Source organism: Molossus molossus, unplaced genomic scaffold (genome assembly GCF_014108415.1).
Source record: "Molossus molossus isolate mMolMol1 unplaced genomic scaffold, mMolMol1.p scaffold_m16_p_14, whole genome shotgun sequence".
Lineage (NCBI taxonomy): Eukaryota > Metazoa > Chordata > Mammalia > Chiroptera > Molossidae > Molossus > Molossus molossus.
Genome location: NW_023425349.1, coordinates 1781312 through 1849827, shown reverse-complemented (window position 1 = coordinate 1849827; position 68516 = coordinate 1781312). Strand labels below are relative to the sequence as shown.

Here is a 68516-nt window from a genome sequence, read left to right as displayed (position 1 = left end):
AAACAGGCACCTCAGAAAGCGGACAGGGTGGGCCTGAGCACGCTGGCCTCCTGGGCTCGGCACTTCCTTCCACGGTCTCTCCCCACTTGTCCTGGCTTTGATTCGACAGTAAATAGTTGTCATTTTAAGTAAAGAAAAATCCTAAATTTAAATTATTAGTATGCGCCCTGGTTGGTTTGGCTCAGCAGTTAGAGCGCTGGCCCGCGGACCAAAGAATCGGGGGTTCGCCCTGGCTGGCTTGGCTCAGCGGTTAGAGCGTCGGCCCACGGACCAGAGAGTCCCGGGTTCGGTTCCCGCTAAGGGCATGTACCTCGGTTGCTGTTTGTCCCTGGCCGGGTTGGGGTCGTGTGGGTGGCAGCCACTCGATGTGTCCCGTTCACGTCGATGTTTCTCTCTCTCTTCCTCCCTCTCTCCTTCCCGCTCTATCTAAAGATAAATGCAAAAGTGTCCTCAGGTGAAGATAAAAAAAAAAGAATCGGGGGCTCGATTCCGGTCAAGGGCACATACCTCGGTTGCAGTTCGTCCCCAGCCCTGGTTGGGGTCATGAGGGAGGCAGCCAGTCAATGTGTCTCTCTCTCTTCTTCCCACTCTGTCTGGAAATAGATGGAAAAATATCCTAGGGTGAGGATTAAAAAAACATTTATTAGCATGAATTTTACCACTCACCCTCCTTTATCATCTGATTATTGATCAGGACACCCAATGCACATAAGGAATCACCGAAGTTACACCCTCTGGGTCTCCTGGCTGGTCCCTGGAGGCTGCAGCAGATGAGCCAGACTCAGGAAGGCGGAGGGAGGACGAGGCCCCCAGACAGGAGCTCCCTGGGATGGGTGCCTCAGACACTCAGGGTGAGTTCGGACCTGCCACCACCCAGGTGCCCGAGGATCCTGCCCAGCAACTTGGGCACCGGCAGAGGCCCAGGCCGCACCACAGGCACGTCCCACAGAAGGGCAGGGCGGTGCTTCTCGCCTGACCCCACCGGGACCCTGGGAAGGCTGTCTCTGATTTGGGACGTGCAGGACGCAGGCCTCGCTCCCTCCACAGACACGCACAGCCCCGCCCACCTTCCCTCACCTGGAGCTCCATCTCAGGTCCCCGCCCACCAGGGCGCCGACAGGGAGCGGGGGTGCCTGCCACCCACGGGAGTGTGACCGTGGAGATCGATTTGACTCGGTTTAATCAAGTCTGGGCGGCACCTGCTTCTGGGCTCGTCTTGCTGTGAAACCCAGCGGCTGTAGATCCCACCCCACCCCGAGCCGGAGAGGCCGTGGGCAGACCCTCTGGTGCCTCTGTGGCCGAAGCCTCGGCCGGGGACGGCTGGGGACTGAGGGTGGCCTTTTCACCGACGAACTCCCTGGGAAGTGCGGGACCGGGGGAGCTCCCACTGTGGGGGGCCCTGCCCATCCCCCCGCCCACCTTGCCTGCACCACAGACCAGCCCTTCACACCCACTGAGACTCCCACTTCCACACAGCCCGGGTCGCCCCACCCCTCCACGCCACACCGCGCCGGGCCTAGTGGCTCCTGTATCTCCGCCTGTAGACAGTGTCCTGAGAGCGGTCCGTGCCCCTCTCATTCGGTCCCCTGACACCCCACAGGCCTGGCACTCACCTGCACGCACATGGGAGGGATGCTGGTGGAAGCGACCAGGCAGCCCCGGGAGAAAGCAGGGTGGAGGGCGGAGGACGGAGGGCGGTGGGCACGTCGCTGCGGAGTGGCCGACCCGCTGGCCTCAGGCAGGAATACTGGGGTGCCGCGTTCTGCCTGGTGCGGCAGGACTGAGGGGACCCTGCCCCGGGCAGCCCCGGCTTCCCAGGACCGCGGAAGCCCCTCCCCAGGCCCTCCCTGCTGCACCCGTTCTCATTTCAATAATTCTTGCAGCCCATGTTGTGTAAATAAAGTTATTCTTCCAAAAAAAAAGATCGTTAGCGGGGCTCGACATTAATTCCCCTGCAATCTGTGGCGTGATTAGCTGCATGTAACTCGGGGCATTAAAGGATCGTGGCTAATCACACTCCCCCGCTCCAGGCTCCTAATTAAATCTGCTTCCTGTTTATCCACTTACAGGAGCCTCCGCGCAGACAGCCCTGGACGCTGCCATACATCATCCTTTGCAGCGCGCAGGGCTGCGGCCGCACCGCCGGGATCTGAATCCCATCCCCCTGCGGGCCCCCCGCCGCGGCCGGTCCACTCGAACGCTGGCCGTGCCGGCCTGCCCGCCTCGATTGGCCCAGCGCCAGCATCCCGTCCATCCTGCGGGTCAGTCCCCCTGACAAAGGAGCTGGCTGTTGGGGCCCCAGGGAGTGACCTGTCCCCTCGTTGCAGGCGTCAGGAACACAGCAGTGGCCCCTGGGAGGCCTCCCAGCCCCGTGACCCAGCGGGCACGTGACCTCCCCTCTCTCTGGTTTCCTGGGTCATCAAAGCGGATGGACGGAGGGTTCTGCTGCACAGGATGGTTGTGGGGGGAGGGGCAGCCCTCCCGGGACCACCCCAGCCGATGAGCACTGGGCACTGGCCACCGACCAGCACCCGCCACCCTGCAGGACGGGCCTGCCACCCAGTCCTGCTCAGGAGCTGGAGGCCACGCTGCTTGTCCGGACACCTGTCACAGGTGCGTACAAACCAGATCTGAGGACGCAGATGGGCGGGGGCGGGCGGTGGGGGAGGACCAGTTTCTCTTGGGGTGACAGTCACAGACTATCTGTGACTATACTAGAACCACGGGACTGCACACTTGAAACAGTGACCTTGACGGCTTGTGGATTAAGTCTGTGAAACATCTAAGAATTGCAGCCCACCCCCCAGAGTCACTGGTCCCTCATCACATGTGGGAGCCCGCGGGACTGGGGTCCAGCCGAGGCAGGGCTGCCCAGACAGCGGCAGAGAGAGGACTCCTGGGCTCAGGTGTCGGGGAAGGGGGTGGGAACAGGAGCAGGTTCTAGAAGGTTCCCCGTGCAGCCCCCACCCGCCCCTTGGAGCACAGGCTGAGACTCAGTGCCCACCCCCAGGCAGGGTGGACCCTCTGGGACCTGGGGGCCGACCACGGTGAGGGGTCCCTACCACCACTGCGCCAGTGGCCCGGGACCAGCAGCATCCGCCTCCCGGGGCGTCAGAAACCAGGATGCCCGCAGGCGGGAACGCGGATGGAGCGCCGCTCCGGGAAGACACGTGCGGTTCCTCCGAACACCAACCGAGAGCTACCTGATCACCGGCAATCCCACTTCTGGGCATTTAACCAGAGAAATCAAAACAGTAGTTCAAAGACACACCCGCAGGAGGCGGCCCATCGACGCTCGCTCTCTCCCATGGGCGTTTCTCTCCCTCTCCCTCTCCCTCTCCCTCTCTAAAATCAATAAAGAAAAACATCTTGTTAAAGCCATGCCCCCCTATGTCCACTGCAGCGCCACTTACAATAGCCCAGTACGGAAGCAGCCCCGGGGCCCATCCGCAGAGCGTGGGTGAAAAGCCACGGTCCACGTACACCGTGGAATGTGACTCAGCCACAGAAAAGAGTGAAACCTGGTCACGTGCCACAGCGTGGAGGGACCGCGAGGGTGCCGTGGGGGTGAAGTCAGTCAGACCGAGAAGGACAGACCCCGCGTGACTGCACGGATGTGTGGCGTCGAAGCCATACACGCGGACACGGAGCACAGACGGGGTCCCCCGACGGGGGTGCGGGACAAGGCGCAGACAGCGAAGCACAGCCTGGCGCTTACGGAACAGTCACGGGGTGTGGCGTCCGGCTCCGGGAAGAGTCCGTGAGGTCGATGACACGGTAGCCGCTGCGGATGGCGGCAGAGGGTGCTCGACATAGGGGTGAGCACTGTGTCAGTCACGCAGAGGTCTGGCCGCTCTGCCGTCCGCCGGAAATGGACAGAATGTCAAGTGTGACGGGACAATGCTTTTTAACCACGCTGGGTAAGAAAAAAAGGAGAAATGGGGAGTGGTGGGGCCCACCCTAAACCACCCCGGGAGACCCCGTCCTGATCCCCGGGGCTGGGAACGTGACCTCGTGTAAGAGGAAAACATCTCTGCAGGTGTGACTCTGAGGGGACCTGCGCAGAGGGAGGCGCAGGGAGATTGGACACCAAGGAGGAGCCGCGTGTGGGCAGAGCAGGGCTGGGATGGTGCCCGGGATGTGCCAGGGAAGGTGCCCAGGATGTGCCAGGGACAGTGCCCAGGATGTGCCAGGGAAGGTGCCCAGGATGTGCCAGGGACGGTGCCCAGGATGTGCCCGGGACGTGCCAGGGACAGTGCCAGGGACGGTGCCAGCCACCGGCAGCTGCAAGAGACAAGGAAGGACTCGGCCCTGCTGACCTTGACTTTGGACCTCTGGCCTCCAGAAAGGTCAACTCTGCTCTTCCGGCCCCACCCCCACCCCCACCCGGGTGTGGCTCCTCGTCCCAGCAGCCCCAGGAAACCTCCACGCCTCCTGGACCAGCACGTGAAGTTTAACAAGATCCCGGGGACCCTGCGTGTTCGGCTGAGAGGTGTGGAGCCCGGCGGGTCTCGGCACGCGGCACCTGGTCTGCGCTTGGTACCGTAAGCCAGCACGTTGACGTCACACCTACAGTGTGCTGCCCGTCTGTACGACCTTTCTGATCCCCAGGAGAGACACCACCCAGCCTGGGAGCGGAGGCGGCAGTGACGGAACTGGGCAGGGACACAGGCTGTGAGGGGCTGGGCTGGGACTGGAACCGGGGCTCTGGCTTTAGGGTCTGTGCAGCTGACCATGGGGCCGAGCCCCGGCCGCCCTCCCCCGCCCTCCTCAGGCCCCTCCATGCAGCTCTGAGGGTGACGAGGACAAGTCTCGGGCTCGGTGACATCCACTCAGAGCAGCCGCCAGGCTGAGGGTTGGAAGAGATTCGGGTGCACGGAACCCGCCGCCCCTGAGACTCACACTTCACGGGTGCGGGTGGCGAGGGAGGCCCATGCCCTGGGCGTGTGCCAGGAGATGAGACACGTCTGAGCAGGGACGCTGTCCTTCCGAGTGCCCCCTCCTTCCCCTCAGCTGTCCCCGAGGCACTGCCCAGGCGCTGCCCCCCAGGCTCCCCTGTCCCAGGTCAGTTTGCGGGGCCCTCTCACGGGGCAGCCATGGTGGAGGAGGCAGAGTCCTGCAGGGGAAGAAACCCTGACCAAGGCCTCGGCCCCGACTTCCCACGCCCCACCCCCACCAGTCCAGATGCTGGCAGCTCTCCGAAGCAGCCACGGACGTGGCCCGGCGGCTCCCACCACCCAGGGTGCTGGAGAGGGTCCCGCTCGGAGCTGCTGGCCGCCGCCCACGCTCACAGCAGGGAGGTGTGTGGGACAGACGTGGGCAGCGTGCGGCTCCCACCACCAGCACTGCCCGGCCAGGCCCAGCAGACACCACCCCATCCCACCTGCGGCTGCGGCCCCTCCCCCAGCTGCCCACCGCCCGCCGACATGGAGACCCGGTTCCTGGTCAGCACGGAGGGCCAGGGCAGAGCTCGGGGGGCAGAGCCATTTCTCGGCCTTGCTGCGGGGTCCCACAGCCCTCCACACACGCGCTTCGGCCGGGCGCCCCGCCAGGCCTGTCTCCGGCAGTTTCCTCGCGTTAATAACGCCTCCATTAGCCCCTTGCAGCAGAGCTGTCGCAAGCAGCCCCCTCCTGGCCCATATTTTTTACTTTTAATTACGATCAGATGTGGAGTATTGAGCACCCTGAGCAGTTCAGACCCACGGGGTTTCCTTTTTAATTACACGACTGGAGGCTTCTGATGGCCCCCAGCTTGGGGCGGTACTGAAACGTACCCAGGGTGCCCCAAAGCTGGACATTTCTCCCCTGAGAGGGGGTTTGGGGGGAACTGACCCAGGGAGCCCTTGCAGAGGACCCTACCTCCAGCATGGGGAGCCTCAGCCACGGAGACTCCAGGTGAGCTCCTCGGACACCTTGCGCCTGACTAGGAAGTCACCTGGGAGCAGCTGCCCCGCCCCAGCTGCCGGGGGATGGGAAGGGACTCACCCACATGAGCCGCATGCCCATCTTCCCGCAGCAGGTGCTGAGAATCACGGCTCCGAGTGGGCAGATGCTTGGAGCCTCACACGCTCCTCCCTAAAGGGGTCACCAGGGGTCAGGGAGGGGACCCAGCACCTGAAACACCTCTGACCGCTAGATCCCGGGAAATCTTACAGGTGTGGCGGGTCCCCGCCTCTCTGCAGGGGCCCCCACCCCTTGACGGGGGGCCATCTTGCCGAGGCCCCCACGGCTCAGGCACCTCTCGCTCATCTGATCCAGTGAACATGTCGTCCTCTCGGGAATCAGTAGGACACTCATGGGGTGTCCCGGTGGCCAGGTGCCTGCACGGCTCACTGGGACAGAAGGCTGAGTGAGCGCAGCCCGGGAAGGGACGGGGTCTGTCTGGCTGCCCCACTGAGTGCGAACCTCGGCTGGGCCTCGGGCACGGCGGGGCCTGCCAGGCGCCTCTTGTCCGTCCTCCACGTTGCCGGGCAGACTCATGTCTCACGGGGCAGCGCAGGCCACCAGAGCGTGGTCCCGGCAGAGCTGCCTGGCTTCGTGCCACCAACTTCCAAGTCACAGCCTCACCTCCGTGGCGCTCTGTCCCACGGGAAGTCGGGAGGACTCAGATTCCGTGGGTGCTGGGGGCACCTGAAGCCACCTCTCAGTGGGAAGATGGCATCACTTTTCGACCACCAGGAGGTTGGCCAGGCTAGGGTCAGCCCCACTGGGCAGGCTCACTGGTGAGTCAGGAACCCCCAACACACGGGACCCACCCAGCCCGAGAGCCCCCAGGCTGAGCCCCGGCTGCCTGGGTTCCCCAGCGGGGCACATTGCTCTCCCGTCCTGCGTTCACCCCCTTTCTCTGCGGGGTCTCTGTGGGGTCCCTGTGCACACCCCTGGGCCTGAGATCTCCCCATCCCCAGAGACAGGGGCCCTGATGGTCACCTTCAGCTCCATACAGAGGCAGGGGGGCCTGCTCCCTACTCTGCAGAGCCACGCATGATTTCCACCCCCCTGGACCGCCAGGAGCACCCCGCGCCGAGCCCGCCCCCAGCGCCCAGAGCCACGTCCACTGGAGCGGTGAGTGAGGCACTAATAGCTCCAAACTACCAGCCTGATTTATGGCTCTTTCCTTGCAAAGTATCCGCCGGGTTCCCTGAAGACCCCTAACCCGCCTTCTGCAGGTCCATCCATCACCCTGCTCCTCAGGCATCGCAGGCGCCCCACCCCCGCCGCAGGAGCCAGAGAGGCCCAGCCTGCGCCCCGGGGGCACCGGGCACCTGTCTCCTGCTCTCTGACGGCCACTGCAGGTCAGGCACGTCCCCGAGGCCGCTGTCCCCGGTTCATCTGTTGACCCTGGAGGCGTCTTCGGCTAGTTCGGCCGGCCCTTTGCCGCCCCTGAAATACCTCCACTGTTTCCTTTCCCTTCCTGGCGCCCCCGCTGGCTCCTAAACCAGCACAGTCTCCCCTCGGCCCCCCGGAGCCCTGCCGGGGTCCCCCTTCCTGGCTGGAGACAACCTTTGGAAGGCTGGTGACTCAGCGTTCACCTGAGACCCCAGAACAGCAAACTCCCGGTGACCTGCACGTCCTGGAGCCAAGGACCAGGCCCCCGTGCGGGACAAGTGGGAGGCTGGGAGGTGGCCGCCAACCCCGGCCCCGCACCCCTGACCCTGGGGGAGGATGTGGAGCCCCCTGGAGGTTGGGAAAGCAGGACGGGCACCTCCCTGAAGGAGCCGCTGCCACGTGCTGTGTCCTGCCCCACCCCACGGGCAGGCGGGCGGGTGCCCCTCCTGTCCCTGCAAGGCACGCGAGGGAACCTGGGGCCAGGCACCCCCACCTGAGACGTCCAAGGTGAGGGGCCGTGTGGGCAGGGCCACGCCTGAGGGCAAGGACTCCAGGGGGCTTCTCCAGGAGGGAGCTGGGCTCAGGTCGTCCTGCGAGGACCCCTTGGAGTGGCCGAGTGACCCAGGAGAGGGGACAGCGGTGGGCAGCCGTCCGCAGGCACCCGTGGGCGGATGGTTGACCCTCACCGGGGAAGGAAGGGGAGCCTGGCACCACCTGGATGAACCGTGAGGACGTTGTGCTGAGTGACACCACCAGTGACACAGGACAAATCTTACAGGGTTCACTCCAATGAGCAGTGGGATCCACAGAGACAGAGCGTAGGACAGTGGGTGCTGGGGCTGGGGGCGGGGCCAGGGCGGGGCCGGGGGCGGGGCCGGGGGCGCTTCCTGGGACAGTCAGGTGGGAGGGTGGACAGTCCTGGAGGGGATGCAGCGGCTGAACCACCGTGAGCGCCCCGGACGCTGCCGAGCTGTGCACCTGGACGCAGGGAAGATGCTACCCTTTGTGTTGTGTATATTTATCCACTTTTTTTTTTTTCAGTTAGCGCATTACACACGTATCAGTTTTTATCAAAACTCCTCTGGCAGCACCGAGGGAGGGCATGCTCACGTCCAGGTGGGGGCTGGGCTGGCCGCTGTCCCCCGCTTTCTACCTGAACACTGTTAGGTCGGAACAGGCGCAGGGCAGTCCATTCGGCCGAGCCAGAGGGGCCAGACCGTGGCGGGCGGCAGAGGGAAGCCGGGGACTGGTCACCCCCGGCGCACAGGAAGAGGTTGGTCTGCCCTGAGTGACCCCACGTGCGACTGAGCACTTGAAGAAACAGCAGAAAAGGTCGTTTCTGGTGCCAGAGAGGATGGTCAGTGGCCAAGAGCAGGCTCCCCAGTGCCCCCACCCCACCCTGCAGCCGCCCTGTCCCCCACCCTGAGCCAAAGCAAGGATGGCCCCGTGGGCAGAGCCCGCTGTGTCGCGGAGCCAACCAGAGGGAACCGGAAAATCACTCCAGGCCGGAGGAGCGAGTGGGTTCTCAGGTCATCAATAAATGATGAGCGGTTGCCACGGCAACAGCCCCGGCCCATATTTCATGTCCTAGAGACTCCGGAACGCCTCCGCGGTGCTGAGAAGAGCCAGGCTGAACGGGAAGGGGCCCCAGCCCCCCCAGCCTTCGCCTTGGCCAGACAGACCCCGGGGCTCCGAGCGCGGGGCCGACCCGCCTGCGCGGATGGGGTTCCCAGGACACAGAAGGGATGCGCTGGAGGCAGGGAGAGTGGACGACAGCACAGCTTGGGGAGTGCAAGGGGGCAGAATTCTGTCCCACGCCGACCCTTGCCCTCTGTGAGAGCATCCAGGTCACGTGACCCCGCTGAGCCTCAGTCTCCTCTCCTGCGAAAGGAGGTAGAGATTGTACCTGCCCCACCGTGTTTGTAGAGATGGGGTGCAGAGACGCTGTGAAGTCCTGGGTGGGCATCAGCACTCGGCAGATGTCCAGCGTTACTGCTGGTCAAGAGGTTCAAATGATGAGACTGTGTGTGTATGTCCAGCTGCATCGGTCCGTTCGGAGGTCAGTATTCCGTGCGTAAACTCGTATTTCCCTTCTCCTGAACAAAGCCCTTCCACATTGCCTGCAGCGTGGGGCGCTGGTGACCAATTCCTTCCGCTTTGCGTGTCTGAAGTCTTTATCTTTTTATATGTTTTCTATTGATTTTTTAGAGAGAGAGAGGGAGGGAGAGAGAGATAGAAACACTGATGTGAGAAAGAAACATCAGTCGGCTGCCTCCTGCGCGCCCCCTACTGGGGATCGAGACTGCAACCCGGGCGTGTGCCCTGACCGGGAATCTAGCCAGGACCTCTCAGTCCGTGGGACGACGCTCAGTCCACCGAGCCACACCAGCCGGGCTGAAGTCTTTGTTTCATCTTCATTTCTGAAAGATGTGTTCATTGGGTGTAGAATTCTAGATTGACCATTTTTTTCATCCAGCGCTTTAAAGACCCTGCCCCATGTGCCTCCCTTGTTCTGTATCTGCTGCTTCCCGTCTCTGTTCCTCTGGGTTAATGTGTCTCTTTCCATTGGCTGCTTCTAGGTTTCTCTCTTCCTGGCCCGGGTTGAGCCATTTGATGGCAGTGTGCCCGGCGGTAGTGCTTTTCATGCCTCTTGTGCTTGTGGTAACCGAGCATCCTGAACGTGTGTGTTTATGGTTTTGACCAAATTTCGACATTTAGGAGCCATTATGTCTTCAAATATTCTTCCAATTCTCCTCTGTTCTTCTCTCCTCCAGGGACCCCGGAGCACCTGCCGTTGGGTTACCTGAAATTCCTCCATGGCTCTCTGGGGGGCTGTTCATATTTTTGAGGGTTTTTCCCCTCGGCCTCATTTTGGGTACCTCCTAGGGCTATGTCTTCAAACTCACTAGTCTTTTTTCCTGCGATGTTTAATCCCACTCGGTGTATTGTTCATCTCAGACCCTAGAAGTTTCATTTGGGTCTTTTGTGGTGTCTATGCCTCGACTTAACACGTTGGATTTTCCCTCTGGCTTCTGCCGCCACACCGACTGTGTTCACATCCTCGTCGGCCAATCCTAACGCCAGGGCGCGCTCCGGTCGCGTTCAGGGTGGGTCCTCTCCAGGGGTCGCGCTTTCCTGCTGCGTGGGTGCCCGGCGACGTTTTACTTAACGCCCATGTTCTGAAGTTCGCTTTGCTGGGGGCCGACTACTTTTCATTCGTATACACAGTACTGAGCTTTGTTTCGGGACACATTTATTTTGAACAGTTGGAATATTTCAGGTCTTGCTTTCAAGCTTCCTTATGCGAGGCCAGATGGTGGGGAACCTGGGTTCCTTATTCCTCCCGACTGAGGTGAACCTCTGTACTCTCCCCCGCGACCCCCAAGTTGTGAGGCTTCCGTCTGCCTGGTGGGAACAAACAGACTCCCAGCCTGGAGTCAGCCCCGAGGGCTGTTCCCTGCGGTCCTTTGGGGGGGGAGGCCTCTCCAGGCGCCAGGAGCTTTTCCCACGCGCACAGCGGCTGGCACGCCCATGAGAGGCCCGTGACCCTCCCATGCCCGTCTCTTTCTGCGCAGCTCCCCTCCAGCGCTCGGCCCCGGGTCTGTCTCCTCCACTCAGGACCCCAGCAGGTTCCTCCCGGGGCCCCCACTGCCAGGCCTGGGAACGCCCTAGGCAGTGAGCTGGTGCCACCGTGGGACATGCCTCATTGGTCTGCACTCTCCAGCATCACTGTCCTGCACTGCCCAGTGTCCACTGTCCCAGTGTCCACTGTCTGGAGGTGGGGAGCTGGGAGGGAGCTCACTGAAGCTTTGCACATTCCTGCTGGGACCACAGGCTGGTCCTGAGTCCCAAGCATGGGGACATCGAGCCAGTCAGGGTCCATGTCTGGGCTACACCAGCAGCCACAGCATCACTGTCCGTCATTCTTTTTTATTTTTTAATCCTCACCCAAGGATATTTTTCCCATTGATTTTCAGAAAGTGGAAGGGAGGGAGGGAGGGAGAGAGAAACATCGATGTGAGAGAAACACATTGATTGGTTGCCTCCCTCACACACCCCGACTGGGGCCAGGGATCAAACCTGCAACCCTGCCCTGGCCAGTTTGGCTCAGCGGTTGGAGCGTCGGTCTGCGGTACAGAGAAACCTGCAACCCAGCTACGTGCCCTTGACCAGGAATCAAGCCCATGACCCTTCAGTGTGCAGGCCGACGCTCTAACCACTGAGCCACGCCGACCAGGGCTGTCATTCCTATTTTAAGGGGACACAAGGGAACGGGAGGGTCTCGTCTTTCGGCCTCAGTCTTTGCCAGTCCATCAGAAAGGACCTTCCTGATCTCTCGGCGCTCGTGAGACCGTGAGTGGTGCAGGGTCTGCTGGGGTCGCTTGTACACTGGGGCTGCTCCGGGGTCAGTCAGACGGAGCGACCACCAGGCAGGCCCAGAGCACAGGAACGGGTGGCCCATCGGGAGGATGGCGTCCCATGGGGACGCGGGACATCCTTCCCGTGCCCAGCGACCCTCCAGATCAGGGCCCAGGAGACGGGTCTGGGGACATCTGCGCAGGCGGCCCCGAAGATAAGACACTCAGGAACACGGCTCTCGCAAGCACGGTTCTCCACGGCCTCAGGTACAGCCCGACCTGCCCTCTGACTCCCCGCCCGCCCCACCTCTGCGGCTGCAGCGCTGGGGCCCCGCGGCCGCTGGCCCTCGACAGTTCCAGGGCGTCCCCGGCTCTGCTGTCCCGGCCTCTTCGGCTTCCATGAGCCCCCCGAGAGACTGAGCCGTGCTGCCGACCTCCAGCCAACGGGTCTCCCTAATAAAAATTTACCGCCAGCCCATGAAATGTTTAAACGCCGTATTTCACTATTAAAAGGTGAGGGAGAGCGGGCACCTTCTGAGCCAGGATTTTCCTGGGTACAGACAGGCATTTTCCGGATCAAAGCAATCGGATGAAATAAAGATGACCCGGGAGCGTGAGCAGTGGGCGGGTCTGTCCAGGGAGCTTCTGCTCAGAACTGGGCGTGAGGCAGCAAAGGGGGGGCGGGGAGCCACCCCTCCAGTGCCCACTGTCCTGGGGCAGCCTCCCTGCTGGCCGCCCGGCCCACAGAGGTCACACCTCCTCCCTGCCTCACAGAGGATCACTGCAGATTCTGTGCCGGCCCCCACCTCAGAGAAGCTTCTGGAAGCAGGCAGTCCTGCCGTAAGAGGCGCCGGGCCAGCTCCAGGTCACTGTCCTCCATCTGCTGTGTCCTCTTCATAAAACCCGAACACCTTCCAGGGTCCCGGGGAGCCCGGTCTAGGCCAGGGCCACATTCCAACACTCAAGAGTCCAAAAGCCAAAACTGATTAACAAAAGTAACCCAGGCCCTGATTTAGATTCTTAAAAAAGCTTGAACGGATCCTATTGGAGAGCTCAGGGTCCACATCCAGTCCTTCCACCCTCTTCTTCCCCCACACCCGGAGGGGCTGCCCAGCCACGTGCCACCGGCCCCCAAGCCCCGCCCCAAGCCCCGCCCCAAGCCCCGCCCCAAGCCCCGCCCCAAGCCCCGCCCCAGCTCCTCAGTCCAGGCCCCCAAGCCCCGCCCAGCTCCTCAGGTCCAGGCCCCCAAGCCACGCCCCAAGCCACGCCCAGCTCCTCAGGTCCAGGCCCCCAGCCCCGCCCCAAGCCCCGCCCAGCTCCTCAGTCCAGGCCCCCAAGCCCCGCCCAGCTCCTCAGGTCCAGGCCCCCAAGCCCCACACAGCCCTCTTGGGAGAAAGCCCATGTCCCCTGGTGGGAGGGAAGCCTGGATTTGAAATTAAGAAACGTGTCCCCTTCGAATCAGAGAACATCGATTTCCTATTGTCCCCAAGTCCTCTAAGCCCTGCCCTGTCTGCACTAGAAGGACCAGGGCCCAGGAGTGTCCTTCTCTGACCGCTGGAGTGTCCCCCACATCTCTCCACAGGAAGGGGACACCGGCTCCCTCCTCCCTCCACTCGCCCCAGGGACGAAGGAGCTATCAAGGTGCCCTTGAAGCCTGGCTGAGCCCAGCCTGCCTGCCACCTCCCACAGTGGCGGTGTCCAGCGTGAGGACCAGGTCTGCGCCCAGGTCTGCCATCTCCGCAGGTGTGAGGCCAGCCGCCCCTCACGCTCCCCTGGGCAGACTTCCTGCCTTTGTTCTTTTTGATGAGGCTCCGGTTCTGAGCCTGTAGCCAAGGGCCTTCCATCCTCTGGGGCCGCTCAGGAGGCCCTCCTCCCAAGCTCCCAGCTGCCCGGTTCTCAGGTTCTCTTCCCGCAAGAGGCAGGCGGGCGTGTCTGTGAGCAGAGCTGGTCAGAGAGGGCCAGGCCAGAAGAGAGGAAACGGAGGCAGGGGTCTGGGTGGACCCCAGGCAAGTCCCGCCCCTCTGGACGGAGGGTCCCTTTCACACGCAGGAGGCCCGAGCCTGACAGCCAGTCCTCCCAGCCTCCCAGCTCAGCGAGGCTCCGCTCCAGCCCAGGGGGCCCCGCCCATCCCCAGGCCTTCCTGCCCAGTCCAGCCCGGTCATCAGCTGGACCGCGGCCAGCCTGACCCGTCCTTCTGTCCGCTCCCCGCCAGCTGCGAATACAGCCGTCCTCGGTGTCAGGGACACTCGGCCACATCTTGGAACACTTCGGTTGTCACAGCTGAAGGGGTGTTACTGGCACCTGGTGGGCAGGGCCCCTGGATGCCCTCGCAACAATGATCCAGCCCCAGATGGCGACAGTGCCAAGGGGGAGACACGGCCAGAGACTCACCACCTGGCACAGGCCGGGCACACAGGAGGAGCTTAGTGAATGTGTGCAGGTGAATGATAGACAGACGAGCCCGTGGACAGCCAGGCAGGCCAGCGAGTCCTCGGGACTTACTCCTGCGCCCTTGGTAAGAAGGTCCTCTGCCGCAGAGCTCAGGGTCACTGTGCAGGGTCACTGCCTCGCCGACCCTGCACCCTCCACGCCCTCCTGTCCACGCCCCCTGCGCCCAGCGCTTTGCAGTGGGTAAGCCCACCCTCTCCCTCTCCACCCTCCAGCTACTCGGAGGAGACTGCTCAGTCCTGCCCTGGGGGCTCTGTGCCTGAGGACACGTCCCTGGATCCTCCGTCCCCACTTCTGGGAGACGCATGGTCACAGCTCCTGCCCAGGACAGTCACGAGAATGAAACCAAGCACTGGATATGGCACCACCCGGTGATGTGAAAAGTGGGGCACTCTCCAGGCCCAGCCCCTTCTCCACGAGGGCCCAGACCCCCGGGCGTTCTGTGGGCGGGACTCGGAGCCCACGTGCAGCTGGTAACTGTGCCGGCAGCCAGGCAGCGCACCGGCCTGGCACGCCCACTCCGAGAGGAAGGAACGAGGCAGATGGCTCGTGGGCAGGCTGGTGGCACCACCCGTGTGGGCAGTCGGCATAGACCGTCATGTGCTGCCCCCTCTGTTCCACATCAGTAGACGCCCCAGAGAACGGGGTGCTCCCAGGAGACAGGCCCCCAGAGTCAGCCTCGCTGTCTGTCCTCCAGAGAGCCTTCCCTGATCACCTCCCCACCCGCCACCTCCACGGGGCACGGCTTCTCTGGCCCCCTTGGCACCAGCACTGCCGGACCCCGCCCCCCCCACACCCATGGGGCAGCCCTTTGTCACCTGTCACCCACCAGACCGCGGCTCTGTGAGGGCAGAAATGCAATCTGGTTTTCCCCTTTGCATCTCTTCCTACCCATTCCCAGCTTCCTACACTGGCATATTGACTTACTCAAGAGACACATTTATAGAATAAGGGGATGCATGGATGGACGGACACATGGATGGCTGGGTGGAAGCTTGGGTGTGCGGTGGGTGGATGGATGGATGGATGGATGGGTGGATGGTGGATGGATAGATGGTGAATAGATGGATAGATGGTAGATGATGGATGAATGGATAGATGCATGGATAAGTGGATGGATAGATGATAGATGGATGGTGGATGATGGATGGATGATGGATGATGGACGGATGATAGATGGATAGATGGTGGATGGATGTATAGTAGATGGATAGATATATGGATAAATGGATGGATAGACAGATGATGGATGGTGGATGGATGATGGATGGATGATGGATGATGGATGACAGATGGATAGTGGATGATGGATGGGTGGATGCAAGGATGGATGGATGGATAGCGAACGGAAGAACAGACAGACAGATGGACGGAAGGATGAATGGAGGATGGAAGGGTGGATACAAGACAAACTCATGCTCGGCACGTGACTGGGGGATAACGTGTGGTGCAGAAAAGCAGGAGGTGGACAGAGGCGGAGCCTGAGCCTGGGGCCACGGCAGGCGGCCCGAGAACAGCAGCCCAGCAGCCCATCTTCATGAAGGAGCTGATTAGGGGGTCTCATCAGAGACAGAAACTGAGGTTTGAGCTGCTCGGGTCTCGTCACAGCCCTGGAGCCTCCATGGCTGCAGAGTCGCCAGGTTGAAGACACCCTGGAGCCCAGAGGAGGGCAGGGTCCCTGCCCAGGTGATTCAAATGACCCCCAGCCCCCTCCTTCCACCAAGGAAAATTCACAGGTCCAAACACAGGGCACTTTAAAATCTCCCACTGGGCCCTGGCCAGTTTGGCTCAGCGGTTAGAGCGTCGGCCTGCGGTCCTGAGAGACCCGGGTTCGGTTCCCGCTAAGGGCATGTGCCTCGGTTGCAGTTTGTCGCCGGCCCTGGTTGGTTGTGCGGGTGGCAGCCACTCGATGTGTCCCTTTCACATCGATGTTTCTCTCTCTCTCTGTTCCTCTCTCTCCCTCCTACTCTACCTGAACAAAAAATGGAAAAATGTCCTCGGGTGAGGATAAAAAAAATAAAATCTCCCACTGGGCTGCCCCAAAACGCCCTCGGGACTCTGCCAGTCACCCCCAGCCCCGCCCCCGGCCTCTCCAGCCGGCTAACTCAGGACACTGCCCACAGCCCCCCCTTTCAGCCACACACGGTGCTGCTCATTGGCTCTCTGCCTCTCCAGTCCAGATGGGGAAACTGAGGCTAGTGAGGTAAGTTGCCTTGGCCAAAGAGGCCAAACCAACCCCAGACTCAGGTCTGCTGTGAGCCAGTGGGCCACGGCCCCTGCCTCCTGCACAGCCATCGTGAGGTCCCCCTGACACCCCTGGATCTGGGAGGCTGGAGGGAGGTGTGGGGACCTGCCAGCACCAACAGCCCATCCCCAGAAGCCAGAGGGCGCCTGGGAACATGGGCCCCTAACTCTCACGCACCTGAGAGACAGGTACGGTCACCTGTTCACAGCTGAGGGAGCCAAGCCCAGAAAGGGTCGGCACCCAGCACAGGGTGAGGGAGGGGCACCAGTCCCCCGTCCTGACACCCGCCGCTGGCGACACTGAACCCCACTTCATCTCCCCAAAACGCAGCTGTGGAAATGAACCCCCTTCCTAGGCCTCCTCCAGCTCCAGGGGCGGAGGATTCCCTTCCCGCGCCGCCCGGCAGCCCCCCGGGCGTGTCCGTTTCTGGGACTCTCCGAGCAGGGGACCAGGCGTCCCTAGGGACAGCCCGCGGGACCTTCAGCGTGATCAAGAAAAAGGCACGTTTTATGGAAAGGATTGTGAATCCGAGCCAGGAAGGGCTCTGTGCTTGGGGACCCAGTTTCTCGAGGACGGAGGGGATTTGTGTCAAGTGGGAGCGAAAGAAAGGCACTTGTCTGCCATCCGGGAGTCCCGCGGGGCGGGGCAGCGCGGCCGTCCTCCAGCGCGGTGCAGTCCACGCGCCCAGCAGCGCTCCCCGTAGGAACGGGGGGCGGGGGGGGCACACTCGGGCTGCGGCCGAGCCCGGCCGGCCCCTGCCCTTCTCTCCAGTGAGGAAGAGGGGCCTCCTGTTCCCGGGGTGAGACCAGCCTCAGTCTCGGCGTCAGTGAGCACCTGCCCGCCTCTCCACCCACCCACCGTCCTCCCTGCCCCGCGCACCTCCCTGCCATCATCATTCCCTATCCCGGGCCCTGCACCTCACTTGGCCTCCGTTCCCTTCACACAGAACAGATGGTTGAGGGGGCAGCAGGACCTCTGGGGGTGATTACACTCGTTTCCAAACGAGCCCCAAACACAGAGGCAGGTGTCCTGGGGCCGCACACTGGTCATTCCCCTGGGTCAGGCTTGAGGCTGCTGGGCTGAGGCGGCGCCCAGGGGACCCAGATCCAGGGAGGTGGGGGCCCAGCCTGAAGCCACCCCCTGGCCTGCCCCACTCCTGCCCTGGCCCCAGGGACTCTGCCCACACCCTGTGCCTTCCCGCCCTGGTCTGCTGCCCTCCAGGTGCAGATGCCCCTGCCCACCCCTCCCAGGCCCTGCTGTCTGTGTAACCAGCACACGCCTGCACACGCCTGCTCCTGGCACGTGTACACACAAGTCCCACGCTTGCCCCGTGGCCGGGCTGTCCCCCCAGCAGCCTCTCACCCTCCTCCCCGCCCCTTCCAGTCTCCCACCGCCTGTGGGCAGGCTCCCAGCGCCCTCTGGTGGACAGTCGAGAGCTGGCCGTCATCACTGGTCCTGCACAGCGGCAGGGCCCCCTCCACCCCACACAGGGTTGGGGGCACCAGAAGCAGACTCCAAAGGCAGGGGGGCAGACGGAGGTGTGACAGGGATGCCCACAGAGGCCAAGCGTCACCTGAGGTGAACCCCTGCCGTCAGGGCTGGGCCAGCCCCAAGGGACAAAAGGTGGGGGCCGAATGGAAGGAACCACACTCAAGGGCCCGTCTACCCACAGCCCCTTCCTGTGGCTCCTGCGGGGACGGGCGTTCCCAGCACAGGGACGGGGAGAGGGGCCTGGGGGCCGCCTGTACCACGTCTCTGCTCGCTCCCTGCCGGGAGGGGTGCCGCAGGGTCAGGTTCTGCTTGCCTCCACCCAGGCTGCGACCCAGCCCCTGCCCCGCACGCCTGCCCGTGGGCCTTGTGGCGGAAAGACCGAGTGGGTTCGGCCTGGCAGAGGGAGGAATACAACTTCCCATAAAACGACGTCATGAATCCCGGGCGGCGCGAGCCAGGCCGCAGCCGGGGCTGTGCTAAGGAAACATCAGGGGGAGCCGATCCCGGCCGTCGAGGCGAACACCTCGGGCCCCAGCAGAATCCTGCTCTTCGCCAGGTCTGACTGGGCCGTGAGTGCAGACCCCTGGGCTCTGCAACCCACAGCCAGTGGGCTGGGAACACAGGACAGAGCGGCCACTGGGCCAGGGCGTCGGCCTGCAATTTACTGAGGCCGCTGACTGCCCCCATCTGGCCCCAGCCTTCAACAAAGGACACCCGATCAATCTGTCGTGTGGTGGTTACTTTCACGCGCCGACCTGGCGGGGCCACAGCATGTTATTCTGCGGTGCCTGCGAGGGTGTGTCTGGATGAGATCGACACTTGGATCTGTGCCAGTAAAGCCGATCCACTGGGGGTGGGCCAGGTCAAATCAGTTGAAGAACCGGATAGCACAAAAAAGGCTTGACCTTCCTGTCAGGAAGAGGGACCTCCTCTGCTGACCCCCTGGAGCCGGCACATCAGCTTTTCCCTGGTCACAGAGAAACAGAAAGAAGGCTCCTGCTGCCCCCCCAAGACAGATCTCGGAACTTGTCAGCTTCCATGGTCACAGAGCTGACGCCTCACGGTCACTCTTATTAGATACACATGCGATGGGTCCTCTTTCCCTGGAGAACCTGACTACATAGTAAGCAAATGCCACTGTCCCCCCAACAGGGCCCTGACTGCCCTGGTCTGAGTCTCAGCCATGGTCACTCCTGCCCGTGAGTCCTGCCACCCCCAAAGTCCCTGCCCCAGAGGCTGCTGGGCCATGCGCAGGGGCAGCGGAAGGGGTTGCAGAGGCCACCAGCCTTTGCTGGAACTCACACAGGTGGCAGGGCCGATGCTCAGGACAGGCCGATGCCCAGGCGCCAGCGTCCTGTCCCCAGAGGAGTATGTCAGCGGTCAGCTCCCGGACCGCACGTGGCCGTCCAGAGAGGTCTCAGCTCCATGCACGACTTTGCCGGCTGCCGCAGAGGTGCCATCGACCCGATTCTGTGCTTGGCCAAGTGCCGGGCATGGCTTGCAGGGCCCAGACCACAGCACTCTGCTCCGGGCAGCCTGTGTGCCCCGGCCCACGCCGTGTCCCCACACACTGGGAAGCAGGGGCCCCAGACAGGGTCAGCAGGGCTTGACACCCCTCCCCCTCTGGGGATGAGCTGCGTCATCGACAGCTTCTGGGGGGCAGTAGTGGGGAGAGCAGGGCTTCAGAGTGGACGGAACGGGTCCCCTGCCACAGGGCGCGGGCGTGTGACCCCACACAGACTTGGCTCGTCCGGCGAGGTCACACACCATCGGTGGTGAGACGGGCACTCTGACTGCTGGTCAGTTCTCAAAACCTGGTGGAACCTGGAGGTGGCCAAAGGACTGCGGGGAGGGGCACCTGGCAGGAGCCTGCCTGCGGGGTGCCCCCCTGGGCCAGGTAAGGCCAGCTCCCAACCAGGCAGGTGGTGGGGTCCCCTCCCCAGGGAGGGCAGGGACGACCACCGGCAGCATTTCCACAGTGGTTCCTTCAGGTATCTTCCCACCCCACGTCCACGGAGTCAAACAAACCTGAGAAAGTCCACGCCCAGCCCATAGCAACTCCCAAAGCACAGGGATGCTTGACAGCGGCTCCACCTCGCGAGTCCCGTGTCCACGGCGGGCCGGAACCGCGGGCTCACAAACGGGTTTTCCAGCAAAACAGAATCGCCGTCTTCCCTCAGGCTGGCACCGGGAGGGGAGCCCCGAGCCATCACAAGGTGACGGCCAGCGATCCCAGAGCCCCTGGCCCCTTACACGGAGCGGGCCTCAGACACCCCGCAGAGACCACTCTCTGCCTGAAGCTTCTCCCCTCCTGCCTGTGACACGCCGTGGTCACTCACGCTCGGCCTCCCTCCTCGCGCCCCCTTCCCACCGCCCCAGATGCACACGCTGGCCGCCCATGTCCCTTCCTGCTTCCCCGGGTCTGCCAGGCCCCTGCCCCAGATGCACACACTGGCCGCCAGTCCACTCCTGCATCCCCGGGTCTGCTGGGCCCCCGCCCCAGATGCACACACTGGCCGCTCCTGCATCCCCGGGTCTGCCAGGCCCCTGCCCCAGATGCACACGCCGGCCGCCCGGCCGCTCCTGCTTCCCTGGGTCTGCCGGGCCCCTCCCCACACAGATTCACGCCCGACTGCCCCTCTCAGTGCGGTGAGTTTCAGCCCTGTGTCACGAGAGCTTTTAAACCATGCAACACCTGACTCTTCTTTTTCCCTCATTGATTTTAAAGCGAGACAAGGGAGAGAGAGAGAAACATCCATGACAGAGAACATCGACTGGCTGCCTCCTGCATGCCCCCCACTGGGGATCGGCCCACAACCTGGGCACAGGAATCAAACCAGCGACCTCCTGGTGCAGGGTCGATGCTCCACCACTGAGCCACACCAGCCGGGCTTACCCCCTGGCTCTTTAGTCAGGGGCACTTTTCCCGGTTATCAGATAAAACATGACAACAGCCAACACAACCATAGCCGTCCGGTGTGAATGAATCCAAACAATACCTGGTTATTTTGTCAGATTGGCAAGAAAGGTATTTTTTGGTGTGCCGCAGAATTTTAGTCATGCGTTTACGTGTGCCGGAGAAGGCCGACCATCGCCGGCCGGCGTGATGTTTGTGGCCGTGGCTCGGTCCCCGGCTGTGTGGCCCTCCGGCGGTGCGGGACCCCACGGGCACCTGTTCAGACACGCCTCACGCCCGGCGACAGCTCCACCGCCCGAGCCGCGTCCCCCCCGCGCTTGACCAAACCTGCCCTCCCACCAGCGGGACGAGCCTGTAGACACAGCCCTGTCAACGCAGGGTGACCCCTGAGGCCCCGGGCCCTCAGCCTTCTCCAGGGAGAACGGCCGGTGCCCAGGGCCTCCTGGCAGAGGCTGGCAGAGAGCAACTGAGGACTGGTCTACCCGCCACCCAGACCTGGGTGACACCCAGGAGCCCGCGGGCAGAGGGCCCTCCTGGGGGCCTGTCTTCAAACCAGAACCAAAGGGACTGCCTGGGGACAGAGGTCAGTGGTTCTGGGACCTGACCCTGGTCATCAGGGGACTGAGCTGCGACCCTCTCCCCCAGGACTCCCAGTGCTGCTGCTCAGAGAAGGGGACCAGCCAGGAGGTGGGAAGCAGGAGGCAGGACGCCCCTGGGGACACATGCCAAGCTCTTCATGCCACCCCTCCAAGCCCTCCCAGCTCTGTGGGGCGAGAGCACAGCCCGGGCAGCACCCGGTGGTCGGCTGCCCAGAGCAGAGAGGGCGAGAGACCTCCGGCCCCACCAGGATGGACCAGACCAGAACCGCTGAGGCACTTCTTTAAAGAGCAGCCGGTGACAGCCGGGGCCCAGAATGGCCGGGAAAGGGACGAGTCTGTGCCCAGCTGCCACGGAGCCGCGCTGGCCCTGCCTGCCCAGGGCACACTGAGGGTGTGGGGCTGGTTTCCCAAGCATTTTAGTGACAGCCATTCTGCTTTGGGCGTTCATCTAAGGCAGGGCGTGACTGCCCCCTGCTGGACACTCTCCCGCCTGCGCCCAACCTCTCCAGTGGGGGAGCCCTGGCGCCCAGAGGCCAGAGCCAGCACCCTGCCGCCGGATCCGGGTCGGGGTGAGGCAAGGGAGCCCCTGGGCCTGAGCACAGAATGAGTTAAGGGGACACCAGAAGACGCAGCAGTCGAGATTTTTACAAAGTATTCAGCATACTTTTTAAAATAAAAATTAATGCAACACGATGGGCAAAATAGCAAATGTTAAGTAAACACGGGATCTGACCTCGCCTCCCCTTGCCCGGCCCTGGAGGCGGGTGGGGCCCTTCGGGGCGTCAGGGAAACCGGCCTAAGTCAGCCCAGGGCTCCGCAGCCAGAGGCTCTTTCTGGGCAAAGGGACACTCCCCTCAGAAACGGGCCATTGCACTGGGAACCCAAGCCACGCGGAGGGGCCACGCGCAGTGCTCTGGTCAACAGCTGTGGCTGAGCCCAGCTGCCCAGTGAGACGGTCCAGCCTCGGGTCACCTCCCGCACCATAGCCCATTGCTCTGGCCCAAGTCCCGACCCGCAGGCCCACGAGCCTAATGAAAGCATGGCTGTCTTCTCTCACGCCAAGGTGGAGGTGGCGTGTGTCACAGAAGCAGATAACCCGGCCACCAGCTGAGTTTTATTTGACGGGCGCAGTTCCATTGCTTCCGGGTACAACAACCCGAAACTGATAGCGTTACTGTGTAAAAGTCACGTTCTGCAAACCTCTGAGCTCGCCCGTCAAGATGGCAAACAGCAGTGTTCTTGGGACGTCGGGAACTCAATGGAAAGCTCTGGTCAGGACGTTCTGTCACAGGGGCAGAAACGTGACCAGAACCAGCTCTCCAGCTTACCCGAGAAAGGAAGGTGCCAGGACCGGCCGGGACGGGGTGGCTTCAGCCTGGGTCAGACTCCAAGGCGGGGTCATCGGGTGTTTCTGCCTCTCTCTCCTTCTGGCCAGGGGAGGGGAAGACATGGTCACAGAGGTCTAGGTTGACATGATCCCACGTCAGCGACCCAGATGGAAGGGCTCCCCCTTCAGGGCATGTCACGTGTGCAGATGAGCACCCACACCCATACACACACATGCATGCCCACGCACACACAGGAAGCAGATGTATAGTCAACCTTTTGGTCATAATCTCTATTTCCTTATAAACCGCATGTACACATGCACAGATGTACACATACATGCACACATGCAGAGGTGTGCACACACAGGCACATGTGCGCAGGTGTACGTATACATACACAGATGTACATGCACACTGCAGGCATACACACATGCACACATGCAGAGGTGTACACACAGATGTACACACATAGACATGCATACATGCACAGATATACACACATATGCAACATGCAGGTGTACATGCACAAGCATGTGCACATGTGTGCATATGTGCACAGATATACATGCCTGCGCATGCACACGTGCAGATATATGTGCACAGATGCACGTGCATATGCATGTGTGCACAGATGTACACGTCTGTGTGCATGGTCACATGCATGAACACACATATGCATGTGCACACATAGACACTGTCTCGACCACCCCCTCTTCCCCCTCCCTGCCGGCCCTGTGAGACGTTACAACCCCAGGCCAACCACCTACCTGTCATTTCCTAACCGCACTTTCTGTGAGAAAAGCAGAGAGACCTTTTAAAAACAGAAGGAAATATTTGCACTGAAATATAAACGCTGTGACTCCAAAGAGCATTTGTAATTACTGCTCCGAAGCTGGAGCGTGGGAGGCACCCAGGGGCCCCCGAGACAGGCTTTCTGGAAGCAGCCGGCTACCTCGATGCACACCCTCCCATCTCCCGGCCTTCTCCACTCGGGAAGGACGAGATGGAGGTGGCCTTCCGCTCCCTCGTTCTCCCTCCCGCCCAGCATCCTATTTATTCTGCAAGTATTTACTGCGTGCCAGACACATGCATCCATCAAGGGAACTTGCCTTCAGGTTGGAACATTTAAGCCAATTAATTCTCCTGGTGCCCTAAATCAATCACAACAGCACAGAGGCGCTGGAGTTACAGGTGCTCTGCGGGAGGCGGGGGGAGCGGCCCCTAACCCACGGATCTGCGCACAAAGCTCCCGTATTATCTCTGCGCGCTCCAGACTCCCACCCCCCTTTCCTGGCGGCCCTCACGGGCCAGGCGCGGTGCAATGTCTCCGGCACGGGGTCATCCTTGTCGCGGGCCGTCAGACGCCACAGGGCCTGGAGCAGCTAGCTCGGAACCAGCAGCACCTCCCCAACTGTCACAGCCGATGGTGTCCCCAGACACAGCCACACCCGCAGAACGCTGTCACCAACAGTGGAGACCCGCAGACTGAGGGGGAGTACTTTCCTCGACGTGGGGTCTTCACTGAGCCTGGCTGGAGACAGGTGCTTAGGTCTGTGCTGTGGGGAAGGGCTCTGCAAGGCACTTGACCAAGACCACCTCCTGGAGGGGAAGCCCCTCCAGCAGGACATGGCCCCACGGACACTTGGCGTTTTGACATCCGGGCTCTCGTCTCCCATGATTCTTGGATGTGCCCCCAGGTTTCTGTATTTGACCCAGCTCTGTCGTTCCTGACACATTTCGACAGCCTGTCCCCTGAGCAGGGCTGGAAGCGGTCCCTGTGAGGGGTTCAACGCGGGCCTCTGTGTCCGCTCGGACGGCAGGCAGGTTCCGAGGCGAGGGGAGGACTCGGCACAGGGCGCATAATCATCCCCGGGAGACAAGGCCAGACAGGGCCTGGAGCCCACGAGGCGGCTCATCTGCAGGCACCTGGTTTCACCCTTCTTCCTTCTGAAATGCGGTGGCTTTGTGGCCCGGCGGCTCGCCCCTCCTCCTGCCTGACCTGTGTCCCATCCGGCTGCACTGCCCGGTGAGCCAGGCGCCGGACCCTCTGCCGGGAACGCAGGGCCCAGCACCCTCTGTCTTCCGTGAAGCATCAGAACGGAAAAGCCATTCTTTCTCCCTCGAGGCTTCTCTGCAAATGAGCAGAATACAAGCAGCAGCAAATGACCAGGAGGAGCGCCCGGTCCTTTCTCCCTTCAGATAAAATCAAGTGAAACGCGTCCTTTTCATTTATCCCTTTGGAGGGGTTTGTTGAAATTGGCTTGAACTGAGTAAGTCTTCACAATATGTGCTTTTTTTTTTTTTCCTCTTAAGCTAAAACGCTGTAACAGACATTCCTCAAACCAGGCTGACTCCGGGCGCTCCTCAGGCACACGGACTGCTGTCTCCAGCGGAAGGGTGTGTTTCTTTTTCAGGCCTTAACTGTGTGCTTGAAAAGCGTGATTCTGGGCCTCCCACTAAGAACCCGGCTGTGTGACTTGGAACGTGTACCTTCATCCACGCAGACGCCACGGAAAATCGCAGGAGGCTGAGACCCCACTCTCGGGAGGAACAGCAGGAGCCGAGGAGCCGCCCGCGGACCGGAGAGGCGGAGAGGGCGGGCGCACACCGCAGGACGCCAGGCAGCTCCTGGAGGCGAAGGGGACAGTGGTGTGACACTGTGGGGGCAGCAGGAAGAGGGGGAGCCGCGCTTCCCGCATAAGACACCCCTGCCCGCCAGTTTGGTTCAGGGTCAGTCACGTCATGAAAAGGGAGCCCGGGCTCGGCTCCACGGTGCGCCGGGCATCATGGTTCGAAGGCAGAGGGCACACGGGTCACTGATGGAAGGTGTGCTGTGCCCCGCTATGTCACAGGGCTGCCAATCACCGTAGGAGGCGGGGACTGATGCCTCCCTTACCTGAAGGGAATTGGTCTCCCAGGCCCCTCAGCACTTTGCAGCAGGGTTGTGACCTGAACCCAGGACCGGCTTCGGGGAGCCCAGGTCAGTCCCAGGGGCATCCCTGCACTGTGTCCCCACAACCCTGCCTTGTCCTGGGTCACTTTCTCCCTACTTCCAGGTGACATCCAGGCCTTGGGGGAATACGGATTTATTAGAAGCCCTTGCCCATCATGGGCACTTTTCAACGCCCACTGTAGATTCTCTGTCTTCCAACTTTTCCACACTGAGCCTCTGTCTTAGAACTCGAGAAAAGCAACACAAACATTCGAACAGACGAGAGGGTCAATCACCCCTAGAAGGATGCCGGCCGTGGAGACGCCCTCCGGACCCGAGAGATCGCCCAGGGGCCCCGCCACAGTGTCCTCCTGGATTCATGCAAACATGGAAAGTGATCCAGCCCTGGCCCGTGGGCTCAGTGGTTAGAGCGTCGGCCCTCACCCCAAAGGGTCACAGGCTCGATTCCCGGTCAAAGGCACGTACCTGGGTGCAGGTTTGGTCCCCAGCCCTGGTCCAGGTGCATGCGGGGGACCACCAATCGGTGTGTCTCTCTCACATCGATGTTTCTCTCTCTCTCCCTCTCTTCCACTCTCTCTAAAAATCAATGGGAAAAGGATCCTTGGGTGAGGATTCACAAAGAAAGAGTAATCCGTAGAGAACTGCGGAGAGCGGGGTGTCATCAGGCAGGTGGTGGGTGCCAGGTGCACAGGTGCTCCATGAAGTCACCCAGGGCTGCTCTCTGTGGGGACACCCCCATCTCAGTGAGCCGGCCGGTCCTCGGGAGGGACTAGACTTCCTCAGCGAGTGCCAGCCACTGCCCTGCTCCTTCCCGGCGGGCACTTCACCAAACGCCAGGAGAGGCCTGTGGCACCTCCCTGCCCAGCCCTTCCCCAGAGCCCCAGGGCAGGCGCCTGCAGGTGACCAGCCCCCCACACCTGCTGCGCTTTGGCTTCCGTGTCCTTTTTTAATAGCTTTATTGTGGTATCATTCAAACGCCACCAAACTCACCCATTTAAAGTGCACAATTCGCCCTGGCCGGTTTGGCTCAGCGGTCAGAGCGTCGGCCTGCGGTCCTGAGAGACCCGGGTTCGGTTCCTGCTAAGGGCACGTACCTCGGTTGCAGTTTGTCCCCGACCCCTGGTTGGGTTGTGCGGGTGGCAGCTGCTCAATATGTCCCTTTCACGTCAATGTTTCTCTCTTTCTCTCTCTCCCTCCTACTCTATCTGAACAAAAAATGGAAAAATGTCCTCGGGGGAGGATAAAAAAAATAAACAAATAATATAAAGTGCATAATTCGCTGGCGTTCAAGGTCTTTTCCAGAAGCGTGGCCGGCACCACGGCAGAGGTCGTGGCTTCTCGTCTGTCTGCACGTGGAGAAACCCACACCCTGAGCCGCCACCTCCCTGGTGCCCGCCGCCCAGCCCGGGCCCTGGCACACTCATCTTCTGTCCTCTGCCCACTGCCCAACCCAGCTGACAGAGGCACGGGGGGGGGGGGGGGGGGGGCAGGGCCCTGCTGGGCGTCTCCCGGAAGAAGCCAGACTACTGCTCATCGGCGTGACCTTGAAATCACCCTGGGACGTGGTGCTTCTGCAACTGGGCAGAGGGCGGGTACCCTGACCCTGGCGCACAGGCTGGTCACGACTCGGGGACTTTGTAACCGCAGTGCAACACCCCAGTCGGGCCAAGGCGGGGGGAGCGTGCCTGAGGCCTCCCGACCGGAGCAGGCCCCGCAGACCTGCCCGCCGCACCCTGGCGCTCCCGTCGGGCGTCGGGCACCGGGCCCAGCGGGAAATTGTCCCCAGCGAGGAGACCCGCCGCTTTCAGTGCCCAACGTCCTTTGTTCCTTCCGCACTGTACTGCTTCTAACGGAGACCCCGGCACTTCCCGATTGGTAACCTTACCGTGAATTAAGTCGCCCTTTCCTCTCCCCAGGTGCTGCTGGGGAGAGCGGAAAAGGCCCCTGGCGTCCCTGCAGGTGTCCTGCGAGGGGGCAGCCGGGCCAGGCCTCTCTCCCTCAGGCCCGTCTCCGGGCCACCCTCCCTGTGGTCTCCATCGGGGGCAGGGCAGGTGTGACTCCCCTTTGTCGGGGACCAGCTGCTGCCGGGGTTGCAAAATGGTGTTACGCTAATCCTACCTTTCCTTGTTTTTTCAATCCTTACCCCAGAATATGTTTACTGATTTTAGAGAGAAAGGAGAGGAAGGAGGGAGAGAGAAAGAAACATTGATGTGAGAGAGAAACATCAATCAGTCGCCTCCCATACGCGCCCCATCTGGGGATCCAACCCGAAGCCTAGGTATGTACCCTGCGCCCCATCTGGGGATCCAACCCGAAGCCTAGGTATGTACCCTGCGCCCCATCTGGGGATCCAACCCGAAGCCTGGGTATGTACCCTGACCGGGAAGAGAACCTGCAACCTTCTGGGGCGCGGGACGACGCTCCAGCCGACTGAGCCACCGGTCCGGGCTCCGTTCCCTTCCAGGTAGTAGCTGGACTCAGAAGCCCCGGTTCTGGGCTCAGCTCACGTGGGCGGCAGGAAGTGTCCAGGCCTCCTCCCCGCTCGCCTGGCTCGGAGGAACTGGCCCCTTCTCCTCCCGAGGGGACAGCTGGGTTCTTCTTACAACGTGACGGTGAACTCAGGCTTGCACTGATTTAGGAGCTGTGGTCCGTTCCCACTGCCCTCCTCACGGACGCTCGAGCCGTCCCATGTCAGGCTGCGGGGACTCCTCAGCTTCTTCGAGTGGCCAGCAGGACAGCGTGTCTCCGATGAGGGCGACGGGGACGCACCCTCCCTCGAGGCTCCGGCCCACGTGGGGAAGCCGGCGACAGAATCAGCGTGAACTCGCCCACCTTAAACGCAGCCCCCAGACCTTACTCTGTCCCCCCGAGGTCTTCAGTGAAGTTCACGCACGCAGGCGAGAAACCAGAACATACTGTGACATACGTGCTAATGTTTTCCCACTTTTATCCCGAGTCCTGAGGTGGGCGGGACGTTCCGATGAAGCGCTCGCTGCCGCCGACCTGGCCCGGGCTCTGTCTCCTGGGCGGCACCTTCCTTCAGGGACAGGGTCCGCGCTGGGACATTCCTGGAGAGGTGACCTCCACCCCCTCCCCGCCCGTTTCTCAGCCAGCTCTGGATTCTCAGGAAAACGGGGGTCTCTCCCCTTTCACCCTCAAACGCCCGGCTCTGAGTCCCCATCCTGCCGACTGGAGACCGGGGCCTTCAGGTGGCACCTGGAGTGACCTTGCCGCCGAGTCGTCAGGACCAGCTTGAGACGTCTGAGGAAGGTGTAACCACGCACAGCAGACAGACAGACGCCCCTTTCCTCCAGGTGGGCTCCGTGCTCACCCAGAGGTTCAGCCTGAGATGTGAGGGGACATGCACGGAGCAGGGGCGTTCTCCGGCCTCACCTCCCAACGGGCTCCTCGGGGAGGTTCTCGATGGAGGCGCTGTCCGTGGGCCAGGGGCCCGGCAGCTGTCGGAGCAGGGGCGGTGTGTGGAGGACTCCCAGCTGTCACAGGGACACTGGGCGGCCCTGGGGACAGCAACCCCTTCACCCGTGGAGTGTCAGGGTGCCAACACGTCCTGTGCGAGGCTCTCGACTTCTTTTTGTTTTTTCTTCATTGACTTTAGGGAGAGAGGAAGGGAGCGGGAGAGAGATGGAAACATCGATGAGCAAGAACATCGACTGGCCTCCCCCTGCACGCCCCGCACTGGGGATCGGGGCCACACCCTGGGCATGTGCCCTGACCGGGAATCGAACCGGCGACCTCCTGCTGCAGGGTCGACGCTCTCAGCTTCTTAGCCAGAGTCTGCCGGGCGCACCCGGCCAAGGGGACAGAAGCTGCAGGAGCAGCTGCCTTCCGAGGTCAAACTCACTTCCCTGTGCCCCTCGGTCGGATGCCCAGCGACACCGTACAGAGCGTCTCTGGTGTCCACGTGCATTAGGGATGGAAGCCGGCCGTCCACGGCCACCCACGAGGCAGCAGACCGCAGGGAGAGGAAGGAAAGGTCACTCCGCCCCCGCCGGGTAAACGCGGCCTCCGCGGCGCCTGTAGCCCGGGCAGAGGTCTCTTTCTCTGGCTGCCATGCTGAGGGCCGTGGCGAGTTTTACACCCGCCATACGGGTCACCACCCCTGCCCTCCACGGGCACGACTGCATGGCTCCCGTGGTAACCGAGACCCCAGCGCGGAATGTGGGTGGTCGTGTCTGCGGTGGTTCCTGTAGCGGGGCTCACCCGCTGTGCGCGCAGCAGAAGGTACCGGCTGGGCTTCCACCTCCGGGCGCCGCCCACTCGCCGTGCCACACGGTCCACGCAGGGGCCTGGAGAGCGCTGACCGGGCCCTGCCCTCCACCCTGGGAGCCTGGGGGGTCAGGTGCCGGGCGAACATCCTGCACCACCAGGTCTGGAGAATGAGCCACTTGTCACACCCAGGGGAGTGAGAGAGTCGACTGAACACCAGGAAGGCGACACCTGGGCCCCGGGGTCAAGCTGTCAGGCTTTCTGATTTAAGAGCAGAGGACAAGCCCTGGCCGGTTTGGCTCAGAGGTTAAAGCCCTGACCCGTGGACCAGGGAGTCCCGGGTTCAGTTCCCGCTGAGGGCACGTACCGCGGTTGCAGTTCGTCCCAGGACTCGGCTGGGTTTGTGTGGGTGGCAACCGCTCGAAGGGTCTCTCTCACATCGATGTTTCTCTCTCTTCCCCCCTCTCTCCCTCCCGCTCTATTTGAAGATAAATAGAAAAATTTCCTCGGGTGAGGATAAAAAAGAAAAGAGCGGAGGACAAACCCCACGCTGTCTGTGCGCCGCGTTCCCTCGGGAGGGCAAGTTCCCCCATCAGGGAAGATGGGTCCTGGGCTCAGCGGGCGTGACAGTCACCCCAACAGGAGCCTGGGGTACACCCACACCAGCGCCTCCCTCGGCCTCCTCCCTCCCTAGAGGGCCCAGCAGACCGCCACTGGCCAGCACAAACCTCTCGTGTCCTCTTGGGTCCACAAGGTCGTGGCGTGGCTGAGGGCAGAGTGTGTGATGTTCTGCTGGCTGTGAACTGGAGGGAGACTCCCGACACAGAACCCCGACTGCTTGGCGGGGACCCTGCCCAAGGAGCTTCAGCTCGAAGTGAGCCGATGCTTCTGGAATTGACGGGGCTCAGGGCTCGGAGCTCGGGGTTCTCCCCCCGATGGTCCCTGTGCAGCTCCTCCAGTCTCAGGGCTCCCTTGGGGTGCAGGGAAGGCACCGCTCCCCACGCAGCCGACTCCCTCTAGTGCTCCCTGCGCCACGGGACACCGGACCCATCGAGCTCTGTGGCGCCTCCTCGCGGCCTCGGCTCAGGACGGCGCCAGCGACCCAGGGCCTAAGCCGGTTTCCGCAGAGAAACAAGCCTCACGCTCCGACCGCCTCTGCGCCATCGGCCGTCCAGCCCCGCAGCCCGAGGAAAGCCCACCGGACAGCTCCTACGGCGGGGACCCTTCGGGGCCTGTGTGTGAGGAACGCTCGGTTCCCCGGCCGAGCCTCGCCAGAACTCACTGCCCCGTCTCAGGTGTGGATTTAACCCTGACAGCCACGTCCCTGAGTCCCAACCTCACGATCGCTGACACTCCCCAGCGGTCTCTCCCACGAGTGTGGCTGCGGTAAAACCTCAGAGGGCAACTTGCCCAAGGCACAAAGTGTGGGCAGGCGGTGTGGACACCGGCCCGCTGCCCGACCCGCTCCCGGGTGCAGCCATAAAATGTGCCGCCCGGACTGGCCACGGTGAGACCCCTGGGGCCACACTGCAGCCCGAAGGTCCCTCCTGGGCCCAGGGCCCTCCTGCGCCCCTCGGTGCAGGGCCCAGCCGCTGCCCCACCTGTGACACCCCGAGGGCCATCGGCTGAGGCCTCCATCGCCCCTTTCACAGCCAACGCCTCTGCCCAGCCCCGTCCGAGAGTGCTGCTCACTAACCCCGTCTCTCCCGTCTGTGGGGCGTACCTGAGTGGGGCTCCTGTCCCAGCGCTCGGCCGGGCAAAGGTGTCCAGGTGCTGCTGGGTTTGGTTGCTTCTGCCTCTTCTCGACAGGTTCTCCAGCCTTCAAAGGGGGACTCCATCCCGGCCACCTCTCCGTGCCACCAGGCCCCCGGGGACAGGATCACACTTCCCCAATCTGCCCAGTGAGAACGAGGGCCTTGCCCTGGCCAGTTGGCTCAGCGGGCAGAGCATCAGCCCTCAGACCAAAGGGTCACAGGTTCAATTCCTGGTCACAGGCACATACCTGGGTTGCTGGTTCGATCCTCAGCCCCAGTCGGGGTCGTGGGGGAGGCAACCAATTAATGCGTCTCCCTCTTGTCCATGTTTTGCTCTCCCCTCCCCCCCCACACTCTCTCTAAAACAATCAATGGTAAAATATCCTCAGGTAAGGATTAACCAAAAAGAAAAACAAAAAGGATAAGGGCCTTTGTCCAATTTATTTTCTGCAAAGAATCAGAGCAAGAAAATAGTTTTTCTCTCAAGTCTGGAATTAGAAAGTATCCCGGCCTCTTGACTGAAGCCGAGGTGAGGAGTCCTGGGTTGGTGACGACGGGCACCAGGTCCTCCCAAATCACTTCATCTCGAGAGGCTTATTTCCCGAGTTAGTGTAGGATGCCACCTTCTGTGACGTCACGGTGTGCCCAAAGGCGATAAAGAAAGAAACGGCGGGAAAGTCACGCCAGGAGAATTCGAAGAACCTGACACTCAGAAATAAAACTGGATAATGCTAGCCCGGCCGCTGTGGCTCGTGGCTGAGCGCTGACTCTACACCAAGAGGTCGCCGGTTGGATTCCCAGTCGGGACACATGCCCAGGTTGTGGGCCCGATCCCCAGTGGGGGGCGTGCAGGAGGCGGCCAGTCGATGATGTTCTCTCTCATCAGTGTTTCTCTCTCTCCTTCTCCCTTCCTCTCTAAAATCAATCAGGAAAGAATATTTTTTAAAAATAATAAAAGTGGATAATGCTATTTGTTTGTTTGTTGTTTTTATCCTCACCCAAGGACATTCTCTTTCCATTTTTTGTTCAGACAGAGTGGGAGGGAGAGAGGAAGAAAGAGAGAGAAACAGCGACGTGAAAGGGACACATCGAGTGGCTGCCACCCGCACGACCAACCAGGGCCGGGGACAAACTGCAACCGAGGTACGTGCCCTTAGTGGGAACCAAACCCGGGTCTCTGGACCACAGGCCAACGCTCCAACCGCTGAGCCAAACCGGCCAGGGGCTGGATAATGCTATCTAAAGTCCCTTCTGAGGTCAAAGACTTTAAAACGCGTGCAGAGCCCTGGCCAGTTTGGCTCAGCGGTTAGAGCATCAGCCTGCGGTCGGGAGAGACCCGGGTTCGGTTCCCGCCAAGGGCATGTACCTCGGTTGCAGTTTGTCCCCGGCCCTGGTTGGTCGTGCGGGTAGCAGCCACTCGATGTGTCCCTTTCACATCGATGTTTCTCTCTCTCTCTCTTCCTCTCTCTCCCTCCCACTCTATCTGTACAAAAAATGGAAAAATGTCCTCGGGTGAGGATAAAAAAAAAAAAATTAAAACGCGTGCAGAAGTAGAACGTCCAGACTGACTGCGGCCAGCGGTCCCTGGGACCTGGCTGCTGGTGGAGAATGTGTATGACACCATTTGCACCCAGAACACCCACGCAGTCCCATCAGGTCTTTCACGACGGTTCATATTTCAACATATGAAAGCAACGCTCATGATTTTTATCATTGAAACCATGTAAAAGGAACACGGAAAGGTCTCCTGGCTGGCGCCCCACCCCAGGCCACGCCCCAGTGGAAATCCCAAGCAGGACACTGGCAGTCTGTGCCTTGCTGGGCAGTCAGCAGGTCACCTGCCCCGCCTCACCCCTGCCCACCGCTGTGAGCACCCCAGATGAGGCTTTCCGTGGGTCGCCTCCGGTGGCCACAAACTGACCTCACACTCCCCACCCGAGGCTCAGTAGCACGGACGCACCATCCTATTTCCGGGTCCCTCGTGCAAGTCGTTTTGGGGTTTTCTGCTTTGATAAGCGAAGAACGGTGCAGAGATCCGCCTGCACAGAGCGCACAGGACCTCAGGCTCATTCCTCACGGTGTGGTCCGGCGTTCTGCATCCCACCGACAGGGCAGGGTCAGCAGTGCCCCCGCCCCCCGGACTGTCGGCCTTCTCCCGTGGGAACCGGTGCCAGCTGCCACTGGTGTCTTCAGCTGTGGGTGGCATCGGCTCCGTGGGGGAAAACAGACAAGTCCTTCCCTTATATGAAATTGGGCCATGAAATCGCCGAAATCTCAGAGAGGTGGAAACAGCCCTGGGCCTTACCCTAAAGCCAGAAACCACAAAGGACAACCCGATGGATTTGGCTACATAACATGCACATCGGGAAGAAAACAAGCAAAAAGCTAAATCCCGAGTGGAAAGAAGAAAGAGGAACTGAGCTCTGGCCGGTTTGGCTCAGCCGTTAGAGAGTCGGCCCGAGGACCAAAGAGTCACAGGTTCGATTCCGGTCAAGGGCACGTACCTCCGTTGCAGTTCATCCCCGGCCCTGGTTGGGGTCATGCGGGAGGCAGCTGCTTGATGTGTCTCTCTCACATCGATGTTTCTCTCTGTCTCTCCCTCTCCCACTCTATCTGAAGATAAATGGGAAAAGATCCTCGGGTGAGGATAAAAAAAAAAAAGAGGAACTGGAAAAATAAATGGGTAGCACACAAGTCCTGGTGGAGACAGGCGAACATCCCTCACAGGGGAAGCTTGAGGGAAGGACAAGACACACAGCCCCAAGAAAAAGAAAAACGCACCAGGAGCAGGTGCAGGCAGCTTTCGAAGGGCCCAGGATCAATCGACGTCGTTCACGCAGCATCACCAGCAGTGGAGAAATCAGCAGTACGGTGACGAAAAGGCTGTTTTACCCAGGAGGCTGCCAGACACGGATGGAAAGACCAGTTCAGGCCACTCACCCTCCGTGGGTGGCACGGGGCCGGGCATTCCTGGAGGGCATTTTGGCAAAAAGCCTCCCAGTCTTTGGCTGAGGGCGTCTCTTCCAGGCATGTATCCCGAGGACACACTCAGCCGCTCCAGAGAACGGATCATCGAAGGTCACCGTAGCTTTACCTAAAAATCGTGAGAGCACACGCCCAAGTCTTTACAGCCTATGTTCCTGGGTTGCTCGGTGATGAATGAGACACGGTTCCCCAAATGTTGGGTAATGGATGTGTTGTTGTTAATCCTCACCCGAGGATATTTTTCCATTGATTTTTTTAGACAGAATGGAAGGGAGAAAGGGAGGGACAGAGAGAAACATCCGCGTGAGAGAGACACATTGACTGGTGGCCTCCCCAACGACCCCTACTGGGGCTGGGGATCGAACCTGCAACCTAAGTACGTGCGCTTGGCTGGGAGTCCCACCCGAGACCCTTCAGTCCGTGGACAGATGCTCTAACCGCTGAGCCAAACCCACCAGGGCTGTTGATGAGTATCACTCTTATAATGAGAAAATGTTCTTCATTCACTGAAGCATTAAAACCGTGTTTTAATGGGTTTCTGGACACTTGGCCCCCAAATTCCCTAGACCAGCTAAGACTAGAAATGTCCCCTTTCTCATGCTCTATAGGAAAAAGCCTCTGTTTTTTTTTTTATTGTATCAAACCTCTGGCATTTTATCCAATCTCTGGCATGAATGCCTAGTTCAGCCCCAAATCTGTCTGTGGGGGACCATGGAAGATGTCCAGGTCAGGGGGGATGTGGGGGTGCTGGAAACAGCCTGCAGGTATGCACGGGGAGCCGGTCCCCATCCCTCCACGCTGTCCTCCAGCGCCCACATATTCTCAGCGGCCCGACGCCCGATTGAGTGCCGAGGGTCTCCCTGGTCAGGTCCTAGGCTTCCACCAAGCCGGGGCTGGAACCCTGCCGGCCTTGCTCTCCGGGCTGCGGGCTGCGGCCGAGGCCAAGGGGCCGGAGGCCTGGGCAGTCGCCTAGAGGGGAAGCTGACTCTGCAGCGCGCAGCTGGGGGGACCTGCGGACGCGGCGGGGGGACCCACAGGGGCCAGCTCGACCCGCAGGGAGCTTCGCCCGCGGCGGGAGGAGGTGCACCGCGGCGGGGGTCACCCTGGGCACGCCGGGCACGCCGGGCACGCGGGAGCTGCCGGTCATCACAGTGGCGGCCTCCGGACAGCAGCCGTCCGCGCGCCCCCGCGGCCCCTCTGCGTGGAGGGGGGGCGGGCCCTGGCGAGGGCCCTGGGGACCGGGTCGACACCCCCGGGGTCCCCCTCTGCCGGGGTGGGTGGGGGCCAGACGTCCCGGAACAGCGACCCCCCCGGGGCGCCCGCGCACGCCCGGCCTGTCCGAGAGGGGCGGGGGGCGCCCCGGCCTCCGCGGCGGCCGGCAGGTGGGCGCGCGCTCGCCGGGCGGGGGTCCGGCCGGGCCGCGCGCCTCCCCCGGAACTCGGCCGTGCCATTCCCATGATGCCCAGCCACCGGGCACGGCTTCCGGAGCGCGGCCGCCGCTCCCGCCGCCGCCGGTAGGTCGGGGAGGGGGCGCCGGGGGCCGCCCCGCCCCGTGCGCCCCGCCCTCCGCGTCCCTCGACGCCGGGCGGGGGTGGGGAGCGGCGCGGGGAGAAGGCGGCCCAGCCCCCTCCGCGCGGCCCGAGGGCGGGGCGCCGGGACCCCGCCGCCCCCGCGCGCCCCCCGCGCGCCGCTCCTCCCCCGGGACGCGGGCGGACCGGCCGGCGCTGGGCTAGGGGTGGCGGCCGGGCCGCGCGAGGTGAGCGCCGGGCGGGCCGGGCGGGCCGGGCCGGCGGGCCGGCCGGGCCGGGGCGGGGGGTTGGCGGGCAGGCCGCGGACGGCGGCGCCGGGCCGGGAAGGGCGCGCGGGGCGGGGGCGCGCTCGGCGGGCGCCGGGGGCTGGTGCTGCCCGGGCGGCGGTCACGGCCCCGAGGCCGCCCGTGGCCCCGCCTCCGCGCTGCCGGCCCCCCGCATTCCTGGAAGCCGGGGGACGAGGGGCGCGGGGCGCACCCAGGTGAGGCGCAGGTGAGGGCCCCGGGGCAGCTTCCGGCCGCCCCCCCCCGCTCCCGCCCTCGGGGGGGCCCCCCCGCCCCCCGCGGAAGGACAGGCTCCGCGCAGCTTCCGGGAGGGTCACAGGCGCCCCGCCGGCCCCTGGCCCCCAGCAGCAGCCCCGAGGGGGCGAATGCGTGGCCGCGCGCCCCCCTCCTGGCGGGAGGCGCTCACACCTACGTGGCTGAGGACCTGGTGGCCGCCCGGGGCGCAGGGATTCCCGGCGGAGGCAGCGGGGGGACGGGGCTCGGGGCGAGAGGGCAGGGCGGTCAGCCGTGAGGGCCTCGCCGGCCTTGGTCCCCGGGCCCACGCGGCGCTGCCTGTGCTTCGGGAGCCGCGCTGCAGCGTCGTGAGGTCCGCCCTGGCCCACGCCCACTTCGGGCTGGCCTGCCAGGCCCTCCCTGCCCGGACCGCATGCCCCCTGGGAGGTAACCACGGGCCTGGACCCCTCTTGGTGATGCATTTGGGGGCACTACGTGCAGGGAGCCAGGCTGTTCCGAAGGAGCTCAGCCAGGTTTTTGCTCCCTGGAAGGGGGTGTCTAGACTGAGATGCCCAGGGGCCTCCACCACTCTTCACTCTGGCACTGCATGGCTTTGGGGTACAGGGCCAGTGTCCTCACAGCCACCCTCCCACCTGGCTCCGGGACTGGGGGGGGGGGGCAGTTTGACAGAGCCGGGCCCCAGCTCACAGCTCTCCCCAAGTACAGTTTAGGGGAGTTTTGCAGAGTGATTCATCTCGTGCTGCCGATTGTTTCAAAGCCACAGGCTGTTTGTCGGAGACGCCTTCTGAATTTTTAACCTCGTTCTTGCAATGGGTAGTTTGACATTTCAGAAAACTGTGTAGTGGGAGTCCAAGTTCCTGTCTGCAGCCGTGCGGACCACGGGTTCCTCCCAGGCTTTGCTTCCCGCTGCCGCCTGGGGTGTGGGGTCCCCTGGACCCACGTTTAAGATGGTGCGTGTGTCTGAGGAGTGGGTGTGCCCGATTTAGACTCCACACCCCAGGCCTGTGCAAGTCTTGTCATCTGTGATTTTGAATAGTGGTCATAGTCAGGTGGGCACAGTGCCCCCAGCACTGAAGGAACCTCCCTCCGTGGCTGGTCTCCAGGGCTCTGCGGCCGTGATGCATGGGGGAGGCCGTGGGCTGTCATGGGTGCCAGGGCCTGAGGACGGGGCTAGCTTCATTTCCACCACCGTCCTGCAGCTCAGACCTGTGGCCCAGATCGTTGTAAACGGGTTGCCACGAACATTCTTTGGTCTCAGGGTAAGTTCTTCCCGAATTAAATTTGAGCCCTCACGTTGATGCTGTTTCTTTCCAAATATAAATTTACATGTGTGTATGTATATACGTGCCATCTGTAGCTTCAGCCTCTAAATGTCTCTGCTTCTCTTTACCCTGGCAGTACCAAGTCTGTTTTAGAAGGGGGCAGAGGATGCCACGGAATGCAGGCGGGGCGATGAAGACATGCCCACGACGTGCCAACGCCGGCCGCCGTACCAAAACCCTGAACGTGGACTTGAAGAGTCTCGAGTAAGTGCAAGAAATTCTTTGACATGTGGTTTCACTTTGGGGGCACAGATCAGTCATAGCAAGTGACCCTCTGGTCAGTTGCCGGTTGCCCCAGTTTGGGCATGTCTGTTCCCACGTGCAGGCCACGCTGTCCTGGAGAGGACTCTGCCCTGCAGACAGGACGGTGTGCCCGTCAGAAACGGAGCTCCTGGTGGAGAAGGGTCAGTGTCGGAAGCAAGGCCAGTCAGCGGGCCGCTTCCAGCCCAGCCCACAGGTCCCCAGGTGGGGAGCCCTGCCTGGCGCCCTCTCTGGGGAGGAACTCAGGTCGCTGGTTCCCTGCACGCTGCAGAGCTGGCCTCTGGCATTCGGCGGCTGTGCATCCCGTTCCGATTCTGGGGTGGTGAGAGGTCAGGGACACACGTCAGGAATTCATTCGCCTGGCATTGCCTTGTGTTCTCCTAAATGACCGTTTGCGGTGTCCGTCACCACCCTCGCTGAGCGGTGGCCTCCGGACCTCTGGTGTGGGAGCCGTCTGCCAGCTGGTGATCGGCGCTCCTCGGACCGGCCCTGTTCCCAGGTTCTGCCCACGAACCCACGTTTGGTCCGAGACACGGAAACGGGGGTAACCACACAGGATGAAAAGGGGCGCATGACCGTGTTGGGGACAACGTCTATGCTGATTAGCCAGAAATAGGGATACGGCACCATAAGACCATCTGGCAAATACACGTTTGACGTCTTTAAACGAAAAGTGACTCTTTAAAGAGGTTTGGCGAGGAGACTGCTGAGTCGCTCATGTCCCGTAACATTTTCCCTCTCAGGGGCTCGCCGCGCCCACCAAGAATGAGCCAGCCCACGACACCCCACTCACCCACCGGTGGTCCGAGTCCTCCTGCTGTTTAACCTGCAGAGAAGCGTGTGCGGCCTTCATCTCGGCACGTGGGCAGCTTTCTGAGGTACAGGAAACCTGTTCCCTTACAGGGAACGGGGGGCGCAAAGTCCCAGCGGGGGTGGGAGAAGCCGCATGTGCCCCCGTGAGCACGGCAGGTGGCACAGGTGTCGTTTCCTGTCGAGTGTTTTTTTTTTCCCACCTTTTTTTTTTTTAATTCTCGAGGATATTTCTCCATTTATTTTCAGATAGAGTGTGAGATGGGGGGAGAGAGAGAGAAACATCGATGTGAGAGAGACACGTCGACCGGCCGCCTCCTGCACAACCCCGACCAGGGCTGGAGACCAAACCGCAACCGAGGCACGTGCCCTTGACCAGAATCGAACCCGCGACCCCTTGTCCGCAGGCCACGCTCTAACTGCTGAGCCAAACTGGCCAGGGTTTTATTTCACTTTGTTTTTGAATTTTCAGTGCTCGAATTGAGAGAGAGAGAGAGAGGAGAAACGTGGGTTTGTGTCCCACTTACGTGTGCGTTCGTTGGCTGCTGCTTGCGTGCGCTCTAATTGGAAGTCAGACCCGCAGCCTTGGTGTGTGGGGACAATGCTCTCAACCAGCCAGCGCCCGGCCCGGACCCGTCCTCGTGGCCTTCACAACAGGTCCTCCCCGCGCAGCCCCGGACATGGAGGCCCACCCGGGCCACGTGGCCCCAGCCGGCAGTGCAGACGGGCGGCCCAGGCGCTGTGTCCCGCGCAGCCGTGTCTCACCTGTTCGCTCTCTTCCCTGCAGGATGTGAGTCGAGCGGGCAGACAGCACTGGTCCCTGCGTGCCGCCCGTCGCTAGAATGTTCCTCATGAACGCCCCTCCTGTGCTTGCTCTCCAGTCCACATGGGAGGCCTTCGGGCCACCGGGCAGCTGTAGGTTTCCCGGCCGCTTCTCGGAGCCGGAGGGCACAGGGGGCGCGGCAGTGAGCGCCCGGGTGCAGATGATCATCGGCACACTGCAGGGTGACCGGGCAGTGCGGGGCCGGAGCCAGGAGCGCGCCCTGCACAGAGGTCAGAGGGGCCGCGACGCCCAGCCGGCCGCCGGCCCCGCCTTGGCTGCCTGCGCCCTTGCTGCTGTGTTTGACTCCCAGGGGGAGCAGGAAGCTGCCGGCCGTGGCCCCTCGGCGCTGGACTCGGACAGTGACGACTCTGTGGACCGGGACATTGAGGAAGCTATTCAGGAGTACCTGAAGGCCAGGAGCGGGGCTGCCCAGCCCGGGGCCGCCGACAGAGACCGTCCGTGCAAACCAGAGCCGCCTCAGGGCAGCGCCCCAGCCACCCTGTGTCCCCAGAAACGCACGCCTGGCTCAGGAGGGGTCCCCGGCGAGGCCCCCGGCTGCGCCTCCCCGGTCAGCGTGAGCAGTGAGGACTCTTTCGAGCAGAGCATTCGGGCAGAGATAGAGCAGTTTCTGAGCGAGAAAAGGCAGCACGAGACCCCGAAGTGTGACGAGCCCGTGGACAGAAAACCAGACCCCGGCGACAGCTCGGCCAGGTCGACGTGCAGATCCAGCAGAGAGCCGGCGGGCAAGGCGCACCGGCAGGACCCGGCGGGACCTTGTAAGGACTTCGTCTTCCGCAAACCTCCCAGGTTGGCCGTGGCAGCCACGCAGCCCAGGAGCCTCAGGTCGAAAGTCAGCGCCGAGCCGGAGAGCCTGGGCGGGACCAAGCCGGCGGCCCCCAGGCCGGCCGCCACCTGCCGAGCTGCAGAAGCCCAGGGTAAGGCGAGGGTCAAGAGGAACCTGGGCCCTGGGCGGAGGGGACAGGGAACCAAGGGCTCGGCCCTGGTGCGCGAGCCGGCCGACTCCAGCAGCGACGATGGCATCGAGGAGGCCATCCAGCTGTACCAGCTGGAGAAGAGACAGGAGGCGAGTGGGGACCAGCCGCAGAAAACGCCGCTGGGGGAGCAGCAGCCCGACCCTCCTGCCCACGGCGCGAGCCAAGCCGCGAAAAGTGCCTTGCCCGGACCCCACAGGAAAGCGCCAGGCAAGAAGCAGCCAGTGGCCTCGAAGGCCGTGGACCTCGGCCCCGGGGGCCTTGACCCTGACCACCCCTCCAAGCCGCCGAAGGAAGCCAAAGCCCCCGCACCCCCGGGAGGCACAGTGGCCAGGAGCGAGGTTGTGGATCAGTCCTGCTGCCGGGCAGACACGTCCGCCGAGCTGATGTGCGCTGAAGCGATTCTGGACATTTCCAAAACCATCCTGCCGGCCCCCAGGGAGGGTGGTGACAGGCCCCCGCCCGCCAGCCCGCTCCCCGGTCCCCCCAGTGTGCCTTCCCGCTCGGACGGCGACAGCAGCTCCGTGGACAGTGACGACAGCATAGAGCAGGAGATCCGGACGTTTCTGGCGCTGAAGGCACAGTCGGGGGGTTTGCCGGCCAGAACGGACACCTGCCCGCGGTCCACGCCGAGCCCGCTGCCGTCGCCCGGCCCCAACGGGCAGGCCAGTGGCCCCAAGGCCCCTGTCTCGAAATCACTGGATCCGTCGCTGAGCTGCAGAAGAAAACGCAGAGGAGGCGGCGGCGCCGTGTCGTCCACACCCAAGAAAACGAGGGAGATGGCGAAGGAGGGCGCCCCAGACGCCGACCCCGGCCAGGGCAAAGCCAGCAAGGCCCCTGGAAGGGAGGGCGAGGCCAGGGGGCAGCCTGTCCCCTGCAGGACGGTGCGGCTGGGTGGCGAGCACGTGGCCCCAGACCCGAGGGGCAGCCTGTCTCCAGGCCCCGGGAAGGCGGGCGAGGTGAGGAGCGTGGACGAGGAGGAGAGCTCCGAGGACAAGAGCAGCTCGCTGGACAGCGACGAGGACCTGGACACCGCCATCAAGGACTTGCTGCGGTCCAAGCGGAAGCTCAGGAAGCGCTGCAGGGACCCCAGAGCCGGGTGCAGGAAGAAGGTCCGGTTCAGCACCACCGAGACGCCAGCCCTGGGGCCGCAGGGCGGCTTCCAGAGAGGCTGGAGGGACAGGAGCCCGCACTTGCTGAAAAGCTGCCTCTCGAAGTCCAAACGGGACAGCAGGGAGGACCCCCTGAGGAAGCCTCCCAGCGGCCTCTGCAGCCGGACAGAGAGAACGCGGCCGGGCAGCGCCGGGCCCGAGAACGCGGCCCCGGTCCTTCCGGCGGGGCAGGGAGCTAGCGAGGGGCTCCCGTTCTCCAGCGAGGGCGGCGCCTGCCACCTTCGCGGCTCGGCCGCCAGCCCCAGCTCCCCGTCTGACGACAGCAGTTCTGTGGACAGCGACGACAGCATCGAGCTGGAGATCAGGAAGTTTTTGGCCGAAAAGGCCAAAGAATCCGTGAGTGGTTCAGAAAATCAAGGAGGGGGTCCCCCCACACTTGGGCCAGGGACCGTGCCCAGGCCAGAGCCGCTGTGCCGGAAGGTGGTGGCCCCTCCATCTGGCATGTGCACACGGAGCCAGAGGGGCAGGGGGACCCCTCAGCCAGCCATGGCAGCCAGGGGCGGCCCCCGCCCGGAGCAGGCCTGCGCCCCCGCGGCCCCGTGCAGGAGCAGCAGCAGTGCTGTGTCTGCCAGAGGCCCCCCCGCGGTGCGGAGACCCCTTCACCCTCACAGGGACCAGAGCCCGCGACAGGCCGGGCCTGCCGCCAGGGACGCTGCTTTCCGGCCGCTGTCCAGCTGTGCAGAAGCGGGCGCCCGCGCGGGGAGCCCCGCCGGGGCCTTGCCCGGGACCTCCCCGAGCTGGAGCGCACCGGCTCGGAACCCAGGAGCAGACCGGGAGGGGGCGCCCCAGGCCAGCCTCACCCTCCCGTGGGGCGACTTCGCCCACCAGAGTCGGCTGCAGAGCACGTGGGCCCTGAGCTCGGAAGGCGGGGACACGGCCTGGACGGGCGGCCTGGGGAGCAAGAAGGAGAAGGCGCCGGAGGGCCGGGCCCGGGGCGCTCCCGGCCTTTCCACGGACCCCAAAAAGGGCCTGCCCTTCACGGGCTTCTCCCCACTGCTCTCCACGCAGCTGTTCCACTTTGGGAGTGGCGTGTCCTGGGGAGCCAAGCCCCCCGGCCTCTTCAGCCCAGGCCTGAGCCTGCCTCTGCAGGGCCCGTCCTTCTCGGCCTTCAGAGAGGCCCCGCCCAGCCAGGGCCCCGTGTTCGGGAGCTCGCACGTGCTGGGGAAGGAGGGGGGGTGCTGGCCCAGGAGGAAGGCGCCCACCGCGCTCAGCTTACACGACAGCAGGAACTCGGGTTCCGACGAGGACGTCTTAGACCTGAGGTATAGACGGAGGGCAGACAGAGACGAGGAGGACCCGGGGGCCTGGGCCAGCGACACCAGCGAGCTGAGCGACACCTCCGTGGAGGACGGCAGTCCCGTGGCCCAGAGCAAAGCCCTCAAGCTGTGAGGGCGTCCAGGCCCCTGCCTGCCTGTGGGCGGCGCACGGACAAGCGCGTGGACCTGTGCGTGTACAGTGACGCTGGGCTGGGGGAGCCGCTGTAACCACCTTGTACATATGTACACTAGTGGGGAATGAGGCCCTTATTTAACACGTGTGTCCTGGTAAATATGATTTTTGTAGCTTTTTTGTAAATTATTTAAAGTGCTGTAAAAACTATTTTTGGAAAATACGGCTGTTGGATTTTGTGGGGCATTCGTGACTGCGGTTCCCGTGGCTCCCACAGCACTCACCACAGCGGTCTGTGGGTGCTGCCGTGGCAGGTGTCAGTGACTGAGACTGGGACTCTGGGCTGTAACACCCCTGGAGCACCCCCCGAGCCCCGAGGTCTCTGGAGGCTCCTGGACATCACTGGTTCTGAGGGCCCTGGGCCAAGAGGCTGAGCATGTCCCCTGGACACTGCGGCCACGCCGTGGACCCGAGCGCGTCAGCCCGGACGCCAGCGAGCACACTGGCCGCTCTGGCACGTGGCAGTCCCGGGAGGGAGCTCAGGCAGGTCACCCCGTTCCCCGGGGCCTGTGTTGTCTCGTGTCCAGTCCTGTTCACGACTGCGTGGTTCTAACAGCTCAATAAACCTCTGTACACAGGGCCGCGTTGCTCATTTCAGCCAGGGCTCTGCGGTCAGCAGCCTGTGTGTGCGTCTCCCCCGTCCACGTGCGCACCTTGAGCCAGAGAACGGAGCTGGGACCCCCGGGAACAGCCGAGAGGACGCTCCGGGCAGCGTTGGGAGGGCCTGCTTCCCACCGCAGGGTGACGAGGGTCGTGTGGCACCGAGGCCGGGCTGCAGGCAGGGCCCCGTCTTCTCTGGCCCTCTCGGTGTCTGGGCTCGGGACAGGGAGGAGCATGCCCGCCTGTGCCTTCTGCTCTGCCCTAGGGGTGCCCACGGCTACTGCAGACAGGGACAGCTGTGCCACCTGGGGCTGGGCCCGACTGGTCCCCACGGTTACACACGATTGTCCAGCCGACTTGTGTCGGTTGCCCGAGTTCTAGGACTCTGTTGGGACTTGGCTGCGATGGCCCTGCGGCCGAAGGCACTGGATTCTGACCTGCACGCCTGGGTTTGGCAGTGACACTCGTTCCCCAGTGCACACCGCGCGGGCACCAGTCGGCGTCTGCCCAGGGACGCTGTGAGGAGCCGGCCGGGTCCGGCTGTTCGGCGCTCGGGCAACATGCTCTCGAGATCTCCATTGTCACGTGTGCACTCACAGGTTTCCAGGAAAACTAGCCCCCGTAACCCCTGCTGTAGGTTTTATTTAATTCTTAAGGAGGGTACGGAACGTCCTGATAGAAGCAGCTTGTTTTGTACACGGGAGCCAGCTTTTTCACGGTAATGAGTCAAGTGCTGCTCAACAGCCAGTTTGCAGAGTTTGCCCTCTGCGGGTGGCCCACCCTCTGGGACCCACGTCCCGCCTGTGCCGCCAGCACCTTCCGCACCAAGCACCCCGCTCCCTCCCAGGCCCGGAGCCTTCACACCTGCCTCCTGCCTCCCGAGCCCCACCGGCCCGTGTGGTCGCCGTCACCGGACACGCCTGGTGGTGCCGGCCCGTCTCTGCCAACAAGCCACCGTGTGAGAGCTTCGGCCCGTGCACCTCCGCCCTGGGCCAGCTGGCACAGGCTGGGCAGGAGGCTGCCTGCACCCCTCTGGAAGGGGGCTGCAGGGGGCAGGCCGGAGCACTGTGCAGGGGTGGTGACTGCCTCTGTTTGCAGCCTGTGTCCACACCTCCACGGTCCCGGCCTGACCGGGCAGCCACACGTGGCAGCTCCATGGGCGCTGAACGGGCACCCACCGGGGAAGGGGTCCCAGGTGGAAGATGTGCTGTGACTCCAGCTGTGATTGGAGACCTAGACGTCACACCCAGAGCGCCAGGAGTCGGGGGGTGGGTCTGCGTGCCCGGGCGTCACATCAGTCAACGCGGAGAAGCAGGAGAGGTCTGAGCTTAAGACGTGCCCAGTGCGTGGGGGGCCTTCTGTAGCGAAGGGTCACTTCCTGTTGCTCGGACTCTGCAGGCAGGGCCTCCCAGCCTGAGATGCATTCGCACTGGGGACCCCGCGTCTTACCTGTGCCTATGGAAATAGAAAAGGTGTGGCCACCTTCACCCCCTCCCCCTCAAAGTTCACTCAAGGGCCCGTTTAGAGGGTGAAGCGGGGCGAACCCCATCCCCCAGCCTGCAAACCACAGCCGGGCTCACACCAGGCCAGGCTGCTGCCAGGGCGCGGGGTGGGGGGGCATCCGTCATTGTCAGAACCTCTGAGGCTGCTGGCGTCTGGGGCTGTGTGCTGGCCAGAGAGGGTTTTTCCAGGATCGAGATATTTTACTACGTATTTGAAGCCTCTTATTCTAATTGACTACACGTGAAAGATAAAAGGTTACTGAAGAAAAACGTGAATGAAACATAAACGAACACCTGCTTTGAGAACAAGTTACTGGTTTTCAGCAAACCCAGCAGCTACCAAGTGATTAGTAAGAGGGTTACGAGACTTCCCGAGTGTAATCCAAGGCCCGGGAATGCCCACTGGTGGACGAAGAGAGGTTTCCAGGGATCGCTGTGAGCTTCGTCCAATATTCAGCGAACGGTTTTGTCACCCTGAATGTCACCTTTTCTGTAATTGTTCGGATTGGATTTAGGTTGTGAATGAAGTCAGCACGCTGTCAGAAGAGGTATTTTCACTTCCCATCCGGCCATCTGTACACGATCACTCAAACACCACAAGTTCTGGTAGCATCCAGGTAGTCCTGGGGGTCTTCACTCCCTGCCCCCTCCGTACACAAAGGTTCCAGTGTGAAAAGATGTTAAAGAGGCCCGGCCAGCATGGCTCAGTGGATTGGGCACCATCCCGTGGACTGAGAGGTCCCGGTTTGATTCCCGGTCAGGGCACATGTCCAGGTTGTGGGCTCAATCCCCAGTAGGTGGCGTGCAGGAGGCAGCTGGTCAATGCTTCTATCTCTACCTCTCTCTCTTAAAAAATCAATTAAAAAAAATTTTTTTGAAGAAAATACATCAAAAAGGAAAAGGTCACGAAATCTGAAGTCACTATACAGACTTGTGCAAATGTGTAGGATGTTGCGGCCAGGAAGGGAGATCAGATGCCGGTGACCTTATCCCTCCCAGCACATCCCCAAGGCGGGCTTAAGCCCAGGGCCACCTCCTTTGGGCCCTAATTTTCCCATCTGGAAATGGAGGTGCGGGAGTAAGACTTGCCCCAGGTGTGGGTTTCGGAGGAGGTGACAGCGCCAAAGCCCTTTGATAACCGCAGAAGGCAGACAGATGGGACGAACAGCCACCTGCGGCTCAGTGGGGTCCAGGCGCCGGGACTCGGATACTGGAAGCCAGAGTTTTGGGCAGATGGGCATGTGTGCCAAAGGTATGTCTGGTTTCCATCTTTCCGGACATTTGTTCTATTTAGAATAAATGCACAGAGTCTAACTTCACCTTAATTCATCAGCAACTGTTACAGAAATGTCAGTTATTGACTACGACCAATTAAAGCACGCTAGTGCCCAATGACGATGCCAGCACGCCGTGATGCCCGCCAGCGAGCTTGGTGTCCTTTACCTTTCGGGAAAATAAACATAGCTCAATTTTAATGAACTCCTCAGTCTTTTCCTTTAAGAAACCTTTGCTGCCCCGGCCGGTGTGGCTCAGTTGGCTGAGCATCGTCCCACGCACCAAAAGGTCCCCGGTTTGATTCCTAGTCAGGGCACTGGCCCAGGTTGCCGGTTCGATCCCCAGGAGGAACCTTTGCCTACCCAAGGTCACGAAGACATTTCCTACGCTTTCTCCTCGAAGCTTTATTGCTGGACTTTCTTATTAGCATGTGGACCACTGGTAACTGCCCAGTCCGTGGGTGTCAGTGAAACCCAGCCGGAGCCCTGGAGCCGGCGCCTTGAACTGGGGGCTTTGTCGGGCTTCAGCGGTCTCTCCTCGGAGCGGCTCGGGGGAAGCTGCCTTGTGTTCAGTGCCCACCTCTTCTAAGGGAGAAGCAGCAGCTATTCTGCTGCTGGCTGAACCCCCAGCTCCGGCCGCCAACCTGCTCTCCGGCCGGCCGCCGAGGACGGAGTCCTCTCTGGTGAGTTCAGGGACTTGGTTGACAGGCATTCTTTTCCTTTATTTCATCCACGGCTCAGCACAGAGAGTTCTTAGTAACTGGGTGTTTCTAACGAAGGGTTGTCAGGCCTGATGTTCATTTGGACGCCTGGAGGCTCGCTGGTTTCCCGGCTCCGAGGGGGCAGACCCTGGCACCACCTTTCCCTATTCGATGTCCTGATCTCTCTGGAGACCGTTTCCGTTCCAGATTGGACGTGAAGAATGTTGCCAACGTGTTTACGTGGTGTGTCAATCAGGAAAGGTTTCGATAAAGACCTAACCAGTTGGTGTTTAACTTCTTCCCAAATTCATATGAGAGTAAAAGCTCTTTGGGTGAAAACGTCTCTGTAAACAAGGTGTCCTGGGTGGGACGCAGCAATGGTCTCCTGGGTCTAGTTTCCACAGGTAATGCGCAGATCTCCCAAGGGCAGGGAGCCCGGTTCTGAAAGACCCCGCTGTCACAGACAGTCGCCGTGTCCTTGTTGAGAGGCCTCTAACTCCTGGTGAACGGACTGAGGACTGACCACTCCGAGATAAAAACCCACTTACTCCAGGCATCTCCCCTGCCTGAGAAGACCATTATCCCTGCCACTTCTTTTTCTATTTTTCTTTTGAAATTTTTACTGAACACAAAGGCGACAGCTCCCGTGTGGACATGCCCCGCCCCCCAAAGGCAAGCGGCGCTCCCAGCTTTGTCTCATGTGCTGTGCCTCCCGCCCGGCCTTCCCCGTGGCTGGATGTTCCGTGGGACTCCGAGTCTGTCCTCTGTGGCTCAGGGACCCGCGTGGTCCTCCTGCCTGGCACTTTCCAGAAGGGCTCTGCGGCGCCGCAGGAGGGCCCCCTACCCTCCCTCCACGGCTGAGACACAGGCGGACGCATTCAGGACAACATGTGGGTCCCCAGACGCCCCACGACCTGCTCCTTGATCACAGATGAGTCAGGGACTCGGGACATGGCAACTTTTTAATGCAAAGTCAAGGCGTCAGCACCACCCTCTCCACCCGAGCCGGTCGATGAGAAAGGGGGACATCACAGCCGGTTTGCGTGTTTTTCTAAGCTAGAAAGGAACCCTATTTTGAGGGGAAGCCGTGAATTCAGCACCTTCGCCCCTGGACAAGTTATCAAGGACGAAGGATGGCGATTCTGCAGGTGCCACCCTGGGGGCGGGAGCTGCCCACCCTCAGTCATTGCAGATGGACGGCCTGCTGACGTTGTAGCTGCGGTGGAAGTTCAGCCGGTCGTAGGAGGTGATGTGGTTGTCGGCGCCCGTCACGATGCTCTTCTCCATGAAGACGTTGAAAGAATTGTTCTGGAACATTCCAGTAGCTGCTAGTTGTCTGGAAAATGTATTCGATTTTGCATAGAATGCTTTCTGGAAGCGAAAAGGGAACACGGCGATGCGTGGGGATACTCTTAAGAAGTCACTAGGTATTTTTGGAAGGAAAATTAGAATCCGTAAGAAAATGCCCCTGTTCCTAGGAAGCAGAGAAGCCGAGGCCGGCAGGATGGCCGAGGGTTCCCAGACCGTCCCAAACCATGCCTAACGTCCGGGGTAATGATCAGTGGTGCTTCCACTATGACCCAGACGGAAGGGTCCGTTCCGGGGCCACCTGGGTGTGGTTTCGAGCCCTGACTTGGGGGTCCCACCCAAAGCTGCCCCCAGGTCCTCGTTTACAAACTGCTACTGAGCCAGTCCCGAGATTGTCATCCGCTCGCCTCAGAACTGCCTGCCTTCCGTCTCAAGCCTGGTTGCATGTGTGTGAACAGGGCCAGTCCTTCCGGACATCGTAAGCGAGTCTACGGACGCTTTTTCTCATCCTTGAAAACGGTTCATCACTAGATCCGTGCATTTCTACCTGGCCCCGAGCCAACAGGATCCGGGGTACCCCTCACACTCTGCAAAGTTGGAGTTTTGGGCCCCTCCCTTCCCACCCCCATGGTGTGTTGCCCTTTTGAGGAATCCAGGCTCGAGGTCTCTTCCAGAGACACGCCACCTGCTCCCGAGTGCTTCCTGTTCGGCTTACCGGCATCTCGTGCACCGTGGGGGCTCGGCTCCCGTACACTTGGTTGCTGGTCCTGTACACTGAGGTGGGCTCCTTGGTCCTGGCAGGTGAGAGACACCCTCTACTTCCCGTCCATTTATTCTGATTCTGCCCCAGCCACAACCTTAATGGATCTGGTTGGCGGAGCCTTGTTGGAAATGCCCCGGCTTGGAGATGCAGCTGTGAATGTGGGCTCCTGGGGAGTGCAGCCCCGGCCTCCTGGTCTCCTCTGCTCACCTCTGCCCTTGCCCTTCGCAAGACAGACCAAAGCCCCAGAGAATTTCCAGGGCACAAGGGCTGGTCCTCAGCACCCATCGGCCCTGGCACACGTGGACGTTTCCTGGGTAGGCGGGTAGGCCCAGAGCCGCCAGTCAGGGGGGTCCCTCCACTTCCAAGCCTCCTGAGAATATGCCTGCAGCCCCTAACGCCAACTCGAGTAACAGAGCGGTACGACGGGGTGGGCTGTGGGTTCAGGCATCCCAGCTCGGCCCCATACCATGGCATCTGCCCACCCTCCCGATCCTCTCTCCGGGAAGACGAGGATGATAACAGATCTGGCTCCCTGGGGTTGTAGAGGGGCTGGAGGCGAGGATGATAACAGATCTGACTCCCTGGGGTTGTAGAGGGGCTGGAGGCGGGAGGGCGAGGGAGGTGCCCTCCCTGCCCAGCTGTGATGAGGGGTGACGGTTTTGCAATGCGCTAAACTCTCACAGCGTGACAGCGGACCTGTGGCCAGACGAGCGAGGAGTGGAGACTTACCCCAGCCACAGAACTGGGTGTTGTGGCTTACGCTGGAATCACCCAATGCGGCTGGGCCCACTGACTTGCGTGTCTGAAGCTTAGGGCAGCACTTGCGCAGCCCCTTTGGTGAAGAGCTGACCACAGCTTTCACCTGGTGCCAGGGCAGGCTGGAGACCTCGGGCTCGTGCATGCAGGGCTGCCCCAGCAGAGCGCAGGCCCAGGGGAGCACCTGGCTGCCTGAAGGAAAGCCTCTCCTGCCTTTGCCAGGTGGACCCCACCTGTGGTCCTCACCTGTAGCCGCGGAACCAGGCCGGGTTGTTGAACCTGACCGGCAGGTCCTCGTGTACGCGGTAGTAGTCGCTGGTTTTCTCCAGGGGGGCCTGGACCGGGGGCACCGTGGGCTCCGCGGGCTCCGGGGGCTCCGGGGGCACCGGGGGCTCCGCGCACTCTCGGGGGTTCTCCTCGGACATCCGGTCATCCACGGGAGCCGCGCCAGGAGAAAGGCCAGGAACAGCCTCTCCGCAGCCTGCGCCACGAGAGTCGTGCAGCGTCCGGTTGCTAAGCGACGGCTTGGTCACCTGACTGGCTGGGTCGGGTTCTTAAAGGCCCCGCGCCTCCTGGGCCACGCCCCGCTGCCGGCCGGGGGCGCTGAAATGCGAGGCCTAGAACCCTTGGGGCGAGTACCCAGGGCCCCGCAGGCCCGGATAACAAAGCATCACTTCTTGGGGTGCAGTGCAGGGTACCCGGGATGCGTGCGGGGCGGGCCGTCACCGTCCCGAAACTGTCCCAAATGAGGGGGAAGGCAGGCATCGGGGCTCCATCAGCGACCTGCCGGAGCTCGAGTTACGCGAGGCCGCTCCGCACGCCAAGGCCCCGACTCTCATCGTGCACGCCAGGGGTGCTCCCTGACCCCTCCGTGCACGCCGGGGGTGCTCCCTGACCCCACCGTGCACGCCGGGGGTGCTCCCTGACCCCTCCGTGCACGCCGGGGGTGCTCCCTGACCCCTCCGTGCACGCCGGGGGTGCTCCCTGACCCCTCCGTGCACGCCGGGGGTGCTCCCTGACCCCACCGTGCACGCCGGGGGTACTCCCTGACCCCACCGTGCACGCCGGGGGTGCTCCCGGACCCCTCCGTGCACGCCGGGGGTGCTCCCTGACCCCTCCGTGCACGCCGGGGGTGCTCCCGGACCCCTCCGTGCACGCCGGGGGTGCTCCCTGACCCCTCCGTGCACGCCGGGGGTGCTCCCGGACCCCACCGTGCACGCCGGGGGTGCTCCCTGACCCCTCCGTGCACGCCGGGGGTGCTCCCTGACCCCACCGTGCACGCCGGGGGTGCTCCCTGACCCCGAGACTTCGTGCCCTCCAGCGCCCAGAGTCTGCATTTCGACTCCAGACTTGCCTAACTTTATGGAATCCTCCTATACTAAGTACTGTTTAAAAATTAAAACGATTTTGGAGAGCGAGGGGGTCAGACGGGCCGGAGGTGAGGAGAGTCCCTCGGCCCTGCGGGTTCCCTCGGTGCCCTCGGCCGGCAGGCACTGTGCAGGGAAGGGGCGAGCGAGAGGGCGAGGGGCCCCCCGGTCCGCACCTCCGTCCTCGCGCGTCCGCGGTGCCGGGCGGCGGCGAGCACACGTCGGGCTCAATGCCTCGCGCATCCCCGGGACGGAGGCATGGACGCCTCGGGAGCTGGGCCTGGGGCGAGGCGAGGGGCGGGCAGTGGCACCTCCGGGCCTGCAGGCGGCGGTGCGGCGGGGGCGCGGGCCGCGGCGGAAGAAGAAGCCGCTCTGGCACCGCGCCCGCCTCCTCCGCACCATGGCGCCGGCCCTGCCCCGCCTGCTGAGCGCGGGTGAGTGTGCCCGGGCCCCGGCGCCCCGGCCCGCAGCCTGGCCTCCCCGGGACCCCCGCCCCCGGCCCGCACGCCGGCCTCCCGGGACCCCCGCCCCCGGCCCGGCCTCCCCGGGACCCCCGCCCCGCCCCCGGCCCGCAGGCTGACCTCCCGGGGACCCCCGCCCCCGGCCCGCAGCCTGGCCTCCCCGGGACCCCCGCCCCCGGCCCGGCCTCCCCGGGACCCCCGGCCCCGCCCCCGGCCCGCAGGCTGACCTCCCGGGGACCCCCCGCCCCCGGCCCGCAGCCTGGCCTCCCCGGGACCCCCGCCCCCGCCCCGCAGCTTGGCCTCCCGGGACCCCCGCCCCCGGCCCGGCCTCCCCGGGACCCCCGCCCCCGCCCCCGCCCCGCAGACCGGCATCCCCGGGACCCCCGCCCCCGGCCCGCAGGCCGGCCTCTCCGGGACCCCCGCCCCGCCCCGCAGCCTGGCCTCCCCGGGACCCCCTCCCCGCCCCCGGCCCGCAGGCTAACCTCCCGGGGACCCCCGCCCCCGGCCCGCAGGCTGGCCTCCCCGGTACCCCCTCCCCGCCCCCGGCCCGCAGGCTAACCTCCCGGGGACCCCCGCCCCCGGCCCGCAGCCTGGCCTCCCCGGGACCCCCGCCCCCGGCCCGGCCTCCCCGGGACCCCCTGCCCGCCCCCGGCCCGCAGGCTGACCTCCCGGGGACCCCCGCCCCCGGCCCGCAGCCTGGCCTCCCCGGGACCCCCGCCCCCGCCCCGCAGCTTGGCCTCCCGGGACCCCCGCCCCCGGCCCGGCCTCCCCGGGACCCCCCGCCCCCCCCGCCGCCCCAGGCCCGCAGGGCTAACCTCACCGGGACCCCCCGCACCCGGCAGCGCCGGCATCTCCGGACCCCCTCCCCGCCCCCAGGCCCGCAGCCTGGCTTCCCCGGGGACACTCCCAGCCCACCGGACCGCAGGCTAACCTCCCGGGGACCCCCGCCCCACGGCCCGCAGGAGGCCTCCCCGTACCCCCTCCCCGCCCCCGGCCGCATGGCTAACCTCCCGGGACCCCTCCCCGGCCCGCAGCCTGGCCTCCCCGGGACCCCCGCCCCCCGGCCCGCATCCCTGGCCTCCCCGGGACCCCCGCCCCGGCCCGCAGGCTGGGCTCCCCGGTACCCCCTCCCCGCCCCGGCCCGCAGGCTAACCTCCCGGGGACCCCCGCCCCCGGCCCGCAGGCTGGCCTCTCCGGTACCCCCTCCCCGCCCCCGGCCCGCAGGCTAACCTCCCGGGGACCCCCGCCCCCGGCCCGCAGCCTGGCCTCCCCGGGACCCCCGCCCCCGGCCCGCAGCCTGGCCTCCCCGGGACCCCCACCCCCGGCCCGCAGGCCGGCCTCCCCGGGACCCCGCGCCCTGACTGCGCCCCGCTCTCTCCGCAGGTGCTTGGCCCAGGCCGCTCGGGCTGCGCCTCCTCGAGGCGGCGACCCCGGGCCCGGCCGGGCCGAGCTGCAGGACTCTGGGGAGCGCCACGGCCCCCGCCGCGAGCCAGCCGGAGGGCCCCGGCGGTAATGCAGGCCCCTGGGCAGACGGGGCGGGCGGGCTCGCAGGTCTCCCCAGTTTGGGTTGAAATCGGCTGCCCCCGGAGTCCCCCTTGGTTTAGTTGTGAAGCCACGTCCGAGTCGAGGGAGGAGCAGGGGTGGCCTGTCCCCCAGCAGCCCCACGGGCTAGGTGCTGAGCCCTGCAAACGGGCCTTCGAGTCACCCCCACTGGCCCTGAGCGGCCGCCCCCCGGCTGAGAAAGGGCCAAGCTCTGGCCGGCGTAGCTCAGCGGTTAGAGCGGCGGCCCGCAGACCCGTGAGTTCCGGGTTCGGTTCCAGTCGAGGGCATGGACCTGGGTTGCAGATTCAATCCCCAGCCCCAGCTGGGTCGTGTCTCTCGCTTCGATGTTTCTCTCTCTCTCCCTTTTTCCCACTCTACCTGATGATAAATAGAAAAAATATATATTCCCAGGTGAAGATTTAAAAAAATAAAGGAACAGGGTCAAGACAGGCACCTCCTGCCCGGGCGGGGTCAGGGGGTAGTGCAGGGCACTTCTTGCCCCGGGAGGGACCGGAAGGACCTCAGAAACCTGCTGGGCCCAGGACCGGTGCCATGGTCGGAGCCCCGCCTCTGCACCGAGTCTCCTGAGGGACCCTATGGGCTGGGGCGCTGAGACCCAGCTTCCGTCCCCGCAGACCTCCAGGACAGGGTCCTCAGTGAGCCGCTCAAACACGCCGACTTCTTCAACGTCAAGGAGCTGTTTTCTGTGAGGAGCCTCTTCAATGCCCGGGTGCACCTGGGACACAAAGCCGGCTGTCGGCACAGGTGGGCGATGGCTCCCCCAGCTTTGGGACCCCCTGCCCTGGGGTGCAGGGTCGCTCTGTACTGGCATGTGTCAGTTTGTCTGTGTACAGCCCCTCCTCCAGATGGGACCCCTGGGCCCTGAGGGGGGCGGGGGTTTGTCCTCAGACCCGGCTTGTAGCTCTACCCAACCCCAGCCCAACTCCCTACCTTAGAGCCTGGTCGGGACGGGTGGTGCAGTGAGCAGGGAGGGGTGGTAACTGGCCGCATGGAGCATGGATCAGGACCAGAGGGGCTGGAGGGGCAGGTGGGTGGCCAGCGAGGAAGGTAGACACGCAGAGAAAGGTGACACGGCCTGACTCCCGGGGACGGAAGAGCTGGGACCGGGGGTGAGAGTTGGGGTCCCGGGGCTGGGGCTGGAGGTGGGGGAAGGAGGCCAGAGCAGGGGGAGGCTGGGGAACATCAGGAGCTTGCGTCCCGTGAGAGGTGACACCTTGGCCACCCCAGTGTGGATGTCACGTGGGTGCTGGGAGGGAGCAGCCTGGTCCTGGCGTGCCGGCACATCGGGGCGCATCTGGAGAGGAGGGAGGTCCCAGCGGGAGCGGGCAGGCAGGAGGACAGGCCGCGCGGTGGAGGCTGCCGAGCAGTCGCGTGAGGGGAGGTGAGGTGGGGGCCGTGGGCAGAGTCTGTTGAGCGGATGCGACAAGAGCAGGTGGGAGCGAGCTGACGTGCAGGTGAGGCCAAGGGACCCGCCCGTGCAGATGGCACAGCAAGAGCTGGGGGCAGACATCCCTCCTGCCCACTGGCCCTCTGTGCCCTCGGGGTTCCCTGCACGGGCCTGGCTGGCCCGTCCTCACCCCTCAGGCCTGCAGCCTGGGGCGCCTCCCCTCTGCTGGTCCTTCAGCCCAGCCGCAGAGGGACCTGTCACAAAGCCTCGAGAACAGTAACGGCGACTCGCACGGCTGTGGGATGAGCGGTGGGCAGAGCACCCTGTTGACGTGTTTAGACGCCCCAGCTCGTGGAGGACGAGCCGTGCTAGGGTCCCCACGGGACGAGCCGCAGCTTCCAAGGCCAGGCCACTTGCCTGACACTTGGAAGTGGCCTGCCCCCCTCACTCCCCACGCCACCCCCGTCTGCCCCGCCGGCCATCACTCCTGTCTGTCCACAGTCCCGGGGGTGGGGTGCCCCCTCGGGGCCAGAAGGGCCCTGCTCACTCGCCGGGGGTTGCGCAGGTTCATGGAGCCCTACATCTTCGGGACCCGCCTGGGCCAGGACATCATTGACCTGGAGCAGACGGCCGAGCACCTGCAGCTGGCCTTGAACTTCACGGCCCACGTGGCCTACCGCAAGGGCATCATCTTGTTCGTGGGCCGCAACCGCCAGTTCTCACACCTGATCGAGGACACGGCCCGGGCCTGTGGCGAATACGCCCACACCCGCTACTTCAAGGGCGGGCTGCTGACCAACGCGCCCCTCCTGCTGGGCCCCGGGGTCCGCCTGCCGGACCTTCTCATCTTCCTGCACACGCTCAACAACGTCTTCGAGCCCCACGTGGCCGTGAGAGACGCCGCCAAGATGAACATCCCCACGGTGGGCGTCGTGGACACCAACTGCAACCCCTGCCTCATCACGTACCCCGTGCCCGGCAACGACGACTCACCCCCGGCCGTCCAGCTGTTCTGCTCGCTGTTCCGGGCCACCGTCAACCGGGCCAAGGAGAAGCGGAGGCAGGTCGAGGCCCTGTATCGACTGCAGAGCCAGGAAGGGGCCCAGGGCCGGGATCCTGCCGACCCTCCATCCCCGGGGACCCAGGCTCGGCGGGATGTGGGTCGTTCAACGTGACGTGTCCGCTCTTCTTCCAAATAAAAACAGCAGCCAAGCCCGGCCGGCGTGGCTCAGTGGATGGAGCTCGTCCCATGGATTGAGGTCCAGTTCGATCCCGGTCAGGGCACATGCCTGGGTTGTGGGCTTGGTCCCCAGGACGGGGCGTGCAGGAGGCAGCTAGTCGATGTTTCTCCCCTGCCTCTCTAAAAAATCAATAAAAAACATCATAAAATGTACAGCCACGCCCTGACCAGTGCGGCTCAGCAGTTAGAACACCGGCCTGCAGACCAGAGTCCCAGGTTCGATTCCGGCCAAGGGCACGGACCTCAGTTGCAGTCGTGTGGGTGGCAATCAGTTGTGTCTCCATCACATCGCTCGCTCTCTCTGTCTCCCTCCCTCCTTCCCTTCTGCTCTGTCTGAAGATAAATGGGAAAATATCCTCAGGTGAGGATTTTTGAAAAAGCTGCAGCCAAGCCTGCTCCTGGGCTGAGAAGCCCTCCCGCCCTGGCTAGTCCTTGCTGGGTCCCATCGGGTCCCCAGCCTTGCCGTCTGAGGCTGGTGGCAGGTCTGGGCGGCTGCCTCCCGCAGCTCCGGCAGCCCCACCGGCCCAGGAAACACTGGTCCCCGGAGTCTAACCTCCACCTTGAGATCTGTGCTTTGCACGTCAGGCTTTATCCTCCACCACAGTGGTCATGGCTGGGCTGCTTCCCTGCTGTCTGCTTTCGGGGCTGCTCTGTAGCGAGGGTGTAGGGCAGGCCGCGCAAGACCCCGTGTGGGCTGGGGCAGGACAGCAGAGCAGACGGCATGATTCCGACAGAAGGAAAGCTCAGGTTCGGGGGAACGTGGCTCGGCAGCGTGGTCTGTGGCCGTGCTGGCAGAGGCTCGTGTCCCCACCAGGCCCTGGAGCACAAGGCCCCTGCACAAGGTCCTCGGCTTTGAGGAGGCAGGGGTGTGGATGTGCGGTTTGGACGGGACTACAGAGGTGCCAACTGCCTCTCAAAGCCACCATCTTCAGTGTTGGGGCTCAGAGGCCCGCATGACCCACCCACAGGCCAGGCCACCCTGAGTGGGCACCCTCTCCACAGGTCAGGGAGGACTTCTCCGGCCACACTGGGCTGAGTGCCAGCCTGTGGCCCAGCATCCATGCTGCCCTGTACCTGACCCCAGCGACCTCTCTGCTGGGAGGGGTGTGGGGGCGGGGCGGCCCTGTGGCTGGACATGGGCACAGGAAGATGAGTCCCAAGAGTCCATCCACCTCGCAGGTTGGGGGCGGGGAACGGCGTGTGGTCCGGGAGGCATAGGGAAGTGAGTGCCGCTGGGAAGCCACGCGTGAGCATCGTCACTGACACACGAGAGGACGGGAGGTACATGTGGGCCTGGCGTGCGGTGAGCTGAGCTCCGGGAGAGCCGCCCGGCGCCGGAGGGGCCGCTGGCATCAGAACACGGAATCAAACTGCTAGCCCAGGAGCCCAGGAGTCCCGGACCTCGGGAGGCGGAGGTGGCAGAGGTCGCCCCCTCAGGAGCACCTTTAGGGAGGGGGTTCCAGGCAGGGACGTGCAGAGAAGCTCAGACACGGAAGACGAGGGATTGGCCCAGCTCTGCTGTCCTGACCAAGGGGCGGGGTGGAGGGAGCAGCCCTGGGGCGGTGTCCATGCCAAAAGACCCTGGCTGCCTGCCTGGAGCGGCCCCCTCCACGCCCCGCAGGGACCCTGTGGCTGGCCTGCCTGGCCCCTGCCTCCCTGTGCCCTGGGACCACAGGCACAGGAGTTTGTGGCGGTCATGTGCCCGGCCACAGTTCCAGTCCCGGACGGGTGGCCGGACGGGTGGCCCGAGCGAGGGGACTGCAAGGCTCAACGAGCCTGGAGCACGGGCGGCGAGCGCAGAGGCACCAGCCGCTTCTGAGCTGACTCGGTGGTGATGGCGGGGGGGCTCCTGAGGGGCTCAGGAGAGTGGGCTTCAACCCCATGGACGGAACCTCCAAGTTTACCACCCTGGAGATGAACCCCAGGAGAGCCCAGAGCAGCCAAAGGAGATGGTGAGGGTGCCCGACGCTCCGGAGAGGCAGGGGCTGGCCCCCCGAGTCCCCCTCCTGCTGCCCTCGTGCCTGACGTGCCCGTTAGACCTGACCTCTGAGCCCTGGCAGGGCCGGGCCCTGTCCAGCCAGTGTCGCTGCGGGACTAGTTAGAGCCACCAGAGCAAGGCCTGGAGTAGCTGGGTGAGGGCAGGAGCCCGTGCCCCCGGGAGGGCCCGGGAGCCGGTGGTGAGAGTGGCCACAGGGGCTCCGACGGGCCTGGAGAGGGCCAGGGAAGGCCTCTTGCCCAGGCCTCTGGGGTCCAGCCCAGGGCTTTGCCTCCTGAGTGGCCACAGTCCCAACCTATGGAGTTGGGGTCCTCCCTCCCTCCACCCCTGCCATCACGCCACAGCCTGGCCAAGTCCGAAGTCACATCTTTCCTTACAGCCCCTGGCGCTTCAAGGGCCGCGCAGCTCCCCCCCTTCCTGCATTTCCCCGTCCCTCCTTCACCAAGTGGCCCAGGGTAAACACCAGCCAGCCGGGCACATGCACCAGCCTCGCAGGGTGCGGACGGTGAAGGGCGGTGCAGCTCCCCCCCTTCCTGCATTTCCCCGTCCCTCCTCCACCAAGTGGCCCAGGGTAAACACCAGCCAGCCAGCGCACGAGCCCCGCAGGGTGCGGACGGTGAAGGCAGGCACGCGGAGAAGCTGGTGGAGCACCTGGTGCCAGCCTTCCCGGGCAGCAACCTCTCCTACGTCACCATCTTCCTGTGCACCTACCGGACCTTCACCACCACCCAGCAGGTCCTGGACCTGCTGTTCAGGAGGTGAGCCCCCTGCAGACGGGAATGCCGCGTCACCTCTCTGGGCCTCAGTCTGCCCACGTGAAAACCGTGCCAAGAGCGCAGCCCCCCGGGTCGTCAGGACAGGGGGAGCTGCCCGGGCTGTGCTGGTTTTTCTCTTTTGTTTCCTCCTTTATTGACTTTAGAGAGGAAGGGAGAGGGAGAGAGAGAGAAACATCGCTGAGAGAGAACATCGATGGGCTGCCTCCTGCACGCCCCCCACTGGGGATCCAGCCCACCACCTGGGCACGTGCCCTGACCGGGAATTGAACCGGCGACCTCTTGGTGCAGGGTCGATGCTCAACCACGGCGCCACCCCGGCCGGGCACTGGGCTGGTTTTTCTCTCTCCTGCCCCGAATAGCTCTCTGCCTCAAGCCTCGCCGTCCTGTGCCCTGGGGTGAAACGTCTTCCCATTTGAATAGAGGTCCCAGATTCTATCTGGGGGTCCCCTCCATGAGGAGCCAGTGCAGGGGCCCCTGGGGGCGGGCTGAGGGGCCCCAGACCCACTCAGATATCTGTGAGGTGCCGGCTGGGGCTCATTCATTCCACAAACGTATGTGAAACCATCCTGTGTGCGGGCACTTTCCTGGGCACGGAACACAGCTCAGTGCAAAAGGCAGATAAGTCCCTGCCCTGCAGGTCCCCGTCCCAGTGGGGGGCAGGTAGCTAGTACCCCCAGATATCACAGCAGGTACAGTCGATGTGACGCCCTCATGGCCTCCTCTAGATACTGATGCACCCTCCCCTATTCCCACGAGGACGGCAGACCCCAGGACCCCCAAGAAAGTGAGTGGACTCCGGTCTGCTGGGCGGGCCTCCTGTCTCCGTGGTGGGGACACTTGGGGGCCGAGGCTGCAGGGCTGGTCAGACCCTGGCTCCCACACATCAGCACGCGTGTCACAGAGAACAGGGCAGCACGTGGGCACGCGCTGAGGCTGAGGTGCCGCGAAGGCTGGCAGGACACACTTGGCCGGTCCCCCTCCCAGTCATGTTTAGGCAGCACCTACTGAGTGCCAGTCTGTGCCATGAACAGAGCAGGCCAGCCCCTCCCTGGCCTCGTGGGGCATACGGTCCAGTGGGAGGGACCGGGGACAGACAGGGGTGTGTCAGGCTTCCCTGCGGCAGGAGAGGTGGTCACACCGTTGATGGAGGGCACCCTCCCCGGAGACTGCCAGCCCCTGCCTGGGCACCAGGCCCTGAGTCCAGCCCCCACAAAGGTGCCACAGGAGGGCCACGTGGAAGAAGAGGCCAGGCCTCTGATTCTGTAGTCCCCCCCTCCACCCACCCCAGTGCCATCTCCTCCATCCTGGGCACCTGGCTGGACCAGTATTCGGAGGACTTCTGCCAGCCCCCGGACTTCCCCTGCCTCAAGCAGCTGGTGGCCTACGTGCAGCTCAACATGCCTGGCTCCGACCTGGAGCGCCGTGCCCACCTCCCCCAGGCTCGGCTGGAGCGCCGTGCCCACCTCCCCCTGGCTCGGCTGGAGCGCCATGCCCACCTCCCCCTGGCTCGGCTGGAGCGCCGTGCCCACCTCCCCCTGGCTCGGCTGGAGCGCCGTGCCCACCTCCCCCAGGCTCGGCTGGAGCGCCGTGCCCACCTCCCCCAGGCTCGGCTGGAGCGCCGTGCCCACCTCCCCCTGGCTCGGCTGGAGCGCCGTGCCCACCTCCCCTGGCTCGGCTGGAGCGCCGTGCCCACCTCCCCCTGGCTCGGCTGGAGCGCCGTGCCCACCTCCCCCTGGCTCGGCTGGAGCGCCGTGCCCACCTCCCCCTGGCTCGGCTGGAGCGCCGTGCCCACCTTCTCCAGGCTCGGCTGGAGTGCCGTGCCCACCTCCTCTTGATCAGGCTGGAGGGCCTGCAGCCCAAAGGTGAGCACATGAGGAGGGGTCGCTGCCAGACAGACAGAGGCTGGCATCGGGCCAGGAGCAAAGGCTGGTCTCAGCCGTGGTGGCTCGAGCTCTGTCTGGAAGGCCCCTTGCGAGGCAGGCAGCTGGAGCTTCTCCTCACTGCTTCCCTGGCGTCGTGGGATCCAGGGTGGGGGTGGGAGGCTCCAGCACAGCTCCACACAAACCGAAGGTCCAGGTTCAGCTACAGAAGCAGCAACCGGAGTAGAGCCAGCGGGAGAGCTGCAGGCGTTTCCATCAGCAGCCATGGCGCCCTCCACAGGACCACCAGAGTCAGGGCCAACACCCCAGTGGCCGCATCAGCAGCTCTGCCTCTAGGCCTGTCCTGCAGCAGCACCCAGAGGAGAGCCAGAGCTGACACAGGACCCACCACACCTGCTGGGAGGCCCTGCATCCGCATCCGCACCCGCATCTGCACCTGCTCCGGCTCCTGCACCTGCACTTGCTCCCGCACCTGCTCCGGCTCCTGCACCTGCACTTGCACCTGCACCGGCTCCAGCTCCTGCACCTGCTCTAACTCCAGGACCTGCACCCACACCTGCTCCGGCTCCTGCACCTGCACTTGCACCCGCACCTGCTCCAATTCCTGCACCTGCAATTGCACCCACACCTGCTCCAGCTCCTGCACCTGCACTTGCACTCACACCTGCTCCAGCTCCTACACCTGCACTTGCACTCACACCTGCTCCAGCTCCTGCACCTGCTCCTACACCTGCTCCAACTCCTTCACCTGCACTTACACCCACACCTGCTCCGGCTCCTGCACCTGCTCCAACTCCTGCACCTGCTCCAGCTCCTGCAGGGGCCCTGAGCTGACACAGGACCCACCATACCTGCCGGGAGGACCTGCATCTGCACCTGCTCCAGCTTCAGGGGCCCCAGGAGCTGCACTGGACCCTCCAGTCCTGAAGGGGGAGCTGGCTCTGGAACCTTCCTCAGTGTCAGCTGTGGAACCTCTTCAGCCTGCTCCCCCACCAGAATTTTCTTTACCCTCCCTTTGCAGACTTTTCCTTTTGATTATTTTTAAATTTTGTTTTCCTTTTATGTTCTCTATGGTGCTATTTGTTTTAAACTAGAAATTGTTTTCATTTTAAATTGTGCAATTCCTGAGCATGAAGGACATTCACAACGCTGGGCACCCAGCTTCAGTATCTCGGGCAGAATGCTGCATCTTCCCGAAAGAAAACCTGCCCAGATGCAGCCCCTCCTCCCGCCGGCAGCCCCACCCGTCCCTGTCCCTGTCCCTCTTCTGCACGGTCCTGTCAACGGCGGAGTCTCACCACAGGTACCTGTGTGTCTGCCATGTATCTTTTTCTCTGTGTTCATTTGAAACAGCATCTTTGTTCTTTGAAAGGGAAATCCCAGATTAACAGATGTGCAAAAAGAAGCCCTTTCAGTAAACCTGTGTATCATCTCGGGGTAGAGATTGCGGTGCTGAGTGTGACCCCAGAGCCAGAGCCAGTCGGAACTGCCCGAAACAGAAACAACCCAGATGCAGAAAGCCGGGAAGACCAACCGCGAACTGGAAAGCTTTCTGCACAGCCCCCGGCCGAGACGGGTGTAACGTCCTGGGTGCAGAACACGCGGAAGTCAGTGTTTCAGGAAGGGACGAGGGGCAGACAGATGTGCAGGTCCACCCAGAGGCAGTACCGTCGGAGATGCCCGACCTCCCCCAGGGGACACACCGTCAGCACGGCGGAGGGAGCACGGTCACCATCAGATTGGCAGGCGGCTGGTCTGGTGAGGAAGCAGAGGCCCCAGCAGGTCCCCTGGAGAGAAGTGGGCAAGGCCTGTCCTCCTGGAGAACAGGGCACAGGGCACAGGGCACAGGGCCCAGCTATGTCCCACAGGCCTCACTGTCACCAGGCGGCACTCGTCCGGGAGGTCACCCCGCAGACGTTCTTGCACAGTGTGTACGTGTGTGTGTGCGCGCACGCGCAGCTGTGGGTGTTGGGCAGGGAGGACTCCCAGGTGAGTGCCCTTCGGGAACCTCATTCCCTGGGGGTGGACCCTGCCAATCAGTCCTCTCTCTCCTTGGCATTTTCTGTGACGCCGAATCAGCGTTTCCAAAGAGCTACTGCTGTGGAGCGTGGGCCATTCTGATTTTCACAGACTCAGGCTGAACGAACATCTGTGTCTACAACATTTAGTGCAGGATCCATGACGTGGAGTTTCTGGTCAGAAGTCCAGTTTTCAAGTTATGGGCCACAGTTTCCAGAAAAGAAGTCTCTGTGCACTGTGAGCCTTGTTGGGAAAGCAGGGTGCAGACCGGCGCTGAGACCTCGGGGCGGGGAGGGGCGGGAGTGCAGGGCTGGAGGCACAGGAGGGGCGCCTAGCAGGAGGTCCAGCCCTCAGCCCTCTGTCCTTGCGCCCGCTGGTGATGTGGACGAGGCCTGACGCCTACACTAGAGCTGATGCTGGAGCTGGCTCTCGCCCAGAAGCTGGCTCTATCCTAGAACTGGCGCTGGCGCTGGAGCTGGAGCTGGAGCTGGAGTGGCTCTGGCTCTATGGTTGGCACGAGTCCTAGTTCTGGGAAAGGTGCTGGCAGGGGATCGATCTCCAGAGCCAGTCTGGACCTGGTTCTGCAGTTGCATATAGCTCTGGAGTTGAGTGGGTGCCAGAGTGGCTTGAGCTATGGATCTGGTTGGTCCTGGAGCTGCCTGGAGCTCTGGGGCTAGTGGACAGCTGATGCCAGAACTCATCACGGATCCAGCTGTGGAGAAGGTGCAGGAGCTGGCCCTGGTATGAAAGCTGGTGCTGGCGCCGGCTCTGGCTTTGGAGTCGGCTCTAACTCAGGTTCTATTGCTAGACCTGGTTCCCGTGGCTCTAGTCATGTGGCCACTCCGAGCTCTAGCTCTGCAGCTGGTTGTAGCTCTGGCGCTGGCTCCATCTCCATCTCCAGAATCAGTGTCAGGGCAGATCCTGGCACTGGAGCTGACGCTAGAGCAGGCATGGGGTCTGGCACAGGCACCGGTGATAGACCTGCCTCCATCTCTGGCACTGGCAGTAGAGTGGTGCCAGAGCATGGCCTGACTCTGGTGCTGGTGCTGGAGCTGGTGCTAGAGCCGGCTGTAGTGCTGGGGCTTTTCCTAGAGCCAGTGCTGGAACTAGCCCTAGCTCTGGGGTGGATACTAGAGCTGGAGCTGGAGCTGGAGCTGGAGCCGGCTGTAGTGCTGGGGCTTTTCCTAGAGCCAATGCTGGAACTAGCCCTAGCTCTGGGGTGGATACTAGAGTGGGTGCTGGAGCCGGTGCTGGAGCTGGAGCTGGAGCTGGAGCTGGAGCTGGAGCTGGAGCTGGAGCCGGCTGTAGTGCTGGGGCTTTTCCTAGAGCCAGTGCTGGAACTAGCCCTAGCTCTGGGGTGGATACTAGAGCTGGAGCTGGAGCTGGAGCTGGAGCTGGAGCCGGCTGTAGTGCTGGGGCTTTTCCTAGAGCCAGTGCTGGAACTAGCCCTAGCTCTGGGGTGGATACTGGAGCTGGAGCTGGAGCTGGAGCTGGAGCTGGAGCCGGCTGTAGTGCTGGGGCTTTTCCTAGAGCCAGTGCTGGAACTAGCCCTAGCTCTGGGGTGGATACTAGAGCTGGAGCTGGAGCTGGAGCTGGAGCCGGCTGTAGTGCTGGGGCTTTTCCTAGAGCCAATGCTGGAACTAGCCCTAGCTCTGGGGTGGATACTGGAGCTGGAGCTGGAGCTGGAGCCGGCTGTAGTGCTGGGACCTTTCTTAGACCCAATGCTGGAACTAGCCTTAGTTGGGGGGTGGATACTAGAGCTGGTGCTGGAGCTGGAGCTGGCTGTGGTGCTGGGCCTTTTCATGAGCTAATGCTGGAACTAGCCTTAGTTGTGGGGTGGATACTGGAGCTGGTGCTGGAGCTGGCTCTAACTCTAGAACTGTTGCAAGAGCTGGTACTGGAGCTGGCACCACCTCTGGAGCTGGTACTACATCTAGCTGTTGGGCTTGGGCCAGAGATGGCTCCAGCTCCACGGCTGGTGCTGGATCTGCCCGAGGCGATGCTAGCTTGGGAGCTGGTGGTCGAGCTGGCGCCAGAGCCGGCACTGGAGCTGCAAGAGGACAAGAGTTCACCAGCACGGCTGCCTTCCAAACCCAGAGAGCACCCCGCTGCCTTCCAGAGAAGCTGCAGCCCAGGAACCCACTCTGGGACGTCTTCCCAAACTGCGGGCAGTGGGTGTGTGTGCATGCGTGCGTGTGTGTGTGTATGTGTGTGTGCAAGTGTGTGTGGACTAAATCTCCTTGCCTTATCTCATAGAATACGTAACTTAAGATGCATCAGTAACAGTTAACTTCACACAACAGTGTTTACGTTACAGGGTATCGGGAGAGCGTGACATCACCCAGGACTTCGCATCCTCCTTAGGGACAGTATTTGTGGTTTGCGTGTACACAGGACAGCTGCACCGTGTCTTGGTAGAGATTAAATATGGCTCAAGGACATGTGTGGTGCCAGGGAGAGGGTGGGTGGCTGTGCCGGTCAGTCCTCTGTCGACCTGACCCGCCTTCGAGTGCGGTCATTTCACTAGGCTGGACACGTCATCTGCGTGTTGCTGTGGATGGATTCTGTAGGTGTAGTTCACGTGCACAGTTCAGTTGACGTGACGTGAAGGAGAGTACTGTCAACGTGGGTGGGCCTCACCAGCCAAAGGCCTTAGAGCAAGAGCAGCCCTGGCCGGTTTGGCTCAGCGGTTAGAGCGTCGGCCTGCGGTCCTGAGAGACCTGGGTTCGGTTCCCACTAAGGGCATGTACCTCGGTTGCAGTTTGTCCCCGGCCCCGGTTGGGGTCGAGTGGGTGGCAACCACTCGATGTGTCTCTCTCACATCGACGTTTCTCTCTCTTTCTCCCTCTCTCCCTCCCACTCTATCTGAAGATAAATGCAAAAATGTCCTCGAGTCAGGATAAAAAGAAAAAAGAGCAAGAGCAGGTTTAGCGGAGGAGAAATCTGCTGAGACTCCAGCGTCTAGACAGCCCCGGGCTTGGCGCCTGCCAGCCTGGCCTACAGATTCTGGACATGCCAGCCCTTGCTGACACATGAGCCAATATAGTAAAGCCAGCCTCTCTCCGCTCTGTTACACGCACATGCACACGTGTGTCCTGTTGGCCGTTTCTCTGGAGGCCCCTGACGAGCACGATGCTAACACCTGCGCCCTCCTGTCTCCACTTTGGAATCACAGTGACCGAAGGGCTCTAGAAACTGGGAGCCAGAGGGCCGTCCACTCAGCGTGTGTGGCACGCTGGGCTCCAAGGGCACTGCCCAGGGGCTCTGAGCGGAGCCTGGCTGGCACTGCCTAGCTGAACACAAAAATGACCCCCAAAGCTCTCTTACCTGTACTGGCCAAAACGCGAGCAGAGAGCTCCCTCCGCAGGCCAGCCTGCCGGCCACACCGTCGGCGCCCGACTCCTGCAATAGAAACCAAGTGCACGAGGCCTCAGAAAACAAAGCCAGCGCCTTGGCACGTGCGACTCCGCAGCAGGAGGCCTGCAGGAGGCACATGCGACTCCGCAGCAGGAGGCGTCCCCTTGGCGCGCCTCTTGGGTCGGGAGTTTTTCCTGTTCACTGTTCCCTTTCAGCAAAAGCACCTGGTGGACCCTGTCCCCTGCACAAGCCTCGCGGGAATGCCAACTGTTTTCACTCTGCGGTCAGTCACGAAGAGCCTTGGCCGGGTGGCTCCGTGGGCTGAGCATCGTCCTGTGCACCGAAAGGTCGCTGGTCCAGTTCCTGGTTGGGGCACATGCCCAGGTTCCAGGTTAGGTGCCCCGTCGGGGCACATGCAGGAGGCAGCCAATTGCTGTGCGTGTGTCTCTCTCTTCCTCTCCCTCCCTTCACCCCTCCCTCCCACTCTATCTAAAAATCAATGGAAATATAGCCTCGGGGGAGGATTAACAACAACAAAACCGACTGGGACTGATGAATGAGTTCACTACTGCACAGAATCAAGGCTAGCACAAAGCAGCAACTGCACGGGCATGTATGTCAGGGCGTGTAGGTGGCTGTGGGAAACAGTAAGGGGGATCCTCCAGATTTCAGAAACAGAAAGACCATGTGATCCAGCAAGTCTGCTCTTGGGTACGTCTCCGAAGGAAGCGCTCACGCAAAGAGGTACCTGCCCCCGTGTTCACTGCAGCGTCAGGCACGACAGCCAGCACCGGGAAACAACCGACGTCTGGCCGGAGGAGTGGACACAGACAATGCAAATACAGGCGGAACAACGCGTGACAATATGGAGGGACCTCAAGAGCTTCGTGCTCAGTGAAATGAGTCAGGCGAAGGAAGACACACACCGTGTGATCTCACTGACGTGTGCAATCAAACCAAACGAACAAAAACCGAGCTCCAGACGGAGCAGGCTGGGGTTGCCAGAGGGGTGGGTGGGTTAGGGGGTGGGTGAAGTGGGTGAAGGGGGTCAAATGGTGCACACTTCCAGTTACAAATAAGTCCTGCCTGGCCAGTGTGGCTCAGTGGACTGAGCATGTCCCATGGACTGGGGTCCCCGTTCAATTCCCTGTCAGGGCACATTCCCGGGTTGCGGGCTTGATCCCCAGTGGGGGGGCGTGCAGGAGGCAGCTGATGGATGTATCTCACATTGTTGTTTCTGTCTTTCTGTCCCTTCCTCTCTCTTAAAAAAAAAAATCAATAAAAACAAAACAAGTAAGTCTGGGGATGTGATGGTGATACTGGTAATAATACTGTACTGCATATTTGAAAGTTGCTAAGACAGTAGTAGAACTTTAACATTCTCTCTTTTTTTTCTGAGAGAGAACATCGACTGGCCGCCTCCGGCATGCCCCCCACTCAGGACCAAGCCCACAACCTGGGCATGTGTCCTGACCAGAAATCGAACCGACGACCTGTTGGTGCATGGGCCAATGCTCAACCACTGAGCCACACCGGCCGGATGAACTTTAACATTCTCATCACAAGAAAAAAGAAAACCTGTAATCCACGTACGGAATCATTGTATCATTATGTCACACACCTGAAACCACTATGTTACATGCCAATTTCAAAAAGTCAGCTCTGCCCAGCCGGTGTGGCTCACTGGTTGAGCATCAGCCCATGCACCAAGAGGTCACTGGTTCGAGTCCTGGTCAGGTCGCATGCTTAGGTTGTGGGCCCGATCCCCAGTGAGGGGCATGCAGGGGGCAGCCAATCGATGTTCTCTCTCATCAATGTTCTCTCTCACCGATGTTTCCATCTCTCCCTTCCTCTCTCTCTAAAAAATCAATAAAGGAAAAAAATTAGAAAATAAAAATAAAAAGTCAGTTGTATTTCTATACCCTAGTGATGAAAAAAGAAATCTAACAATGAAGGAAGAAAAGTTAATTTACAGCAGCACCCAAAACAATAAAGAACTTAGAAGTAAATTTAGCGACAGAAGTACAATGACAGCTACAGAGCATTCCTGGAAACAACT

General features: G+C 62.7%; 3 protein-coding genes across 4 annotated transcripts; 2 read left to right on the top strand and 1 right to left on the bottom strand.

The window, feature by feature from the left end:
- The first annotated feature begins 36101 nt into the window (after positions 1-36101).
- Positions 36102-44055, top strand: PPP1R26 (protein phosphatase 1 regulatory subunit 26). Of its 2 annotated transcripts, none has more exons than XM_036260393.1 (4): positions 36102-36145; positions 38077-38204; positions 39005-39139; positions 39859-44055. In XM_036260393.1, the coding sequence occupies exon 4, from the start codon at positions 39914-39916 to the stop codon at positions 43445-43447; it is 3534 nt and encodes a 1177-aa protein (XP_036116286.1). In that variant the 5' UTR covers positions 36102-36145; positions 38077-38204; positions 39005-39139; positions 39859-39913; the 3' UTR covers positions 43448-44055. The 2 variants fall into 2 exon arrangements, with proteins under 2 accessions (XP_036116286.1, XP_036116285.1); XM_036260392.1 differs by lacking the exon at positions 36102-36145 and adding an exon at positions 37607-37937.
- Positions 44056-48763: 4708 nt separating this feature from the next.
- Positions 48764-50836, bottom strand: CUNH9orf116 (chromosome unknown C9orf116 homolog). Its single transcript, XM_036261674.1, has 3 exons — positions 50658-50836; positions 49608-49686; positions 48764-48955 (listed from the first exon to the last, which is right to left on the bottom strand). The coding sequence occupies exons 1-3, from the start codon at positions 50834-50836 to the stop codon at positions 48764-48766; spliced, it is 450 nt and encodes a 149-aa protein (XP_036117567.1).
- A 1342-nt stretch (positions 50837-52178) lies between these two features.
- On the top strand, positions 52179-61036 carry MRPS2 (mitochondrial ribosomal protein S2). The gene is given in 7 exon segments (XM_036261672.1): positions 52179-52212; positions 53614-53748; positions 54417-54546; positions 55755-56355; positions 56357-56443; positions 59032-59183; positions 60490-61036. Coding segments are annotated over 7 exon segments (1686 nt in total).
- Positions 61037-68516: the final 7480 nt, after the last annotated feature.

Excerpts from the sequence above, each read along its gene's own strand:
- CUNH9orf116 (XM_036261674.1), bottom strand. The coding sequence starts at position 50,836 with ATGTCCGAGGAGAACCCCCGAGAGTGCGCGGAGCCCCCGGTGCCCCCG. Across the intron at positions 49,687-50,657 it reads GCCTGGTTCCGCGGCTACAG|GACCAAGGAGCCCACCTCAG; the intron begins GTGAGGACCACA and ends CTCACCTGCCAG. Across the intron at positions 48,956-49,607 it reads CCACGGTGCACGAGATGCCG|AAAGCATTCTATGCAAAATC; the intron begins GTAAGCCGAACA and ends TTTCGCTTCCAG.
- PPP1R26 (XM_036260393.1), top strand. The coding sequence starts at position 39,914 with ATGTTCCTCATGAACGCCCCTCCTGTGCTTGCTCTCCAGTCCACATGG.